Source organism: Bos grunniens, chromosome 26 (assembly GCF_055505025.1).
Source record: "Bos grunniens cultivar Pamir isolate PY7600 chromosome 26, Bosgru_T2T1.0, whole genome shotgun sequence".
Taxonomy (NCBI): Eukaryota; Metazoa; Chordata; class Mammalia; order Artiodactyla; family Bovidae; genus Bos; species Bos grunniens.
The window spans coordinates 5,952,319-6,024,407 of record NC_141190.1 but is presented as its reverse complement, the minus strand read 5'-3'; the positions used below and the strand labels follow the sequence as shown (position 1 = coordinate 6,024,407).

The window sequence follows — 72,089 nt, the reverse complement described above, 5'->3', positions numbered from 1 at the left end:
AATTTATATATTTATGTACAACAGATCACAATGTAAAATGTGTTTCTTACCTTGGGTCACAGTCAAAGTTTGAAAACTCCTGATCTGGGAAGCATTTAAAATAGTGAAGGGGAAAAAAAGCCAAGCATAAAGTTCTAAGGCCCCTTGTCACTGAAAGTAGAAGTCAGCAGCAAATAAAGTAGGATGAAAACCAAGAGTCTGTAGTTCAGTTTCTGACATGCTCCATGTATATGGGCTGAAACTAAACAAAACCACCTAGTATGAGCAAAATCATCATGCATGAACTAGTTATCCTCACTTTACAGATAAAGAACTTCTCAGATCAGTGAATTTATGCTAAGTCACTTCAGTTATGCCTGAGTCTTTGCGATCCTAAGGACTGTAGTCTGCCAGGTTCCTCTGTCCATGGGATTCTCCAGGCAAGAATACTGGGGTGGGTTGTCATGCCCTTCTCCAGGGGATCTTCCTGACCCAAGGATCAAACCCACATCTCTCAGGAATACCTGTCTACTTCCATTGGCCGATGAGTTCTTTACCTCTAGCGCCACCTGGGAAATGTGTCTCAGATCAGAGTTTCACCCAAAAAAGAAGATTGAAAAAACAGACTGACATATTAAAATTTTCATTTATGCTTCATGCTTTTCTGTACTATGGCATCACTATGTGACTTTAGACCTTCTTGGGGGACATTTATTTACAGTTTAAGAAAGAATCCCAAAGATAACTTTTATATAAAATATTGTAGTGTCAAGGACACATGCATTTATTAAATGTAAAAATATAGGTTAATTAGTAAAGAAATGTTTATTCTTTGAGCAGATGAAATGTTCCCACAACACAGAAGCACACTGGAGAATTTAGAGGGTTCCTAGAACTGAACTGAACTGACTGAGAAAGTGTCAGAAGGCCAAGAACACATTATCTGCCTACCTACGGAGCTTGTCTACGGTGGTGTTCATAGTTACTGTAGTTTTTTTTTACAAGTTCCTCTGATTTTGATATTATTATGTAGGTGGAGGATTTGTGTTTGTTATCATATCCTAGCTACTACAGATGACAGAGACTGAGCTACTCAGCTTTCACTTTTGTTTTTAAATCAGTGGTAACCATATGCTATTTTTCAATGATGGAGTTTTCTAGTTCTGTGGAAGTGATTCTCTGAATTTATGTAAACTTCATGATATTTAAAAAGTAAAGAAATATAGTCAGTTTGAACTGTGGTCCATGTTAGAATACAACAAATTCATAATCAATTTGGTGGAAGACTGTCTCCAAACTTCTAAGACATTTCTTAATAAGCTATGGTAATTTCATGAGAACTTTCTCTAGTGCTCAGTTGATGATTTAGTGCTAAATAGATAAGTCAGATTCTAAATCAAATCTCCAGAATGAGAAAGTATTCTGGCTAGTTTGCAATCCATCTGAATCATTCACCCGGTTAATGCCCAAATTATCAATTACTGTTCTTGTCGGAACAGGTTAACTCAGCTTTAGAGTCTAGTTTAAACTTAAAAACTGGAACTTTCATCCAAAGACTTCAATTCAGCCACAGTTTTAACCTAATAATTCAACTTTGCAACAGTAAGTAGTCTGAACAAAAAATGCAAGGAAATCATGGAAGGAATACCAGATATCATGCTATTCCTTTCCCAACCTTTACTCAATCTTTAAACACATTGAAATATGAAGTAATTCTTCAATTTAAATCTATGTGTTAATTTTTTATATGTGGTTAGTCCTGTGCCTAGCACAGAAAAAAAAAATCATTCAATAAAATATTGCTGAATATGTGAGTAAATGAACAAATGAATGACTAAAAAAGTAAATTCTATGGTATCCATATACAATTATGTACTTCATAGGATTATACATTTTAAATGAAAACAGTTAATAATATATTTGATCCCACTTCTGTAGACCCCAGTTTTTTAAATCTGTAAAATGAGGATAAGATGGTGCATGCTTCACAATGCTTTTGCAATGATAATTACATTAAATGATTTTTATCTTTTATTCTGTGTATCCATATATCTATTTTTATTATTAAGCTTCTCCATGTGAGGAAACTTGCTAGTTATTTTTAAATACTTCATCATGTTCACTTCATGGTGTCATAGCCTACTGAGACTTGTCCAAAGTCATAGAGCTGGTGAGAAGGGTAGCTGGGACTCAAACTCAGGACTTGGATTCCCATGCCTAGGATTTTCTCAGGTCTACCATGGCACCCTCCCACAGAGTTCAGTTAAACATAAAGCTTCTTTTATGACTGCAAAAGGCATATTCAATAGCAATTTGAAAAGAAAGTATGGCAGATTGGGAATGCTTTCATTTATTAAACAAATATTGTATGTGTTACATAAAATGCACTATAGATGCTAAGGAAAAAACAGCAAAGAAAATATTTCTAGTCTTAAGGATATTTCATTCAAGTAAGAGTAATGTCCCTTTATATCATATGCTAGTTTCATGTATATTTATGCAGGCTAATGGGACAGGGTCTACTTTAAGTAGGATTGTCAGGTGAGATCTCTTTGAGAATGTGGTGATTCACCACAGAGTTGAAAACCAGACAGAAGCTAGTAGAAAAATACCTGCTCAGAGGGAATAACTAGGTTTAGGAAAATGCAGTTGACATACTTGAGAGCCAACAGCAGGTCCTTATTGCTGAAATACCTTGAGCAAATAGAAGAGCGAAGGAACTGAAGCCAGAGCCAAACCACACTGAATCTTGTACACCAACATAAGGATCCTGGATTGTATCAAATATAAAGAAAAATCTTCGGGAAGTTGAAGAGAAACATGACATCACCTCACATTCTCTTCTCTCCTGCACAACCTCAGGTATAGTTTGTTCCTCAAAAGATGGGCCCTGCCTGTAAGCAGATCAAGAGAGAGACCCTAAAGGCAACTCCGTCACAAAGTGCATTTAGAACAACAATTGAACAACACATTCTCTTGACTTGTGTCTGATTATAGGAAGCCAGGAAAATCTATCTGTTCACCAAGTGGTATAGGACCCAACAGCTTAGCATCCACAAGGCCGGGGAGAAGACGTTGTGAGAGGGCAAAATCTCACAGAACTCTGGAAGTGGATCCCCTCCTTTTCAGTGCACGAAGGCTCTTCCCTCCAGAGTTACTGGATTTACCAAGCTTAGTTTACCAATTTTATCAAATTTACCGATTTTCTCTTTCTCATCTATTTCTTTTATTATTTTTTAGATGTTTGCAGACTTTGTAATGTTCTTTACTATTCCTGATACTGGTGTTACTGCAATTTGGTTGTTGTTTTTTTCAGTTGGTCTAATACTAGGGAATTGTCAATTTTACTGGTCTTTCCGAAGAATCAATTTATGATGCCAATTTTTCCTTTTATTTCTATTATATTAATTTATGATCTTATCTATATAGTTTATTTCATTTATGTTAATGTGCTACATTTTATAATTTGAGATGTGTACTTAGATTATGGATTTTAATCCTTTTTGAATATATTCATATAAACCAAAATTTTCTTAAAGTATAGGTATATAGTATACATTTAATTTTGTCATTTTAGTTATCATTCAATTTAAAATATAATCCAATTATTATTTAAATAGCTATTTATTTTTTAAAGTGTATTAGATTTTATAGATTAGGTTTTGTAGAATTACTTATCTAAAAAATATGAGATTTTCTTCCTTATTATTGATATTGTTTATTAATTGCACTTTGATGAAAGAACATACTCAGTTTTATCTCTATAACTTAAGATTTATTAACATGTTCTTCATGGCCCGTTATAATCAGCTCTTAAAAATGTACCATGTATCCAGAAAATAACACTTGCTCTGAAGTTACTGGTTGAGATGTTCTATGTATATCAATTAGAGGCTGTTTGCTAAATTTCAGTTCAAAAGTTCTCTATTTTTATAGACTTTTTGCCTGTTTGAGGTATAGTTTCTAAGAGAAATCCTTTATAACAATCATGACTTTGCTTTATTTCTCCTAACCCCATCAATTTCTTGCCTTATATATCAAGACCCTATTACGTATGTACTCACATAAAAAAAAGTTAAATTTTACTGGTGGATATTTTTATCAATGTCAAGTAATGGTTTTGTTGGAAATTATATTTTGGCATTATTGTATCAGTTTTCCTTAGTGTTTTCATGATATATCTGCTCAATTTTTGCTGTCAGCATCTCTATATCATTATATATTTGGTCTTTTGTTAGTCAAGACATCAGACCAGATCAGATCAGTCGCTCAGTCATGTCCAATTCTTTGCGACCCCATGAATCACAGCACACCAGGCCTCCCTGTCCATCACCAACTCCCAGAGTTCACTCAGACTCACGTCCATCGAGTCAGTGATGCCATCCAACCATCTCATCCTCTGTCGTCCCCTTCTCCTCCTGCCCCCAATCCCTCCCAGCATCAGAGTCTTTTCCAATGAGTCAACTCTTCGCATGAGGTGGCCAAAGTACTGGAGTTTCAGCTTTAGCATCAGTCCTTCCAAACAAATCCCAGGGCTGATCTCCTTCAGAATGGACTGGTTGGATCTCCTTGCCATCCAAGGGACTCTCAAGAGTCTTGTCCAACACCACAGTTCAAAAGCATCAAGACATACATGACTTTTAAAGAATCCACACTGACAATCTCTGTCTTTTATTTGGAAATGTTAGTCTACTTAATGAAATCACTGATGAATTTACGTTTAATATTTCTTTTACTATTTACTTTGCTTTTTTTGTCCTATGTTGTTGTTCCTCATTTCCTTAAAATTAATGATTGTTTTTATTGTTCCTTTTCCCTCTCTGTTGGCCAGTGAATCCCGTTGTTGTTATTTTGCTCTTTACACTAGGTTTCCTTAGAACCTTTACCATTTAACCAGGAAATTCAATGATTATAGACAACCTTAACTATTTTTCAAACTGCCAAATTATGTATTATATACATCATGTGTATGTTTATGTAAATCCTACTACATAGATTTATGGGTTTAAATACATATTTCACTCTTATTGCATATAGCCAATATTTGTATGCTCAATATTGTTTCATAGAGTTAATTTATTCATTAAATCCATTTACATATTCACCTTTTCAATTAATTTTTTTCAGTTATATGAGATTGTTTCATTTTTGCCAAAACACTTCAATATTTCTTTAATGATGACCTCTTAGTGATTATTGTTTTTTGTGTGTCTTCATTATTTGACTTTTATTTTGACAAATTATTTCAGTAAGTGTAGAATTCTTGGTTGTCATTTCCCCCAAGGCCACCCTCACTAGATTCAAATTCACTGGAAATAATCAACAGATTAAGCACATAGTTTACTCAAGGCTGGATTTATCACAGTGACCTAGTAAGCCCATGTACCTAGATAATAAGAGAGAATGATAAAGACAGAGTATAGAGAAATCCATGCACAAATTGCCTTGTGCTCTATCCATCCTGAGGATTAAAGCAGAGCACACTCTTTCCCTTTCAAACAGCAATGTGTGTATGATACATCTGCCCAGGGAAGCTGATAGGAACTTAGTACCTATGGTTTTTATTAGGACTGGTTACATTGGCACCTGCTGCCTTGAACATAATAAAATTCGAGGCTCCCAGAAGGAAAGCAGGTGTTCAACATAAACCATATTATTTTCATTAAAAATTTAGGCAGAGTAAACCACTCTTTGCAGTTAACTGCTTATGAAGAACATCCTAAAAGCCACGTATCAAAATGCTACCCGAGGGCAAATGTTAGAGGGAGGCCTTTCTATACACAGTGGTCTTAGGCCTCATATGTTAATTTTTTCTGAACAGTGACAATTATTTTTAATAATTTGCAAATGTGGTTCCTTTTCTGCCTTCCATTGCTACTGTTTATGTGAGTTATTAGTATCAATGACCTTCTTTTGAAAATAATAGGCTTTTTATTTACATTTAAGATTTATCTCTAAGATTGATTATAATATACTTAGATTGGTTTCATCTACATTCTCTTTTTTGTGCTTTTATAAATGCAGTGCTTCAAATCTGTTTCTGGATATCTTCCATCAATTCTGAACATTTTTCAGGCAAAGCTCTTGTATATATTTCCTCCGTTTAATTTTCCTCTGTCTCTGAGGTTCTAATTATTTATATCTTTGAACTTTATGCCATATCTCACCCTATCAGTAAGTACCAAGTTAAAGAAACATCAGTATCAACAACTCACTATTTCTCTGTTAATCCCTCAAAAATGAAAGTGTAAGTAACTCAGTCATATGCAACTCTTTGCAACCCCCTGGACTTTAACCTATGGAATTCTCCAGGTCAGAATACTGGAGTGGGTAGCCTTTCCCTTCCCCAGGGATCTTCCCAACCGAGGGATCAAACCCAGGTCTCCCACACTGCAGGCAGTCTTTACCAGCTGAGCTACAAGGGAAGCCCAAAAAGCCCTCAAGTCATTACCAATCTCTCAAAGGTAATCACTCTCCTGATGCTTGTATGTGTGTGTGTGTGTGTGTGTGTGCCTGTATGTGCTCGGTCACTCTGCATCTGGCTCTTTGTGACCCCATGGGCTGCTGCTACATCCATGAGATTGTCCAGGCAAGAATACATGAGATGGTTGCTATTTTCTATTCCAGACTATCTTCCCTACCCACAGATTCAGCCCAGGTCTCTTGTGTCTCCTGCATTGGCAGAAAGATTCTTTACACTGTGCCACCTGGGAGGCACTCTCTTGATGCTTAAGTTCATTTCAGTCACTTAGTCAAGGCTGACTCTTTGCAACCCCATGGACTGCAGCACACCAGGCTTCCCTGTCCATCACCGACTCAAGGACCTTACTCAAACTCATGTCCATCAAGTCGGTGATGCCATCCAACAATCTCATTCTCTGTCTTCCCCTTCTCCTTCTGCCTTCAATCTTTCCCAGCAGCAATATCTTTTCTAGTGAGTCAGTTCTTTGCATAAGGTGGCCAAAGCATTGGAGCTTCAGCTTCAGCATCAGTCCTTCCAAAGAATATTCAGGATTGATTTCATTTTTGATTGACTGGTTGGATCTTCTTGCAACCCAAGGGAATCTCAAGAGTTTTCAACACCACATTGTTCAAAAGCATAAATTCTTCAGTGATCAGCTTTCTTAATAGTTCCACTCTCACATTCATGCATAACTACTGGAAAAAACCATAGCTTTGACTAGATGGACTTTTGTTGGTAAAGTAATATCTCTGCTTTTTAATATGCTGTCTAGGTTGGTAATAGGTTGGTCATGCTTCCTGAACCCCACTTGACTTTTCATTCCAGGATGTCTGGCTCTAGGTGAGTGATCACACCGTCGTGGTTACATGGGTCATGAAGATCCTTTTTCTCTAGTTCTTCTGTGTATTCTTGCCACCTCGTCTTAATATTTTTTGCTTCTGTTAGGTCCATACCACTTCTGTCCTTTATTGTGACTATCTTTGCATGAAATGTTCCCTTGGTATCTCTAATTTTTTTGAAGAGATCTCTAGTCTTTCCCATTCTATTCTTTTCCTCTATTTCTTTGCATTAAACACTGAGTAAGTGAAAGAGGAGAGTGAAAAGTTGGCTTAAAGCTCAACATTCAGGAAACTAAGATTATGGCATCTGGTCCCATCACTTCATGGCAAATAGATAGGGAAACAGTGGAAACAACGGCAGACTTTACTTTTTGGGGCTCCAAAATCACTGCAGATGGTGATTGCAGCCATGAAATTAAAAGACACTTACTCCTTGGAAGGAAAGTTATGATCAACCTAGATAGCATATTAAAAAGCAGAGAGATTACTTTGCCAGCAAAGGTACATCTAGTCATGACTCTGGTTTTCCCAGTGGTCATGTATGGAAGTGAGAGTTGGACTATGAAGAAAGCTGATAGCCAAAGAACTGATGCTTTTGAACTGTCGTGTTGGAGAAGACTCTTGAGAGTCCTTTGGACTGAAAGAAGATCCAACCAGTCCATCCTAAAGGAGATCAGTCCTGGGTGTTCATTGGAAGGACTGATGCTGAAGCTGAAACTCCAATACTTTGGCCACCTCATGTGAAGAGTTGGCTCATTGGAAAAGACCCTGATGCTGGGAGGGATTGGGGGCAGGAGGAGAAGGGGACGACAGAGGATGAGATGGCTGGATGGCATCACAGACTCAATGGACATGAGTTTGAGTGAACTCCGGAAGTTGGTGATTGACAGGGAGGCCTGGCGTGCTGTGATTCATGGGGTCACAAACAGTCAGACACAACTGAGCAACTGAACTGAACTGAACTGAACTGAATGTCAAAATAGCCATACTAACAATGAAAATAATGCTAATTTAATTCTTACTTTTAAATGAGTAAAAACATGAATAATTTCTCTTCCCATATCCTGCTATGCTATGCTACGCTAAGTCGCTTCAGTCGTGTCCGACTCTGCGACCCCATAGACAGCAGCCCACCAGACTCCCCCGTCCCTGGGATTCTCCAGGCAAGAACACTGGAATGGGTTGCTATTTCCTTCTCCAATGCATGAAAGAGAAAAGTGAAAGTGAAGTCGCTCAGTCGTGTCCAACTCTTAGCGACCCCATGGATTGCAGCCTACCAGGCTCCTCTGTCCATGGGATTTTCCAGGCAAGACTACTGGAGTGGGGTGCCATTGCCTTCTCCTAGTTTATCCTATATTCACCTCTTTCTTGAATATAATCTATGCCTATCAGCTAAATGAAGTAGTATTACAGCACATAATATAATTGACTCTAGGAAGTGTCACAACTTACTTCAAATTTTATCATCCTAGCACAACTTATTCTATCAATTCCTTGATTAAAGACTTTTGTCAGCTCCTCACAGGCTTCCTAGGTAGCTCAGATGGTAAAAATCTGCCTGTGATGCAGGAGACCTGGGTTTGATCCCAGGGTCAGAAAGATCCCCTGGAAAAGTAAATGGCACCTCCACTCCAGTATTCTTGCCTGGAGAATCCCATGGACAGAGAAGCCTGGCAGGCTACAGTCCATAGGATTGCAAAGAGTCAGACACAATTGAGTGACTAACACACACACACTATTTTTAAAGTTCAAATTTCTTATACTGTATTCACAAGACTAGTTTGTGCCTCTCCCAAAGATAATCCAGCCTTTTTTCTTGATGCCCAAATTTTCTACTTCCATATCTTGCAACCAGAACTCATGTTTATAGAAAGACGCTAAATTCTTTAACCCTAGTCTTAAACTTTGGTGATTTAGTTGCCAAGTTGTGTCCCACTCTTGTGACCCCATGGACTGTATCCTGCAAGGCTCCTTTATCCATGGGATTCTCCAGGCAAGAATACTGGAGTGGGTTGCCATTCCCTTCTCTAGGGGATCTTCCTTACCCAGGAATTGAGCCCTGATCTCCTGAATTGAAAGCAGATTTTTTACTGACTGAGCTATGAGTGAAGCCCTAGTCTTGCACTTTACATCTAGTTATTTGATTAAGTTGAGTATTCTTTTTTGTTTTTATTTTGGTATTTGCCAGGATATAATATTAAAATATTACAATCAAATTGTGATTTAACCCTTTGAAAAGGAATATTATTTTTACCACATGTGAAAATGAAATATTTCTGAGCAGTATTCATTCTTTTATATCTATATTGATACCTATATTTTGATAAAAATGATGTCTGCCTCATAATAAGTACTCAATAAAGAAAAGCTTTTGGTATTTAAAATAACTGTTTCATTATTAGTGAAATTTACTTATAATCATAGAGCACATTCTATTAATTAATGAGTTCCTAGATCACCTCATCAAATGAGACTGTAAGACTCTAGGCTAGGATTGTGTTAACATTATTTAAAAACTTTAAGTTATTTAATTGCTTTTTAATTTACCCTCAATTCAGTTCAGTTCAGTTGCTTAGTCATGTCCGACTCTTTGCAACCCCATGAATCTCAGCATGCCAGGTCTCCCTGTCCATCACCAACTCCCGGAGTTTACCCAAACTCATGTCCATCGAGTCGGTGATGCCATCCAGATATCTCATCCTCTGTCATCCCCTTCTCCTCCTGCCCCCATCCCTCCCAGCGTCAGGGTCTTTTCCAATGAGTCAACTCTTCGCATGAGGTGGCCAAAGTATTGGAGTTTCAGCTTCAACATTAGTCCTTCCAATGAACACTCAGGACTGATCTCCTTTAGGATGGACTGGTTGGATCTCCTTGCGGTCCAAGGGACTCTCAAGAGTCTTTTCCAACACCACAGTTCAAAAGCATCAATTCTTTGGCACTCAGCTTTCTTCACAGTCCAACTCTCACATAACTTTTAAATTTGACTTTCTCCATGATTGTCTTTGATGTATCAATTTGAGATCATATACTTGGGAAGTCCATTGAATTTTTCTCAATTCGTATGGTCAATGAGTCTGATTCCTACATAACTTTATATCCTCTGAGTTTTATACATAAACTTACACATTGGCAGAAGCCATTCTTTAATGATGTCTCAGAAAAAGAGAATAAAGGGGGAGAATGGGGGGTCATTAATATTTACACCACTTCTTTTATTTATTCTTATTACCTAGTCACAGAATCCATGTAAGATCCTATTGAATATAGTGTAAATAAAATGCAAAATTGGTTTTTGAATGGAAGAGTCAACCAACATTTGCAATAATATGTCAGTGTCTTTTTATGGAAATAGGAAGAGAAATCTATGAGAACTGAGAAGATACATTAATGAAGTTTGATTTTGAAATATGTTTATTTTCTTTCATTACATTTATACCAAATTATAATAATCACCAAGAATGAATTAAATATTCTAATGCAACTGCAGATCCTGTTGATTAAATAGGCTAATCATGCAGAAATTTAAGGTCATGTAAGTGTAATTATATTTAAATCATATTAGCATCATTAGTGTAATTAAATTCAAATTTTTATAGAAATTGTAAATACTTGATAATTCCAATTACCCTTACCAATTTCATTAGTTGAAATTTTATTTTTTATAAGACATATCTATAAATTTGCATCCCAGAAAAAAATAATTCTATGTGTATTTGAGAACAAATCCATTTTACAAAAGGTAAATAGCAAACTTCATGCTGGTGAATGATTATCTTTAATTTGTTATGATGCCTCATGATTAAATCCAAAAGAGATGAGACTTTAGCTCACTTTTGCAATGTATAGGGAAAAGCATCATAGCTATTGCTAAAATATACTATCCATTGTAGTCAAGAATAGTGAGGCCAAATTTTTGTTGATGAAACAAGCTGACAGCTTTTTATGTATTTATGTATGGATATACATTTATGTATTTATGGATACACATTTATTGCTTTAGGAAACTTTTGAACTTATTGGCATGGGAAAAGTGAACAATATTATTTATTTCAGGTACAAATAATGAAGAAGATATGCATTGAATAATTACTATCAAGGAATTATTAAAGCCAGAAGATATAACCTTAAAGGGACATTTTAGACTCAGAAGTAATCAGTTACAAGCAACAAACTACCTAAACTACCTAAACTAAAACAAAGTTTAAAAAGAAAGGAAACAGCAGAACAATGAAATACAAAGGAAGATGAGAACCACAAAGTGTTACAAATACCAATGATATGATTTATTTTGTTCTTCTCAGAAACTTCTCTTTCCCTTTCTTTTTCTGCTCTTTCCTTACTCTCTTTCTCTTTGCCAATGGCTGTTTTTTTTTTTTTTTTTAAAGAAACTTGGTGAAAATTCTCTGTTTAGTCTGAATACTTTCTTAAAATTATTCATACTTGCGGTTAGCAAGTCAGATGGGTAGATAAATTATTCATATTTAATGTCTCAAATGGTACACTTCTGTTTTGCCTACTTTATATTTACCATTTTTCACTTATTGCATTTGTGTTCTCAGAATGAAATAGTCTATGAAAGTGAAAGTTGACTTATAATTGAAGACAATATTTCTGATAATTTTTAGTTGGAAATATTACTTTAGCAGAGCATCTCATATAAAAATAAGCCTGAGCATGTTTCCTAAAACCTACAATCAATAAATTTTTATATCTCTATGGTTTAGAGATTATGTGTCATAATTGTTTTAAAGTAAATAGTCATGTGAAGTTACACAATCATAGCCATTAAGACTTCACTGTCAACATCTCTATTGTCAATAGTTGCAAGATCTTTTACTAAAATAATCAAACAGCCAATCAACCAACCAAAGAAATAAATTTATTTCAATAAAAACTTTAGCTAATGTACTAGGGTGCTTCAAGGAAACAAAACTAACACATCCACACCTTTTTGTGATAAATATAAAGTCGTGCTGTAACTGAGACTGAAAGAGGAGGGAAGTTTGTATTATTTCCATATAACCCCAAAAGCCAGTTGCTAGGGGGTACACTAAATTCCCTTCACTAGTCTCAATGAATTTGTGTTGACCCTAAAGGAAGAGGTTAGAACAGACACTGATGGAGCCAATCTCTTGAAAGTTTTCATAGAATTACAGCACCAAAATCATTAGTTCCAGGATCAGAGGACAAAACAGGACCTAAGCTTAGGGACAGCACCCATCCCTCAGCAACTCTGGTTTGAGGGCTTTTGGAATACCAGGAGGCAACACCACTGGCCTGGGTGGTATTGTTCAGTTCTGAAACACCATCAAGAGCATGGGTCATAGTGAGCCTGTCCTAAGCGGCACTCAGCCTTAGAAAAATTACCAGATGGAAGTGACTCTAGAAGAGAAAAACAAACTAAAAATGAGGAAGGTGTCTTCTTGAAAGAAAGGGAAAAAAATTATGTTTTGCCACTGATTTACTCATGTGAAACTCATCTCATCACCCTTTTCTGGGTCTGAAGCTGCTCTCTCTAAAAGTGCCATCTCATTGTGCATTGGTTAGTACTACAGAAATCTGGAAACTTATGTGCAAAATTGTTTTAAATTTTGTGTTATTTGGGGTTGGGGCAAACTGGTCACCCCACTGGCTCTGAGAGGCCATTATGGTCTGTGGGTTGGCAGTGTGCTGATTTTATAAAGTTTCTTCCCTACTCAATTCCCACTTTTTGATGAGGTTTCAGTGAGGTCTTTTATGTCTGCATCCTATAGCTTAATTGGCTTAAAATGTATTCTCTTTGGTGTGGTCTTTTGGGGGGCTGATTGGGAGAAAAAAAAAGTAACAGTGTAATTGTTTTGATACTGAAAATTGATAAATGTTTTTTTGAAATAATGAACCAGTCCCTCCAAAATAAATAAATAAATAACAAGAAAGATACTGTATCATAATAGAAAAGTGAGCATATAAGAGGTATGCCTGGAGAACTGTGAACAATATTTGGAGTCTTTGGAGGGAGAAGACCATGTGGAAGGGCTGGAGGTCCCTCAAACTTCATTTAAATGTATAGGTCTATGAGGCGGAATATATGCTAGATAAATCTTTGATAACCATTTATGGCACAAAAGCTGTTTAAAATGTGGAAGTGAAAGTCTTTACAACATTTAGCAAAGACAGAGTACAAATTCCCTTGCAGATGCTAGAGCTATCCATTCCTATTTACTGAATAGTGAGGTTTCAGTAATATAACATGGTTGCTTTTTGCATGCATTGGCCATAAACTGAATTAGCAAATCCTGGTGGAAAAATCCATCATTGTGAAATTATAATTATTCTTATTAACATACAACTTGCTTGCATATTAAACAATTAAATATTGATGCAGGTTAAAAAATGGATCATATTCTTTTATTAAGAACAAAATGCATTTAATATTTCTCTTCCTAAAAAAAAATGTGTATGTAGTCATACCAATTAGTGAAAGGGTAGGAGGAGACTACAAATTTTTCTTTCTATGCTTTGCTTTGTCTCATTGATTGGCATAATGCAGTAAGTACATTTCTGAAGATAAATGCTCTAGAAAGTCTCTGGCATCTGTGCCAGAATGTTTATGGCAGCACTAATTTTTCTGCCTCCTCCACCTCAAATTAAAAAAGAAACAAAAAAAGCGAAACAAAATCACAGGATACAGCTTCAGTATCAACAAGGGGAGAAAGGAAAATTGAATTCATCTTGATACAACCATACTGTGAATCACTATAGAGTTGACAAAAAAGGATGTGTAAAATATACAACTCTGAAATTTAAGGGTATATTTTATTTGGTTCCAAAGTAAAAAATAAAATTCCAGAGACATACCAGTTGTATGATGCTTTGTAAATAAAACCCATATGTGTGTGTATATGTATATATATACACACACACTTAAGCTTGGAGAAAGCTGTGGATTATATAGCCCAGGCTAACATTAATTACACTGGAAAGTGACAGACATAAATGAACTTCCTGCACAAAATTTAAAGTTTAATAGCTATTTTCAAAATTTTATTAACTTTTTGTCTCTTTTTAGCCAATTTGTCAGAGAAGGCAATGGCACCCCACTCCAGCACTCTTGCCTGGAAAATCCCATGGATGGAGGAGCCTGGTGGGCTACAGTCCATGGGGTCGCTAAGAGTCGGACACAACTGAGCAACTTCACTTTCACTTTCGTGCTTTGGAGAAGGAAATGGCAAACCACTTCAGTGTTCTAGCCTGGAGAATCCCAGGGGCGGGGGAGCCTGGTGGGCTGCCATCTATGGGGTCGCACAGAGTCGGACACGACTGAAGTGACTTAGCAGCAGCAGCAGCAAGTTGATTCAGGCTGAGTTGAGTAGAAATGGATTTTATAAAATATTGGATTGTTCACTGGGTTATTGAGAGAGCTGAAGAATCATTTGGAAAAAAAATCTAAAAACTCCACATCATGATGTATAGTTGTTACCAGTGATGAAGTGTAGGTGATCAAGTATAGACCAAGCTTCTCTGTTTAATTTCCAAATGTTTGGTGACAAATTTTAATTACCAGAATGTTTAATATATAGGTGAATCTGATTTTGCTCTTCCTTCTGACAAAGCCCTTGTTTTTTGTGTTAATAAAAATGTGTCTTTTATATTAGTTCCCCACTATCACCAAAACCTGTTAAAATTAGGTTGAAATTTCATTGTGGAAAGTTAATCTCTTTCTATTCTTAAGTTCTTCACTTCAGCAATTTGGCATCTCTCCATTTATTGTGAATATCTTCACATATTTTTAGAATTTATGAACTTTCCCCGTTATTATATTTGTGTATTTGATTAAGTTGATTCCTGGGTTTTTGTTGCTCTTGTGAAGTTTTTGCTGCTCTTGTGAAGTGTAATCTTTTCCATTACATTTTTTGAATTAATTTTTGATGGTGTAGAGGAATTTCCTTGATTTATTGATTTTGCTCTTTACAATGTTGTGGGAATTTTCAAAAAGTTCTACTAAATTTTTGGGTTTTGAGGGTACTGTGCCATCTTGGAATAATTATTCCATTATATCTTCCTTTCCAAATGTCAAATATTACCATTTTTCTCTTATCATTTGTTTTTTTTGTTTTGTTTTGTTTTGTTTTGACCATCTCTTATATAATTATTAAATGATAGTAGAGAGGATGGGTGTTCTTCGTTTGTTCTCTATCTCAAATAAACTGTTTCTAAATATTCTTTCCACTGAATATGAGGTGTACTATTCTTTTTATTAGCTAATCTTCACATATTATGTAAATGCTCTTAAATTTTTGTTTCTCTAAAGTTTTTTGAAAGTAAAAATGAAATTTAGGCAGTGTCTTTCTTAATTTATTACACTGAATTCAAATTAAGTGTGAAATTTTAAGCAGTGCTTTTCTGAATTCATTTCACTTATATTGTTTTACTTCTTTGGTCAAATAATTGAGTGCATCATAATAATAACCTTTCAGATACTAACCTTTTTTACATTTGAGTGATAATCAAAGCCATATATGTGTGTGTATGTAAATATATATATTTAAAATGCACATTTAGAGTTGACTAACTGTGTATGGTTTTATGAGTTTTGTCTATAAAAATAAAATTAACTTGAACAGTTATTTATCCTTCTATATTTATCTGGTTTGATATAAAGGTTATAATAACCTTGACAAATATATTATTGGAATTTCAGTATTCTCATGTTTTGCAGAATTTTTTCCTCCATGATTTTCAAGTTATGGTTTTACATGTGTCTGGATGCTTTATAAGTCATGCCAAGAATCTAACACTCGATAGGGAAGCTTGGTTTCTTATTTAATAGCAACATGTACTTTTTTAAAAACGTTTTAGACTGTTTATTTATTATTGAACTTTTATTTTGTTTATTTTTTGGCTGCACCACACAGCATGATGGACCTTAGTTCCCCAAGCAGGTTCAAACTCAGGTGCATGGCAATGAGAGCACAGAGTCTAGGGAAGCCTCGACAATGAGTAATTTTAACTTAGGACAGAGAATGAGAATCTCTTCAAAAAGTGCAATGTAGACTGTAGGAAAGAGAAGCACGTGTGCTTCAAAATGCGATGGAAGTTTTAGGCTGCCCAGTCCAACGATGTATATGTGAAATATGAAAACCAGACCAAATAAAATATATTTCACTATGTGAGAAGAATTAAAGGGCTACTTCATGAGAGTTAACAGTGTTTGTTCCACTCGAGGCAAAAATCTAACTTTGTCATTATCTTGCGATGCTTCACCATGGCAGGCAGCGTCACATATGGAAAAATATAAATTTCCACATGTTCTCAGTCAGTCACGTAAGCATCAACATGAGTTTCTGTGATATAGGCTCCCAACTGCAATGACATAAAGATGTAAGATACAAGTGAAATTTAAATACTCTGTAACATGTAAGAAGATTGTTACCTGCTTTTATCAAAATAATTGGATCACTGACAATAAGTGTTTGGAGCTGCATTTTAAGAAGTAGAAGCCAAAAATATCGGAGAAGGCAATGGCACCCCACTCCAGTACTCTTGCCTGGAAAATCCCATGGATGGAGGAGCCTGGTAGGCTGCAGTCCTTGGGGTCGCTAAGAGTCAAACATGACTGAGGGACTTCACTTTCACTTTTCACTTCCATGCATTGGAGAAGAAAATGGCACCCACTCCAGTGTTCTTGCCTGAAGACTCCCAGGGACGGGGGAGCCTAGTGGGCTGCCGTCCATGGGGTCACACAGAGTCGGACACGACTGAAGTGACTTAGCAGTAGCAGTAGCAGCCAAAAATATGGCGTTCTTGCTTCTAATTATAGCAACTCTCCTCCTCCTCCTGTTGACATCTTGAAACTATTTTGTTTCAATTATTTTTTCCACTAATAACTAAGGAGGATTAGTAAGTATTATAACATAAGTAATACTAGCGCTTGGAAAGAAATGTTATTAAGCAACACACCTCAATTTCAACTGAGGTTTTTAACCATTTGTCTGCTATTTGAGTACGATGGGTCTCTGTCTCACAGAGAAGTATTTAATCTAGTGTTCAGAGAATTAGTTCTTTGGATCCAAGTTACACTGTTAAGATCAATGTCATAAAATGTTAAAGAAACAGATAAAAAATGGACAGTTGAAGGTTTTCAGCATCAGCGATGTTATTGAACAAAAAAAGACTCTCAAAGGTAATAATTCTCAAACTTTCATGGTCCAAACTATGTCAGTTATTCTTTTGGCAAACTAAACTAATCTCAAAGGATTCCCTGGGTTTAGAAAATGTCAAAGTAATGAGAATTTAAATGAGACAGCCCAGTAATTTGCAATTAAACTATACAACAGTTATAATTTTAAGACTAAGCTCCAAAATGCTATCAAGTAGCTTTATGAATTATAGAAAGTAAAAGAGGATAAAATACTACATAGGAGCTGAAGCTGATTATTTCTTATCTTAGTCTCTTTGTTAGACACAGACAGCAAATACTCGTTAGTATTTAATGAGTAATGCTGAGCTGTCATAATCCCAGCTTCTATCTTTTCACAAAGCTGTTCATCTTATTATAAATCTAAATTCAATAGGTGTTCAACTGTGGGACCCAAGATGAATCAGTGCTGTGTATATTAATTTAAGTTACAGTGGGAGATTTAGCCTGTAGATTAACTTTGGTTACAAGGAAACTTTAAGGAAAAGAGACTTTTCACCTCTACAGCATACATTAGCACATTTTGGATGGTAACATGCCTTCGGAGGGGTTATATAACATGATATTTTATAATTTTTTTAAATACATGTGATTGACAATTCAAGGGTTTCCTATCCCTTACAGAGAAAATGTAAACATGCCACAGGCATGGCATATTAAAAAAAAAAAAAAAGAGTATGGACTTCATAGTCAGTTCCTCATGCATGTGTGTTTAGTTGCTAAATTGTGTCCAACTCTTGGGATCCCAAGGACTGTAGCCCATCAGGCTCCTCTGTCCATGTGACTTCCCAGTCAAGATCACTAGAGTGGGTTACCATTTCCTACTCCAGGGGATCTTCATGGATCAAGGATTGAACCCACGTCTCCTGCATTGCAGGCAGATTTTTCACCACTGAGCCACAAGGGAAGCCCCAATGAGGCATAGTTTCCTTCTTTTACTTCCTTTTGCTCTCTTTTGTACATATTCTTTCCTTAAGTTTTTTTTTTTTTTTTTTTTTTTTTTTAATGTTTACTTTACCTTTGGCTGTGCTGGGTCTTTGCTGATACGTGCAGGCTCTCTCCGGTTGCAGAGAGCAGGGACTGCTCTGCAGTTGCTGTGCATGGGCTTCTCGTTGCAGTGTCCTGCTGTGAAGCATGGGCTCCAGGGCTCACGAATTTCCATAGTTGTGGCCTGTGGGCTCAGTTGCCCTATGGCATGTGGGGTCTTCCTGGACGAGGATGGAATCCACGTATCCTACATCGCAAGGCAGATTATTAACCACTAGACCAACAGGGAAGCCCTGTATTTATTCTATGGAACCCACAATTTAGCAAGTATCTCTTGAGCATGTTCTGTTTGCCAGATTCTAGGTGAGGCATTTGTATTTCCATGCAACAGTTGAAGATCTATGAATGGTTAGATAATTACTCAGTCTCTCTTTCTTAAAAAAAAAAAAAAAAAAGAAGAATAGTTAATTAAGCCTGATATACCAAAATGCCATAGCCTGGGTGGTTTATAAATAACAGAAATGTATTTCTCAAAGTTCTGGAGCTGGAAAGTCCAAGGTCAAGATGCAGACACATTCGTTGCCTAGTGAGAGTCAAATATCTGATTCAGAGACTATTGCCTTTTCCTTGCTTCACATGACAGAAAAGATGAGGAATCTCTATGATGTCTCTTTTTATTTGGAGTATAGTTACCTTACACTGCTATGTCAGATTCTGCTGTACATCAAAGTGAATCAGTTATAAATATACATATATCCTCTCTTTTTTGAATTTCCTTCCCATTTACATCACCACAGAGAATTAAATAGAGTTCCGTGTGCTATACAGTAGGTTCTTATTAGTTGTATTTATTTAACACATAGAGAGCCTGGTGGGCTGCCATCTATGGGGTCGCACAGAGTCGGACACGGCTGAAGCGACAGCAGCAGCAGCAGCAGTGACGTGAGTCTGAGTGAACTCCAGGAGTTGGTGATGGACAGGGAGGCCTGGCGTGCTGCGATTCATGGGGTCCGCAAAGAGTCGGACACGACTGAGCGACTGAACTGAACTGAACTGAGTGTATATATGTCAATCCCAATCTCCCAATTCATCCCCCCATCCCCACTTTGCCACTCGGTACGCATATGTTTGTTCTCTACATTTGTGCCTCAATTTCTGCTTTATAAATAAAGTCATCTTTCCATTCTTTTAGATTCCATATATATGCGTTAATATATGATATTTTTCTCTTTCTGACTTCACTCTGTCTGATAGTCTCTAGGTTCACTTACATATCTGCAAATGACACAATTTTGTTCCTTTTTATGGCCTAGTAATATTTCGTTGTATTATAGGAACCACATCGTCTTTATTCATTCCTCCGTTGATGGACATTTAGGTTGCTTCAGGGTCACAAAGAGTCGGACACGACTGAGCAACTGAAACAACACAACACATAATGTCGTAAATAGTGCTGCAATGAACATTGCAGTGCGTGTACCTTCTTGAATTATGGTTTTCTCTGAGTGTATGCCCAGAATTGAGATCGTGGGGACATATGGTAGTTTGATTTTTTTGTTTGTTTTTTGAGAAACTTCATAGTGGCTTATCGATTTATTTCCCACCAACAGTATAAGAGTGTTCTTTTTCTCCACACCCTCTCTAGTGTGTTTGTAGATTTTATGATGATGGCTAATCTAACCTGTGTGAGCTGATACTTCACTGTAGTTTTGATTTTCATTTCTCTAATAATTAGTGATATTGTGCCTCTTTTCATGTGTTTGTTGGCCATCTGTATGTCTTTTTTGAAAAATGTCTATTTAGGTCTTCCACCCATTTTTTTTACTGAGTTTTTTCTTTTTTAATATTGAGCTGCATGAGCTCTTTGTATATTTTGGAGATTAATTCCTTGTTAGTTGCTTCATTTGTAACTATCTTCTCCCATTCTGAGGGTTGTCTTTTTGTCTTGTTTATGGTTTCCTTTGCTGCACAAGAGTTTTTATAATATCATATAAGAAACTAATCGCCAGTCCAGATTCGATGCAGGATACAGGATGCTTGGGGCTGGTGCACTGGGATGACCCAGAGGGATGGTATGGGGAGGGAGGTGGGAGAGGGGTTCGGGATGGGGAATACGTGTACACCCGTGGCAGATTCATGTTGATGTATGGCAAAATCAATAAAATATTGTAAAGTAATTAGCCTCCAATTAAAATAAATAAATTTAAATTAAAAATAATAATAATAATCAGGCCCAAATTGTTTATTTTTGTTTTTATTTTCATTACTCTAGGAGGTGGTCAAAAAACGCCTTGCTGCAGTTTATGTCAAAGAGTGTTCTGCCTATGTTTTGCTAAGAATTATATAGTGCCTGGACTTAGATTTAGGTCTTTAATCCAATTTGAGTGTATTTTTGTGTCTGTGCTGTGTGCCATTCCTTAGTTGCTCAGTTGTGTCCGACTCTTTGCAACCCCATGGACTGTAGCCTGCCAGCTTCCTCTGTCCATGGGGATTTTCCAGGCAAGAATACTGGAGTGGGTTGCCATGCCTTCCTCCAGGGGAATTTTCCTGACCCAGGAATTGAAATGGGGTCTCCAACATTGCAGGCGAATTCTTTACCAGCTGAGCTACCAGGAAGACCATATTTTTGTGTCTGGTGTTAGGGATTTATTCTGATTTCATTCTTTTACTTGCAACTGTCCATTTTCCAAGCACCTCTTACTGAAGAGACTGTCTTTTCTCCACTGTATATTCTTGTCTTCTTTGTCATAGATTAGGTGACCATATCTGGGATCTCTTTTATAAGGGATCTAATATGGCACCCCACTCCAGTACTCTTGCGTGGAAAATCCCATGGATGGAGGACCTGGTGGGCTGCAGTCCATGGGGTAGCTAAGAGTCGGACACGACTGAGGGACTTCACTTTCACTTTTCACTTTCATGCATTGGAGAAGGAAATGGCAACCCACTCCAGTGTTCATGCCTGGAGAATCCCAGGGACTGGGGAGCCTGGTGGGCTGCCATCTATGGGGTTGCACAGAGTCGGACACAACTGAAGTGACTTAGCAGCAGCAGCAGCAATCTCATTCATGGGGAATCCACCCTCATGATATAATCACCTCCCAAAAGCCCCACTGCTAATTAATATCCCATAGGGATTAGGGTTGCAACATATGAATTTGGTGAGGGGATACAAACATTCAATCTATAGCAGATAATATTATTAACTTCTTCAAATTTTTCAAAGAATAAGTGAAATTGTGTCTGTGTTGATATAACATGGTGGCCACTGAATAAATAGTGGCCATTACTCTTGTACCTTAAAAATTATAACTTTAAATCATTTTATTGTAGTATCTCCATTGTTCTTGGTTCCAGTAACGTTATCATTTTACTCAACTTTTTTTAGGTGTTGATGGAAAAAAAAAATGTACAACCAAAAAGTTGAGAATTATTTTTTATTCAGCAGACATACTGAGGACTTAAGCCCCAGATACAACCTCTCAGATATCTCTAAGGAACTGTCCCAAAGAGATAAGGGAAGAGAAAGGATACATAGGTGGCTTCCCTGGAGGCTTATTGGTAAGATAGTGAAAGTGTTAGTCACTCAGTCGTGCCCAACTCTTTGTGACCCCATGGATTGTAGTCCATCAGGCTCCTCTGTCCATGGATTTCTCCAGGCAAGGATATTGCAGTGGGTTGCCATTTCCTTCTCCAGGAGATCTTCCCAACACAGGAATCAGACCTGGGTCTCCTGAACCGTAGGCAGGTTCTTTATCATCTGAGTCAACAGGGAAGCCCAGTGGTAAAGAATCCACTTGCCAATTAAGGAGACACAGGAGACACAGGCTCAATCCCTGGCTCAGGAAGATCCCCTGGAGTGGGAAATGGCAACCCACTCCAGGGTTCTTGCCTGGAAAATTCCATGGACAGAGGAGCTGGCGGGCTACAGTCCATGGGGTCACAGAGTCAGACACGACTGAGTGACTACTGAGCATGCAAAAGATATATAGTATTTTTGCTGGGAAAAAAAAAAAACAAGAAAATAAAAAAGATATAACAAATAGTAGAACATGAAAAGATTACTGCTAAGTATTTGAAAAAGCCAGACATCTCAAGTTAATGAATTTAGTGCTAGTCTATTTATGAGAAGATGCAAGAGTCTGGGCTTATTGAAATTATTCTTTTGATATACACCATAACTATCTAGGGCCAGTATTCTATTTTCCTCCAAGTCCTTCAGTGTGCACATTCCTCAGGGTTAGGGACGGAACTGTAGTTGCTGATGGTTTTATGGCCACAATTTTTTTTATTTTTTAACTGAAATGACAGGTGACATTCTTTGTCTGCATAGGCATGATTCTTGAAAGTAATTTGGCTCTTGCTTTTCAAGTTTTAAAGTGCAAACCACCAGTTCCCTAAAGACTTTCTCTATTTTTTTGTTATAATGCCCTTTTTATAAAATTTAGTTATTGCTTCCTAGTCCTAATAGCTCTCTGTGGCTTTTGATATCCATCCATTAACTCAGTCCTTAAATATTCATTCAGTGTATGCTTATTGACAATTTTTAAGCCTTGTCCTGGGAGTACAGAGGTGATTACATTATTGTGCATGGACTTCAGAGTGTGGCACTATTTATCACTCTCTGCTTCCTAGAACTTTTCTTCCTATGGATCTCATGAAAAGTTCTATTTCTTCCTGACTCAACTTCACCTTTCAGTACTTTTTTAAACAAACTTTTTTAAAACAACATATAATTCAGAGAAGTTGGAAATATCATTAACGTACAGTTATATGAAGATTCAAAGTAAACACGTCAACATACCCACAACCCAGAAAAAAATCCCAGAATGTTACAATTATCTCAAAATTTATCCTATTCGTACTCCCATTACTACCCCTCTTGTTCCAAAAGGTAACCACTATTATGACTTTAACACTGGATTAATTTGCCTGTTTTTAAGTTTATGTCAGTGTGACTATGGGGTACTAATCTTTTGTAAATTCAAAAAAAAAAAAAAGGAGACAAGATTAATATGAATGTTTTCTCAGTTACCTGATGTAAACAAATAAAAAAAATGTGGAAGACTGTACATAAGAAAAGAGTTTGTTTGGCATCTGAGAATTGTAATTTGGGAGACAGAGATTCAGGTAGAACTGAGTGAGTGATGGGGAAGAAAAAGAGTCAGGAAGTTCTAAAGACAAAAGTTGTGAGGCTGTACTGTGACACAAGAAAGGGAATATTGTTCCTAAGGGATAGGCTGTCACCAGTTATTTAGAGTAAGGGTCCAATAAGTAGATAGGCAGTCATGAGTAGTTTTAAAGTAAGGGTTAGGCTAAGGGTCTGGTAAGTATCTTGAATTTCTGGAACGTGGGCAGATGTTATAGGTACCTACATTAAGGCAGTAAATGGTCAAAAATTCAGATTCTATCTAGGCCAAGATGTATATAAGTCACACTAGCTCAGTGGCCTCCCAGCTCCATTATAGGTAGCTCTCTTAGCAATACCAACTCCATTTTTATTGTCCTTTCACACTGAGATGAAACTCATTGTTTTTTTCTATCTTCTTACATTAATTCCACCCTTCAAGTTTATGAGTTAGTTATATTAGATAATCAAATTATCTTCTATTGAAATTCCATGGGAGACTTATTCTTTTAACTTTATTTGACTTTTTGTATACAATCTATGTTTCTTTTATGTAAAAATAGGAATAAAACCTTGGAGACATGTGTTTCTTAAGAAGAGTTGAGCAAGTCAGAAAAAAAGAAGTATTGTTTACACATATATATGGAATCTAGAAAAATGGTACAGATGAACCTATTTGCAAGGTAGGAATAGAGACACAGATGTAGTGAATGGACTTGTGGACATAGCTGGGGAAGGAGATGGTGGGACGAATTGAGAAAGCAGCATTGACATATACACACTCAGTTCAGTTCAGTCGCTCAGTCGTGTCCGACTCTTTGCAACCCCTTGAACTGCAGCACGCCAGGCTTCCCTGTCCATCACCAACTCCCAGGGTCCACCCAAACCCATTGAGTCGGTGATGCTACCATGTGTAAAATAGATAGCTAGTGGGAAGTTGCTATATAACATAGGGAGCCCAGCCTGGTGCTCTGTGATGTCCTAGAAGGGTGGGATGGGGGGTAGGGGTGGGAGAGAGGCTTAAAAAGGAGGGTGTGTATATATATATATATATATACACACACACACACACATATATGGGTACATATATATGTATATTTATACATGTGTGTATATGTATACACATATATATATATCAGTTCAATTCAACCTCTCAGTCGTGTCCGACTCTTTGTGGCGCCGTGGACTGCAGGATGCCAGGCTTCCCTGTCCATCACCACTCCCAGAGTTTACTCAAACTCGTGTCCATTGAGTCGGTGATAGCATCCAACCATTTCATTCTCTGTCCTCCCCTTCTCCTCTTGTCTTCAATCTTTCCCAGCATCAGGGTCTTTTCACATGAGTCAGTTCTTCGCATCAGGTGGCCAAAGTATTGCAGTTTCAGCTTCAACATCAGTTCTTCCAATGAATACTCAGGACTGATTTCCCTTAGGATGGACTGGTTGGATCTCCTTGCAGTCCAAGGGACTCTCAAGAGTCTTATCCAACACCACAGTTCAAAAGCATCAATTCTTCAGCACTCAGCTTTCTTTATAGTCCAACTCTCACATTCATACATGACCACTGGAAAAATCATGGCCTTGACTAGATGGACCTTTGTTGGCAAAGTAATGTCTCTGCTTTTTACTAGTCTGTCTAGGTTGGACATAACTTTTCATCCAAGGAGTGAGCGTCTTTTAATTTCATGGCTGCAGTCACCATCTGCAGTTATTTTGGAGCCCCCCAAAATAAAGTCTGCCACTGTTTCCACTGTTTCCCCATTTATTTGCCATGAAGTGATGGGACCAGATTCCATGATATTAGTTTTCTGAATACTGAGCTTTAAGGCAACTTTTTCACTCTCCTCTTTCACTCTATATATGGCTGACTAGCATTATTTTACAGAGGAAACCAATGCAATATTGTAAAGTAATTATCCTCCAGTTAAAAAATAAAAAGAGGAATTGAGAATGGGCTCAAGAAATAACATTTTCCATCTTATTATATTAAGTGGGAAAAAGCTTAGTCTCAATAAATAAATTTACTTTTCTCATGTTAATATCAAAATTTAGGTAAACAAGCATTTATGTATATTTTAATAACAAGAAACACAGATACATTTTATTGACTATAATAAGTAATATATTTGTATTTCTGGGTAGGCTGCAGAAGCAGCTATGTTGACTTTAGTAATTTTGAGTAATTACAGAGTTGATTTCTAATGTCAGTTAAAAATTTCTAATGAATACGACATGTAATTTAAAAATTTTTCTATATATTGTCTTATTTATTGACTATATGTTTCTATGAAAGATTGAAGTTATATGCCAACTTCAAGCAATGAAATTTAACTTTTAAGAGTCTTTTTTACAATTTTATTTAAAATACATAAAGAGTTCTCTGAGTGAAAGTGGGAGCTGAGTCTCCCAGAGGTCAGCTGATTTACATCATCACATCATTTCATTCTGACCATTGACTTCCATTCATGACCTGCAAAGCAGTTTGTAAACAACTGCTTTGGATTACTAAAATGACAATAGCGATTTGGAAAGGAACCTGCACATTTTTAAAACTTCCTCTGAAACAACGTTTGTGTTGCTAAGATACAGAGCCCATTCACTTATAGCTGATTGGACTGTCAATGGATACCTGTCTCAACTGGAAGCAATCCATCTACAGGTAAATAAACAATAAATAAATGGTTTTTGATTTCATACATGAAGGGGGATTTAACACATGACGTTCATGTTGATAATGGGCTCTGTACCAGTAATGTCATTTAGTGTTAGTGCTGGTAAAATTACTGGACCATGTCCAAACAGAGGGTGCTAAGAGGATTTAAAGAGGTGTGAAATAAAAGCTCTGCCCTAAAATGAGAAAAAAGAAGAAACTAGTTGTGTGTAAAACAAAGTTACTTTTTTAATTTGATCAAAATGGTTCTGTATTTATCTCTGGATATGCCTGAAAAACTGGTATTCACCCTGGACCAAAACAAGAGCAAGAGTGGCTAAGAAGTGATTTTTTTTATTATTATAATATTTAACATTCAAAAATCTCCTAGAGGTACTCAAACTAGCTGTCCACATTACTTAGCAATGTATAGATTGATGGCTTTCCTTTCATTCAGCTGGCTATAAAACCTGAATTGAATATGTGACCCATGGGGTATTAAAGGTCCTGCTGAGAAACTTTTGCCTGCTCACTGAAAACAAAATTCCTTGCACATAACTTGGTGTTTCATGATTCAGAGACAAACTGCATCTTGTGTGACCAAAACCTTAGTAAGTCTCTCCTAGAAGGCCCTTTGACCACCAAACCCTTGATGTGTGCCTGTCTTTTCTTTGTCCTGCTTTGTCATATAATTTATCTTTATTAAAGTCTCACATGAATATGTTCCATAAAGTCTGCAAATCTTTTTAATTATCTGAACCTATGTATGCATTGGATGCCTCCTTGGATCACAATAGCTCCCTGGTTCTCAGGACAATTTCATTGCCTGTCCTTGTCCTCCATTTCCAAATAACAAACTCATACACAATATAATGTGAGTAGATTGCCATTGTTGAAGCCAAAAGCTTTACTAGAGCAAAAATCATAAAAAATGGTGCTATTGAACAGAGCCATAATATGAGTTGCTCAGTAGAGTTACAAAGACTGGACAGTTACAAATTTTGTTATTTACCCTTTGGATGATTTTAAGATCTACAGACAGTACCTGTAGGGGAAATGGAGCTGTGATCATGACATTGGAATCCAACTCAGTGTGAGTTCTTCTCAGGTAAAAGGATATTAAATCAGAGCTGAGGGGTAGACTGCCGAGTTTTTGACTATAAAGCTAGAGGCAGAAATAGTATTCATGCTTACCACAGTGCAGTCTTTTCTTTCTTTTAAATGAAACCTTGGCTTTGCTAATACTAAGCATGATACTAAAAATATCAGATCTTGTTATGTTTAAATTATCCCATTAAATGAAAGAATACTATTGTTTGTGTACAATCTTCCTGAATGATAATGAAGGTTTTAAGAAAAACCTTGAGGAAGCAAGAGTTAGTTCCACAGCTGTTAAGAGACCCCCCCTGCTGTTAAGTGATACCAGCAGAAGCAGATACAAGAGTTATGCTGTGCTTATGTGTCTGTCTTCTGCGATCATGTTTTATTAAAATATTTTGTATTTTTGACTGATTCAGGTAGATTCGTGGAATGTTTGTGAGTGACTAGAGAATGATTTAAAATTCACAAAATTGCTGCAACGGGACAAATGCTTCAGAAAGCATTATTTGAAAACCCTGTCTCATTAGATACCCTACCTCTTATCCTTCTAGCCCTTCTCTATGTCTGCCCTTATTTCCTGCTGCTGCTGCTGCTGCTAAGTCACTTCAGTCGTGTCGGACTCTGTGCGACCCCATAGCCGGCAGCCCACCAGGCTCCCCTGTCCCTGGGACTCTCCAGGCAAGAACACTGGAGTGGGTTGCCATTTCCTTCTCCAATGCATGAAAGTGAAACGTGAAAGTGAAGTCGCTCAGTCGTGTTCGACTCTTCTCGACCCCACGGACTGCAGCCTACCAGGCTCCTCCGTCCATGGGATTTTCCAGGCAAGAGTACTGGCGTGGGTCGCCATTGCCTTCTCCGCCCTTATTTCCTACACTGATCTTATTTAAACAGTGGAGGAAGAAAAGGAAACCAAAAGGAACAAGAAAATTGTTTTAATAAAGTACATATTTGTGTGCCAGTGTGTTTTGTTGTTGTTTTGAAATACCTTTCAGTCAGTTCAGTTCAGTCACTCAATCGTGTCCGACTCTTTGCGACCCCATGAACCACAGCACACCAGGCCTCCCTGTCCATCACCAACTTCCGGAGTCCTCCCAAACCCATGTCCATTGAGTCGGTGATGCCATCCAGCCATCTCATCCTCGGTCGTCCCCTTCTCCTCCTGCCCTCAATCTTTCCCAGCATCAGGGTCTTTACAAATGAGTCAGCTCTTCGTATCAGGTGGCCAAAGTATTGCAGTTTCAGCTTCAAAATCAGTCCTACCAATGAACACCCAGGACTGATCTCCTTTAGGATGGACTGGTTGGATCTCCTTGCAGTCCAAGGGACTCTCAAGATATGAATATGTTTATTCATCCGTTATTTCCTTGCCTGAAAAGGTTTCTAAATCTCCACAAGGAGACATATTTTGTTTTCTTTTCAGGCTAAATGTCCATAGATTGAGTTGTGATGTCTAAGGGCTAGTTTTGGCAGCCATCACCTACCGTTTTAGGATGGACCACAATGAACCTCTGAGTGCTCTCCACTGCCATTACTGAGATTCCCACAGGTATCTTGGCAGTCAGCCCCCTTGCCTCTCTCTGTCAGTGCACCAGGCTCCCTCTCCAGAGTTTTTGAGGACAAAATAAACCTCATCTATGGAATTTGTCCTTTTGTGAATGTCATCCAAATGTAGTCGGATGCTCTGTGACTTTTCTGTCAAACATTAGCTGATTTTATAAGCCAATTAATCATAATGCACTTGGGAAAGAAAAAAGCAAGTATCATGAGAGTTTTGTGCATCCTCCCAGGTAAAATGTATTTTCATATTTGCAACTTTAAGTGATGTTTTCAGGGTTTAGTTTCAATCCATTTTATTTTTTTATTTTTATTTTTTAATTTTATTTTATTTTTAAACTTTATATAATTGTATTAGTTTTGCCAAACATCAAAATGAATCCACCACAGGTATACATGTGTTCCCCATCCCAGTCCAGGTTCGATGCACGATACTGGATGCTTGGGGCTGGTGCACTGGGACGACCCAGAGGGATGGTATGGGGAGGGAGGAGGGTCTAGGTCAATCCATTTTATGATTATTATGATGAACTATTCAGGGCAGTAAGAAAGAAAATGATGTAGGAATAAAGGAGATTACCTTTAGGTAATTTCTTTACAAGTGCCTAGATTACTACTGTTTTATAAACTTTAACATTAGAAAAGATCTAAACCTCCATGAAAGATTTTTTAAAAATCCTTTTTTCCCTGCAGTTAGACAGGAGAGTATGCTGAAAATCAGGCCTGGAATGTAATACTTGGTGTGTCAGTCAAGAACCCTTGACTGTTCTTATCAAAAATCAGTTCCCATAAGTAGGCGGTGGAACCCTGAGGCCCGAGACATTTGGGAGGATGCAGCTGAGAACCTTGTACCTCTAACAAGGAGTCCCTAAAAAAAAAAAAAAAAAAATAGAAAAGATCTAGTTTATCTGTTTCCTAAATATTATAATTTTTTTTAAAAAAAGGATTGTATGAGTAATTTACCCAATGAATGAAGGTGATGAGAACTGAAAAAAAAAATGTGTTTAATAATAGGTCTCCATTGTTTCTGTTGAAAATCAGCTCTCATTCTTATGGTTTTTACTGCTTTTCTCCATAAATACTTTTAAGATACCATATTTGTCTTTGGATTTCAGCAATTTGACTCTGAAATGCCTAGGTTCAGTTTCTTTTTGAAATCATATTTAGATTCTATCGTGGTCCTTGAGTTAGTAAGTTGATATTTTTAATAAAATTTGAAAAAAAATTATGACAATTTTGTTTCAAAATTTCTTGGTTAATTCTTTTTTTCCTCACTTTCTGAACACTAAATTTATATATGTTAGACCATACGATACTTTTCACTTTAAAAAATCTTTGTTGTCTGTAGGTTTCAGCGTGAATATTTTCTATTGTCATGCCTTAAAGTGGACTAATCGTTGTGTTCAGTATAATTTGTTCTTTAGATTATCACATAAGTTTTTATATCATGATTGTATTTTTCAGTCTAGTTTTACCATTTCCATTTGTTATTCTGAGTTTTCCTTTACTTCCTAATGCTTCATGTATATTCATTTGTCATATCTATCTTTCCCTACATGTTCTTAAACATTTTTTAAAGTTATTATATAGTTAATTTCTGCTAACTTCAAAAAGTTTCTGCTTTTTTATTCTTTTATCTCAATTATGGTTCACGTTCATGCTCATTTAAATGTATAGTTATATTTATTGTGTATATTGAACCTTGTAGATGATAAACTCCATAATCTGTTATTTTTAGGAAACACATTGAGTTTTTTAGTAGTAGGCAGTGAAATTATTGTAGGACAACTACAAAGCTAGACACTTTGTTTCTGGCTTTAGGGGGTTAATATTTAAACATATCCTTAAATTCTTTGATACTTCTTGCATTTTTAAATGTGATTCATGACTTCTCTGTTTTTGACTTGTTTGTATTGAAAAGATATCATACTTGATTCTGGTTCACTTCTGAGGCTACATCAATAAAAATGATTGAGTTTCTCACTTGTTTGTTGGGACACTCTCATTTGCTTCCTCTTTGGAAAATTAGGCTTGGTAGGTCATAAAGAGAAGTCAGCTTTCATCTCTTTCATTAGAATACTTGAAATATGCAGCCCTCATTGTAGTATTCCAACAGTCCTGAGGCACTCTATGCTCTTACGAAGCCCGGGTCACATCAAAAGGTCACAGTAAATGCTCCAGCCAAAGCCCCAGATTAGGTCCAGTAATGCTAATATCAATCACTGCTGCTGCTGCTGCTAAGTCACTTCAGTCATGTCCGACTCTGTGTGACCCCATAGACGGCAGCCCACCAAGCTCCCCTGTCCTTGAGATTTTGCAGGCAAGAACACTGGAGTGGGTTGCCATTTCCTTCTCCAATGCATGAAAGTGAAAAGTGAAAGTGAAGTCACTTAGTCATGTCTGACCTTCAGCGGCCCCATGGACTGCAGCCCACCAGGCTCCTCCATCCATGGGATTTTCCAGGCAGGAGTACTGGAGTGGGGTGCCATTGCCTTCTCCGAATATCAGTTACTAGACATGAGTAATTCATTGAATTAAACTATTTCCAACTCCTAGATTCCAAATCACTTTTTTGTAAACACAGATCATATCCTATTCTTTTCTGTCAGATCACATGTCTTCTTTTAGAATTTTTTCCTCAGAATCTATTGCTCAAAGTTACTGCTACTGAGAATATCTTTTATAGAATGAAGATTAGTAAGTCTGATTATTTTGTACTTAAGGCTATTATTAGGTTCAGAAAGTAAATGAGGTTTTCAAAGTGCTAACACATTCATGCAGAGAAGACAATGGCACCCCACTCCAGTACTCTTGCCTGGAAAATCCCATGGATGGAGGAGCCTGGCAAGCTACGGTCCATGGGGTCTCTGAGGGTCGGACATGGCTGAGCAACTTCACTTTCACGCATTGGAGAAGGAAATGGCAACCCACTCCAGTGTTCTTGCCTGGAGAATCCCAGGGATGGGGAAGCCTTGTGGGCTGCCGTCTATGGGGTCGCACAGAGTCAGACATGACTGAAGTGACTTAGCTGCAGCAGCAACATATCCATGAATCACTGACTCAATGAATGTTAATATTGATTAACTATAGATTGGTTTATATGTAGTCAGTCTCTGTGCAATGTGACTACGTGCTCTCTCATTTGCTTTTCCGTTCTAGTTACCATCTGTCCTGTTACTGGATTTCCTCTAGGAGTACTATATATAAGCCAGAATTAGGAGAAAAATATAGTATCATAAGATAATTTAAATAATTTAAAATTTAAAGAACACGTATTTTGTAAAGAGTTGCCTTTTCAATAAAAGAAAACACCTGATGGTCATGGGGGCTCATCACCTCTTTTATGGAGCAGTCAACATGAGCTGGTTTTGCTATACTTAACCAGGTCGCAGAAAACAGAAGAGGGAGAGAGGGTTTCTTCAATAACACAACTAAAATTTCTATGAAATACACCTGGTTGAGCAACGCAGCTTCTGCAGTGTTGCTTCCCAGGCTAAGAATTCCCTTTAGTTATTTAGAAAACCTGGTGCTCATATACTCAGATGATAAATACATAGTATGTGGGGATGAGTTTCCCTCTGCTCGAGTAAGAGTACTCCAGCTTGTATGTTCAGACGTGAAGCCAAAGGAATAACTATGGAGGCTCAAGGAAAGCTGTGCTTTTAGAAACATCTTTGCTTATACATTGTTTTAAAAATAAATTTATCATATATCATAATGCATCTTGTGCCATGCACATTGCACAGCATTATACTTGAATGATGATCATATTTTATAAAAATGTGTTTTAATGAACAGTTTTCAGACGTACAGTGAGAGGAGGTTTTGTCTTCTTTAAAAAAACTATAAATAACTGTATGAAATTGGCTTATAACTGAAATACTTTGCATTTCAGATGATCTTTCCTGAAAGATGTAACTGGAAAATGCCTACAAACTGATGCTAGACTTTACATCACTGGCTCTCAAACCAATTGTTGTAAGTACCACCTTGACTATTAAAGCAAATTCATTTCCTCTTATTTAGTTGTGTTATTTTTGCATCTGAGACATCTTTGTTCAGTTCAGGAAGGAAAGTCACTCAGGTGAATTAAATTTGAAATGAAAAGAATACACAATGTCATTTTCTGAAATATTTACCATGTCTTCTGACATTTAATGAATAATATATGTTAACAAAACATTTATCTATTTGGGAATCCCTGAAAGACTTGGCTGTGGAATATAAATCCTGGCTCTGATTCTTAATCTGCCACTTTTTATCTATATGATTTTTGGCAACTCACATAGTAACTTTCAGAGCTTACAGTGTTTTGTTTTGTTTTTTTCATTCTGTTAAATGTGTGTAGGTAAGACCCACCCCATGGGTGGTTCTAAGAGGTGTATGAAATTATATGTGATTTACTAGTATCATGATGGGGCTTCCCAGATGGTGCTAGTATTAAAGAACCCATCTGCCAAATCAGGTTAGATGTTAGAGACTTGACTTTGATCCCTGAGTTTAGAAGATCCCCTGGAAGAGGGAATGCCAACCCACTCCAGAATTCTTACCTGGAGAATGCAAGGACAGAGGAGCCTGGTGGGCTACAGTCCATGGGATTGCAAAGAGTCAGATATAACTGGCAAGCTGTAAATGCTCAAAGTTAATTTTTAAATTATTATAGATAACTGCTAGAACAAAATATGATTGTGGTCTCAAAAACTGTCTATACAGAAGATACAAACAGTTGTATTTGATGTAAAAAGAATAGTTGGCTAGTCATCAATGGTGGTCCAGGGATTGGGAATCCACCTGCCAATGCAGAGGACATGGGTTCAATCCCTGGTCTGGAAAGATCCCACATGCTGTGGGGCACCCAAGCCTGCACACCACAATTACTGAGCCTGTGCTCTAGAGCCTGTGGCAAGCTACAACTACTAAAAGGAAAATTTAATGTGATATTTGAACCACACTAAAAATCAAGCAAGCACAGGGAAGAAAAAGGCTTCTATAAAGGAAAGTCAGGTTGAGCGAGAACATTGAGAAGGTTTCTGAATTCTGCCAAACCCTTGTTTCTGCCCTTTTTTCATGTCAAATCAGTGTTGACTCTAGAGCATTATTACATATGCACATCGTCTTGCCTGTCATGCTTCTGGGCATCATTATCTGAAATGATCACAGCCTGGGAAGAGTTAGGAGCTCTAACTAACACCCTATGAAGGTTAGCCTAAATTCACACCCACCAAGGTGACTGTTGTCACTTAGATTACCCTCCTTTTTACTTCAGTTGAAAGAAAAGTTAAAACAACAAAAATAATAAAAGATGTCTTATTGTTACAGGGCCACAATCTCTAATTTCAAATTATTGGACAAAATGTGATTGAAGATCTAATAGTCTCAGATTTTAGAAAACATATTATGTATAATGCATTGTTGTTCTTCAGTCACTAAGTTGTGTCTGACTCTCTGCATCCTCTTGGACTGCAGAACACCAGGCTTCTCTGTCTTTCACCGTCTCCTAGAGTTTGCTAAAATTCATGTCCATTGAGTCAGTGATGCTATCTAACCATTTTATAAATGTAATGTATAATACATTGCATATATTACATAAGTACAATATATAGCAAGTTTAATGCTGAAGCCAGGCTTGAACTCCATAACTAAATAAATATTTCCATAGAATGTGTAGGGATATTTACAAAATAAATATATGCATATACACATATTCTGGGAGAAGGCAATGGCACCCCACTCCAGTACTGTTGCCCGGAAAATCCCATGGATGGAGGAGCCTGGTGGGCTGCAGTCCATGGGGTCGCTAAGAGTCAGACACGACTGAGTGACTTCACTTTCACTTTCCACTTTCATGCATTGGAGAAGGAAATGGCAACCCACTCCAGTGTTCTTGCCTTGAGAATCCCGTGGACAGAGAAGCCTGATAGGCTGCTGTCTATGGGGTCGCACAGAGTCGGACAAGACTGAAGCGACTTGGCAGCAGCATACATATTCTTCTCAGACACCACCCTACCTAAGTGTATGCTGCTGCTGCAGCTGCTAAGTCGCTTCAGTCGTGTCCTAAATGTATATATACGTATAAATATATATATCTGATTTTGATGCTAAACATACCCTTTCAAACTATTAGTTTTCAAAAATTTCTGAATTTCCCATGTTGAAATAGATATTTTAGTTTCACAATATTAGTATTACAATTATCATTGAATCTTCAAATAACTTAGTGAGTTAGTTAGTTATTATTCCCCTTTTATAGATGTGGGGATAAACCTCTGAGAGTTTATAAAATTTGCTTGTGGTCTATTGCGAACAACTTTTGTGGGAGAAAAACTAAAAATGAGCTGGAAATCATACCAATAAAAGTCAAATCTAAACATCAGCATGAAAGTAGCCATTGGCTAAACACATCATTCTGTTATAGGGACATTTCTGAAATCATTTATTGCCTTGATTGGATGGTTTCAGAACCACTAAGTTTCCATGCTTGTTGGTTTCCAACACCTTCCTTTTTTGTAATGGTTGTATTAACTTTTCTAAAATTCACTGCTTATAAATGTTATCCTTGAACAACTGCAAGATCCTTCTACCTTAAAGAAACAATGATCTTCACAGTATGTGTACTGCTCAAACCAGAGTAGATCAACAAATATCATTAAAGTACATCAATATCTCCATTTTCTGTCTCATATTATACTCTTATCCTACTTGAACCATTAAACAAAACTTAACTCCCTCTAACATCACTCTCTTCAAATTGTGATGATCATCCAGGGTTCAGTATTTTAGTAAATGGTACTGCCATTCTTCCTATTTATCAGTCTAAAAACTCAGACATCCATCTTTAAAAGGTCATCTTCTAGTGATTTTGTTTAATACAGTAAGAAATTTGAAGTTTACACTGATTTAAATGGGTCATTGGAGAGTTTTGAAAAAGAAGGTGTTATTACCTCTCTTTTAAACAAAATCTCTTAGTGACTTAAAAAAGAGTGGCTAAAAAACAGATATATATATATATATATATATATACACATATATATATATATATAAACATATGGTGGTGGTTTATATGTATGTATATATATTACATATGGTGATGGTTTATATATATATAATTAATATATACTTAATAATATATATTTTACATATATATGGTGGTGGTTTAGTCGCTAAGTCATATCCAACTCTTTGCGGCCCCATGACTGTAGCCTGCCAGGCTTCTCTGTCATCAATAAATTTTCCAGGCAAGAATACTGGAGTGGCTTGCCATTTCCTTCTCTTGGGGATCTTCCCACCCCAAGGATCGAACCCTGGCCTCCTGCACTGCAGGAGGATTCCTGGCTGACTGATCTACCAGGGAAGCCCATGTTCTAGGGCTTGACTGTGTCTCAGATCAGTAGCATATGGTGATGTTCTGAGACTTAGAAGTTTAGGTCCTGTGAAGCCTACAAGATTCTGCTGAATCTCTTTCGATGGTCCTTCTTTGAACCAAACTTCCATATTGTGAGAAAAGGCCATGAAATAGGGTTTTGGAGGCCACAGTTGTGGCCAGCTTTAATTGACAGCCATGTGGCTGAACTATCACAGAAGTCTAGCCCAGCCAGTTGTTCAGATGACTTTAGCTCCAGTAAAAAATCTGACAGAAATTACACTTGTGACCCAAGCAAGATCTACCAAGTTAAATTCAGTTAAACCAGAAAATGAGGGGAGATAATAATGAAGATCTGTTTTTAAATTGTTTAGTGTTTTGTTCAACAACAATAGATAATAAGAAAAATATCCTTCATAGACATTGAAATTTCTGGGTATTTTTCTTTCTTTGTATTTATCTAGATAGTGTCATTGAATAATTATTTGTATATTTTTTCCTTCTGTACAGACTTTTGTAAATTCCATTAGTCCCATTGCAAGGAGAGGTGCAGTGTTCTACTGTGCAAACATTTCAGATCAGATCAGATCAGATCAGTCGCTCAGTCGTGTCTGACTCTTTGCAACCCCATGAATCGCAGCACACCAGGCCTCCCTGTCCATCACCAACTCCCAGAGTTCACTCAGACTCACGTCCATCAAGTCAGTGATGCCATCCAGCCATCTCATCCTCTGTCATCCCCTTCTCCTCCTGCCCCCAATCCCTTCCAGCATCAGATTCTTTTCCAATGAGTCAAGTCTTCTCATGAGGTGGCCAAAGTACTGGAGTTTCAGCTTTAGCATCATTCCTTCCCAAGAAATCCCAGGGCTCATCTCCTTTAGAATGGACTGGCTGGATCTCCTTGCAGTCCAAGGGACTCTCAAGAGTCTTCCCCAACATCACAGTTCAAAAGCATCAATTCTTTGGCGCTCAGCCTTCTTCACAGCCCAACTCTCACATCCATACATGACCACAGGAAAAACCATAGCCTTGACTAGATGAACCTTTGTTGGCAAAGTAATGTCTCTGCTTTTGAATATGCTACCTAGGGTGGTCATAACTTTCCTTCCAAGGAGTAAGCGTCTTTTAGTTTTATGGCTGCAGTCACCATCTGTAGTGATTTTGGAGCCCAGAAAAATAAAGTCTGACACTGTTTCCACTGTTTCCCTATCTATTTCCCATGAAGTGATGGGACTGGATGCCATGATCTTCGTTTTCTGAATGTTGAGCTTTAAGCCAACTTTTTCACTCTCCACTTTCACTTTCATCAAGAGCCTTTTGAGTTCCTCTTCACTTTCTGCCATAAGGGTGGTGTCATCTGCATATCTGAGGTTATTGATATTTCTCCTGGCAATCTTGATTCCAGCTTGTGTTTCTTCCAGTCCAGCATTTCTCATGATGTATTCTGCATAGAAGTTAAATAAACAGGGTGAAAATATACAGCCTGGACGAACTCCTTTTCCTATTTGGAACCAGTCTGTTGTTCCATGTCCAGTTCTAACTGTTGCTTCCTGACCTGCATACAAATTTCTCAAGAGGCAGGTCAGGTGGTCTGGGATTCCCATCTCTTTCAGAATTTTCCAGAGTTTATTGTGATCCACACAGTCAAAGGCTTTGGCATAGTCAATAAAGCAGAAATAGATGTTTTTCTGGAACTCTCTTGCTTTTTCCATGATCCAGCGTATGTTGGCAATTTGACCTCTGGTTCCTCTGCCTTTTCTAAAACTAGCTTGAACATCAGGAAGTTCACGGTTCACATATTGCTGAAGATGGCTTGGAGAATTTTGAGCATTACTTTACTAGCGTGTGAGATGAATGCAATTGTGCGGTAGTTTGAGCATTCTTTGGCATTGCCTTTCTTTGGGATTGGAATGAAAACTGACCTTTTCCAGTCCTGTGGCCACTACTGAGTTTTCCAAATTTGCTGGCATATTGAGTGCAGCACTTTCACAGCATCATGTTTCAGGATTTGGAATACTTCAACTGGAATTCCATCACCTCCACTAGCTTTGTTCGTAGTGATGCTTTCTAAGGCCCACTTGACTTCACATTCCAGGATGTCTGGCTCTAGGTCAGTGATTACACCATTGTGATTATCTGGGTCATGAAGATCTTTTTTGTACAGTTCTTCTGTGTATTTTTGCCATCTCTTCTTAATATCTTCTGCTTCTGTTAGGTCCATACCATTTCTGTCCTTTATCGAACTCATCTTTGCATGAAATGTTCCTTTGGTATCTCTGATTTTCTTGAGGAGATCCCTAGTCTTTCCCATTCTGTTGTTTTCCTCTATTTCTTTGCATTGATCGCTGAAAAAGGCTTTCTTATCTCTTCTTGCTATTCTTTGGAACTCTGCATTCAGATGTTTATATCTTTCCTTTTCTCCTTTGCTTTTCGCTTCTCTTCTTTTCACAGCTATTTGTAAGGCCTCCCCAGACAGCCATTTTGCTTTTTTGCATTTCTTTTCCATGGGGATGGTCTTGATCCCTGTCTCCTGTACAATGTCATGAACCTCATTCCATATTTCATCAGGCACTCTATCTATCAGATGTAGGCCCTTAAATCTATTTCTCACTTCCAGTGTATAATCATCAGTGATTTGATTTAGGTCATACCTGAATGGTCTAGTGGTTTTCCCTACTTTCTTCAATTTAAGTCTGAATTTGGCAAGAAGGAGTTCATGGTCTGAGCCACAGTCAGCTCCTGGTCTTGGTTTTGCTGACTGTATAGAGCTTCTCCATCTTTGGCTGCAAAGAATATAATCAATCTGATTTCAGTGTTGACCATCTGGTGATGTCCATGTGTAGAGTCTTCTCTTGTGTTGTTGGAAGAGGGTGTTTGTTATGACCAGTGCATTTTCTTCGCAAAACTCTATCAGTCTTTGCCCTGCTTCATTCTATATTCCAAGGCCAAATTTGCCTGTTACTCCAGGTGTTTCTTGACTTCCTACTTTTGCATTCCAGTCCCCTATAATGAAAAGGACATCTTTTTTGGGTGTTAGTTCTAAAAGGTCTTGTAGGTCTTCATAGAACCGTTCAACTTCAGCTTCTTCAGCGTTACTGGTTGGGGCATAGACTTGGATTACTGTAATATTGAATGGTTTGCCTTGGAAACGAACAGAAATCATCTGTCAATTTTGAGATTGCATCCAAGTATTGCATTTCAGACTTTTTTGTTGACCATGATGGCTACTCCATTTCTTCTGAGGGATTCCTTCCTGCAGTAGTAGATGTAATGGTCATCTGAGTTAAATTCACCCATTCCAGTCCATTTCAGTTCACTGATTCCTAGAATGTCGACATTCACTCTTGCCATCTCTTGTTTGACCACTTCCAATTTTCCTTGATTCATGGACCTGACATTCCAGGTTCCTATGCAATATTGCTCTTTACAGCATCGGACCCTGCTTTTATCACCAGTCACATCCATAGCTGGTATTGTTTTTTGCTTTGGCTCCATCCCTTCATTCTTTCTGGAGTTATTTCTCCACTGATCTCCAGTAGCATATTGAGCACCTACTGATCTGGGGAATTTCTCTTTCAGTATCCTATCATTTTGCCTTTTCGTACTGTTCATGGGGTTCTCAAGGCAAGAATACTGAAGTGGTTTGCCATTCCCTTCTCCAGTGGACCACATTCTGTCAGATCTCTCCACCATGACCCGCCCGTCTTGGGTTGCCCCACGGGCATGGCTTAGTTTCATTGAGTTAGACAAGCCTGTGGTCCTAGTGTGATTAGATTGACTAGTTTTCTGTGAGTATGGTTTCAGTGTGCTTGCCCTTCTGATGCCCTCTTGCAACACTTGGGTTTCTCTCACCTTGGGCGTGGGGTATCTCTTCCCATATACTTCTTTTGAAATATCCAGGCTTGCCCTCAACTTAGTTTTTTTAACCATGGACCAGCTACCTAGAGAAATCCCATTCGTCAAAGTTAGAGATGACAGGATACTGCATGGCTTGAATCTGAAGATCCTCAAAGGCTCTTGCTAAATCTATGGGCTTTTTCAAAGTGAAAACCCACTTGTTACAAGTATCATATAACTTTATGTTAAGGTTAAGAGATATGATCCTAGAGACTAGACCTGAGACGGGTTTCATGTCAGTAAAGTTAGAAAAAGCTAAAATATAAAACTATTTTTCAGAGACTTGAGACTAGAAGCCATAGTAGGACATCAGCAGGAATGAAGGATCAAGAACTTCCAAAATGATGCTGCTGCATAAAAACAATGAGAACACTGGGGGGGAAATATGTTCGAAATCAGATTTTAAAATACTCGGGAAATAACCAAAAACTTGTAACAATCAGACATCCTTGTTCAAGAAAAAACCCCTGAATCTTGGTAAAAGCATTATATTTTCATTCTCTCATCCCACCTCTGAAATAACCTAAAAACCAACAAACAGCTCCTCAATCAGGGTGAAAAACGGCAGCCTAGCAGCTACTGGAAATAACAAAACAAGTCTGGAGTTCCCTAAAAAGCATCATTTTCAGAGAATTGTCATTTGGCCTGTCTGGCATTTACCTGAAAATCTTCCTCGTGGTGGGCTGCTGTCCATGGGGTCACAGAGTCAGACACAACTGAAGCGACTTAGCATGCATGCATGAATTGGAAAAGGAAATGGCAACCCACTCTAGTATTGTTGCCTGGAGAATCCCAGGGACGGAGGTGCCTGGTGGGCTGCCGTCTATAGGTTTGCAGAGTTGGACATGACTGAAGCATCTTAGCAGCAGCAGCAGCAACAGCAGGTATTTACCTGAAAATCTTCCTCATAAGGCTTGTCTGTATTTGACCTAATTGAGAAATTAGCTACTGCACACAACTTTACTCTGAGTGTATTTGTCTGTAAAAAAAAAAGAGAGAGAGAGAGAGAGAAGCAGCAATCTCTTAATATTGCAACTGTCTCTAGTAAAGATAAGGATTGGAGTTAACAAAAAACTGCCAAAAGATAAAAAGGAAAACTCTGGGATTCAGATGTCCATTGAGAGTTTTGAAAAGCTCTAGTACATTCCAGATAATCTAGAAGGCCACACACATGGATAAGATTGTGCCTATGTCCAAAAATTTTGAATGCTTTACCAAAGAAAATACATGGATGGCAAGTAAGCGACTGGTGAATAAACAGTTACACATTCATGCATACATCTAAGCAAAAAAAAGAAATGAACTATCATTGTTACATGCTACAACATGAGTAAAGCTCAAACATGTGCTGTGATGTAGAGTCAGAGTTTATGTATTGTAGAATTACATTTATAGGATGTTCTTGCAAAGGCAAAAATAAAATAAAACAATGTAACAACAGAAAAGAGCTTGAGTGGTTGCTGCCAAGGATTGGACATAGAGGGAAATTGACTATAAAGGTCCATGAAGGAGTTTTGAAGGGTGCTGCAACCATTCTGTTTTTTGTTATGGTTTTTTCAAAACTCTCTGACCTATACAAGGATGTATTTTTACTGTATTTAAATTATGCCATAATAAAAAATGGAGGAAGAAAATCGACTGTCATCTGCATTTGAATAATTTCTAAACAACATCTTTGGTATGGTGGAAGGCGGATGGAATATTATTGAATTCAGTATTTATTCCATAATTTTGAAAGGTATTATTTTAGTAGAGTATATAAATTCAAGAAATTCTAATAAACTTTTTAGTGAACAGTGGGTGCATCCCACAGACATAGATAACTTTTAATAGGTGGTTTCATGCACTCCGTGATGAAACATTTGTTTTTCTGAAAGGCGGGACTTTCCAAAGCCATTCAATTAAATAGAATATTACACATTTGATTTATTATCAGCAGTGAATGAGAATACCTAACCATGTTTTCCACAGCAGAGACAATGGTTGTTTATTAGATAATTTTGAAGTTTATCCCTTCTGCTACTTTTGGCACACTTTATAATGATTTTTTAAGTAGTTCTATATTTTCCTAAGTGCTCAGAGCTTAGTGTTTAATGATATTTCAACCCACATAGATCATTCTTCAAGTTCAGGAGCCACAGACATGGATATGAATAATTTTTACACTTGAACTATTTAGTTCAATGTAAAAACTGTTTCTGCTATTCTTACTGGAATCATTGAAATGGAAACCCTTTCATCTCATGATCTTAGCACTAAGGAAAGTCCTGTCCTTCAACTAGATAGCTATACACCAACTACTTCTTGTCATTTGCCTGGAAATAAGATAGTATTGTTTTATGGTGCCTTTTCTTCTGTTTCATTTATCTATTCCTATTCTCCCCCAATTTAGCTATTTAATTTGTGGCTTAACAATAGCGCTAGATTCCTGGACTAGGGCGTGGCAACCTACTCCAGTATTCTCAGCTGGAGAATTCCATGGACAGAGGAGCCTGGCAGGCTGCAGTCCATGGGGTGGACAGAGGAGCCTGGCAGGCTGCAGTCCATGGGGTGGACAGAGGAGCCTGGCAGGCTGCAGTCCATGGGGTGGACAGAGGAGCCTGGCAGGCTGCAGTCCATGGGGTGGACAGAGGAGCCTGGCAGGCTGCAGTCCATGGGGTGGACAGAGGAGCCTGGCAGGCTGCAGTCCATGGGGCTGCAACGAGTCGGACACGACTGAAGCAGCTCGGCACACACACAATGGCGCTCGATTAAGAGATCACTTGGTATGTTCGCAGGTGGCGCTAGTGGTAAAAAACATGCCTGCCAACGCAGGAGATACAAGAAACACAGGTTTAATCCCCGGGTGAGGAAGATCCCCCGGGAGAAGGGCATGGCAAACCACTCCAATATTCTTACCTGGAGCATCCCATGGGACTAAGAAACCTAGCGGCTACATCCATAAGGTCACAAAGAGTCAGACACAACTGAAGCGACTTAGCACATGCTCCAGAGATCACTCGATTGTGTTTGTGTGTGCCAATACTTGACAGTGTGGTCCGGGGCTATTAGTTTCTTTCGTCTATCCACGGGGTCATGTAAACAAAGAAACAAAAAAATCACCTTATTTATAGGATTATTTTACTTAATTCTCACAAAATTTCCTTGAAAATGTACTTTTATTGTCCACAATTTAACGATATGGAAAATGAAACAGATATTAAGGACTGTCCAAATTCAGGCAGGTTGCAAATGATTACAGAGGTAAGCTTTACATTTTACTTAATTTAAAAGAAATGTAAACACAAAATTATATTACTTTCTCTTTGATCAATGAAAATTAGAAACGTCAAGTGGATCTCATACTAAGCATTCTTAGCATACAGGCACATATGCAAGCTAATGCACATGGCATGGGCAGAAGGAGCTTTTGGGTGGTATATAGGCTTCCCTGGTGGCTCAGATGGTAAGGAATCCTGCAGTGCAGGAGGCCCAGATTTGATCCCTGGATCAGGAAGAGCCCCTGGAGAAGGGAATGGCAACCCACTCCAGTATTTTTACCTGGGATATCCCATAGACAGAGGAATGTGGCAGGCTACAGTCCGTGAGATTGCAAAACAGTGGAACACGACTTGGACTAAGCAACAACATACTAGCATTGTACACTGGCTGATTTCCACTCTATGTCCCTGTGTTTAAAGTATGGCATTTATGAAAGAGTTGTTCCATTTTGGGGCTTCAACTTTTCTAAGCTAGTTTAAATATTTTTTTTTTTTTTAATCAGGTATTCTTGAACTTAATAAAAATAGAGTAAAACCATAGTGTTTTCAACTTGGTTGAAAATGTCCATAGTGAACTCATATGATTCAATGCCATGTAAACAGGAAGTGCAACTTGGACTGTCAAATTAAAACAATATTTTTATATTTCAAATTCTGCTTTGCAAAACTATTTACAAGTCATCTGAAATTATTGTATCATGAGGTAAAGAAATTCTTTTAATTTCCCCAGAAGTAATTGTGCATTTGTTCCTCCATATCCATTGGTTGAACATCTGGAGATTCAACCAATCTCAGGTTACAGATATTTAGAATAAAATTCCAGAAATTACCAAAAAAGCAAAAACTTGAATTTTACACTTGTGTTTTGCATTTAAATGGATCTAGCATTACAAACATATACACAAAAAAGTTTTTCAGACAGATAATTGAACTCATTTTTCTCAAAAAATTTAGAATTTGTATTAAAGAGAATGCATGTACTTTAAGTTATTACTGTTATTAGTTATTAGTTATTAGTTATACTGTTATTACTATTAATAGTTGATATTTTTATAAAGAGCATTTTTTCAATTTTTGAGGGAAGGACTTAATCATTTTAAATGTTTTTTACCTTTGTTAGTTCTTTAATAACTAGGCAAATAAATATTTAAGGCATGGATTAGCCATTAGAAAACTGGCCATTGGAACACTGGCATAGTATTCAGATATGTCCTTATAATATTTTATAAAATGTGTAACAGATTTAATGCAATTTAACTAAATTCTCATTAACTTTTTACTAATAGTTTAATGCTGAGCACTAATACAATAGAAAAACTTATGATAAATATACTAATTAAACTGTCATTTTCAAGAGTAGGTAATTTTTTATTCCACTTAATTTTTCTATGCCAGATTTATTTTTTAGTCCTCAACAGTGAAGAAACCAAAGGCATAATGGTCAATATCATCGTGTTCATAATCTATTTTTTACCCACATTCTGAAGCTTAATTATTTTTGTCTCAGAATCACATTACCAAAGTACATAGGTTATGAGAGGCAGCTCTTGGTCCTTGCATCTCGACTCTGAATCTTCCTGCCATATAAAATTTTTTAATGAAGTGAGCTCGTGGTAAGTTCTTGTATACAAAAACAATGAAAATATCCCCCAATAGTCTGAATTCTAACAAGCAAATTCACTGTATGTTGTGGCTCTAATATTTAATTAACCAAAAAATTGGTTGTTTACATTTTAAAAATGGCATACTTGTATATTCATTATACAAAGCACATGGTATATTTTCAGGTATGTTTATAATCCTTCTGTTACTATTTAACTTATAAAAGTCTGGTTGCATGTTGCCACTGTTGACTGTATTCCCATTCACCTACCCAATCAGCCCCACAAGGACGTTTTGAATTTTAAGTTGCTCGAACACAGGTGGGAAATCAGTTTAAAAGAAGAGATGATATTCTGTTCCAGAAAATCCTGTTAAGCAAATGAATCTGCAGCTAGGATCTTTTTGATTTTCACATCTAAAGCCAACTGTGTGTTTTAAGCCAGGCTTTTAAAATAAGCACACTCTCTCTGCAGAGCTAATTAATAACCCATTAATGTTAAGTACATTTGCCAGGTTAATTTTCATTTAGAACTAAATCGCACGAAAAGTTCAAATGTGATAAATATTCTGTCATTTGAAGAGTCACTTGTAAAACAAAGAGATAACTATAAGAATTTTGTGATGTTAATAACTTTTTCCAAGGCTTGGGGTCAGCCTTGAGAATCTGACACTTACTTGAGAAAATTGCTTGCACAGGATTTGGTTCCAGCCTGCTCAGTTTATCTTTTCTTTAAAAGGAGTGATTTTATTTACCTGATCTCTACTCCATAAATACTATTATTGGAGTTTGCTTCTGCTGCTACTAAGTCACTTCAGTTGTGTCCGACTCTGTGCAACCCCATGGACGGCAGCCTACCAGGCTTCTCCGTCCATGGGATTCTCCAGGCAAGAACACTGGAGTGGGTTGCCATTTCCTTTTCCAAGGCATGAAAATGGAAAGTGAAAGTGAAGTCTCTTAGTCATGTCTGACTCTTATCGACCCCATGGACTGCCGCCTAGAGGCTCCTCCATCCATGGGATTTTCGGGGCAACAGTACTGGAGTGGGGTGCCATTGTCTTCTCCCTATTGGAGTTTAATCAATGTTTTAATATTTAAATTGTACAATTTGCTAAATTTTTACACACACATGCAAAGCTTTTGTAATAATCAGTATAGCTTCACACCCAAATTTTGTTCCTTTATAATCTTTGCCTTTCACACTACCATGCTTCATTCCATCCCTGAATACTTATAGGTTTCTTTGTGTTCTTAAAAATTAGGTACTCTTTGGTCTTTTTATTCCCTTAGCATAATCATTTTGAAAATCATAGATATTATGCTGTGTATCAATATTTTATTCTTTGTATTTCTAAGTAGTGTTCCATTGTATAAATATAATAGTTAATTCATCTATTCACCTGTTAGTGAATATTCAAGTTGTTTTTTGGTTTTGGCTATTACAGATGCAATTGTTGTGAATACACGTGCTTTCAGATATCTGGGTAAACACTTAGAAGTGAAATGGCTGAAACATATGGTAAGTGTATGTTAATTTTTCAGACAAATGCAAAACTTTTCACCTAAAGCGTTTGCGTCATTTTACAGTCCCATGAGAACTTGATGACAGTTTCAGTTGCTCCACATCCTGATTAATACCAGGTGTAGTAAAACTTAGCCTTTTTAAAATGTGTGGGTAGTATGCATTTATGGTTTTAATATATATTTCTCTTAAAACTAGTGGCATCAAGGATCTTGTCATGTGCTTATTTGTCATCATTATCTCTTCATTGCTAAAGTGTGCTGCTTTTGTGAATATTTTCAAATTTCTATATCTGGTTGTTTGTTGCTACTATATACAAATAAAATTAACTTCATAAATTAATATAATATCCCACAGCCTTGCTAAACTCATTAGTTCAAGTAGTTTTTTTTTAAATTCTCTCCAAAACATCATATTAAGGTAACATACTTTGAATGTGATTTATTACTGATGATATTGTCTTCATTAATTTAGCTGAAGAAGTGTTTGTCAGATTTATTTTTTTTTCTGTAAATTGATCTTTCTATCCCTATTTCCATTATGTACATTTTTGCTAGTGGTAAAGAGCCTGCCTGCCAGTGCAGGAGACATAAGAGACACGGTTCAATCCCTGGGTGGGGAAGATACCCTGGAGGAGAGCATGGCAACCCACTCCAGTATTCTTGCCTGGAGAATCCCATGAACAGAGAAGCCTGGCAGGCTACAGTCCATAGTATTGCAAAGAGTCAGACATGACTGAAATGACTTAGCACATGTGCCCACACTCTTTGAAAAGAAGTCATAGGCACAGCTTACACTTAAGAAATGGGGATTATGAGCAAGATGGCAGAAGTTTTCCATCTTTGTCTCCCCATGTGTGCATGCTAAGTCACTTCAGTCATGCTCGGCTCTTTGCGACCTTATGGACCATAGCCTGCCAGGCTCCTCTGTCCATGGGATTCTCTAGGCAAGAATACTGCAGTGGGTTGCCATGCCCTCCTCTAGGGGATTTTCCCAACCCAGGAATCCAACCGCATCTCTTATGTATCCTGCATTGGCAGGTGGGTTCTTGACCATTAGTGCCACCTGTGAAGTCCCTCATTTCCGCACAGTAACATCAGTTTTGACAAACACCCACAGACAAGAACAGCTTTGTGGGAGTAGAGAAGTACAGCAGAGAGCTTCCCACTAGAGAAAAAAAGAGTATATATATGTATATATATGTATACATATTTATGTGTATATATGGCATTCAAGAAGGTAAGAAGAATTTCACTCTAAGTGGTAATGCTTGAACAAAGAGCTTCTGGCCTGTGCACCAGGGCTTCCTTTTGGACATTTCCAAGTGTCATTATATCTAAAAAAGTACAACTGAATTTTCAGTCATTTTCAATTTCTTGAACTGCTTATTTCAATGTAGCAAAGATTTAAATAATCAGAAAATTATATATCGTTGACCTGATGATTATATATAGTTGTACTTACATTACATGGTTAACTTTAATGAAGACTTGTAGTAGGAGAAGGTGTTCTTATTTAGACTGGGCAATTAACTACGGCCTACTAGCAGTAATTATAACAACATCAACAACAACTAGCATTATGCTATTTTTATCTGCACATGCTTCATTTCTTCTGGCAAGAGCACCTCTATTTTGCTTTGAGAATCCATCCTTTTGCCCTCACATGCCTTGGCTTGTGAAAAACATAATTGAAACCCATCACTAGGAACATTAACTAATACAGTTTGTTAAGTATGGTAAATAGTACTATCATTTTCTTTCTATTTTGCTGAAGGAAGTTTATAGAGAGTTGAAACACTTTGCCCTGATATCTTGCTGCTAGTAAGTGCTGGAGCAGATGTGAAACATGGGTAGTCAGAATTAAAATTGTCCCAGACAAGTTAAACAGGCAAGGGAGACTTCTTCATAACCATTCCAGTATGAGAGAGAGACTGAACTGAACTTCACTGAAGCAAAAAGCAGGAGGGTTTTAAGCACTGAGTGAGCTAGTGGAAAAGTACTGAAGATGTTGGGAAGACTGGGAAGGGATTGATTATAGGGATGTATTGAGCACATGGTGAGTTTGCTAATTAGGCCATCTGGGCTTGTTAATTGTTACTTATTGATGTTAGGCTCTTACCCTCTTATGGAAACTGGAAGATAGGAGTGTTTTCTCCTTCAGTGCTGACATTTCAAAGAAACAAGTCCTCAGGTTCTTGAGAAAGACATTTCCGGGGTTGTAAAACTGGAGAAAAGCTGGTAGAACATTTACATATATTCCAAAGAATCTGGGGAAGAATTTACAACTGCAAGCTTTCTAAAGTATTAATAAATGCCCTATAAAAAGGGATGTGAGGGATCTATAGTCCCCCAAAAAAGTGTGTCTAAAGTGTAGGCACATTGAGGAGAATATTAAGGAATGCAGGTCAAGGTTTACTGCACACTGAAGCCCATTTTGTTAACCACATTAGTTATGGTCGTCTGTCTGTGTTAGGAAAACAAATCTCTGCTCTGTTTGAAAGTAAGTTAGAAGAAGCAGTGTCCTCAGGACATGTGTGAAGCTGAGTCAGGTAGATTGCTTCTCAAAGGTATGAAAAATCTTTTGCCTCAGATTCAGAGGAGATGACCTCTTTTAAATGCCTTTTATAGAAGAAAGACTTGTTCACATTTATTTTAAAATAATAAATCATTCTATTTTAAAAAATATAAAAAGTTTTGTGTTAGTTTAAGGATAATATGTAAAAATATTAAAAAAGAAAAAACAGAAAAAAAAAGAAATAAAAACTCTTGGATACAGCATTGAGATCTGTTCTCAAGGACTGTTAATTGAGGGAATCCTCATACTCTCAGAGGACTAGTTTTCATATTTGGCTGCACATTGGGCTCATTGGGGAACTTTAGAAAGTACCAATGCCTTGGTGCCATATGCAGAAATTGTTATGCAGAGATTGTTATTTAATTGATTTTCTGTAAAGCCTGGGAATGGAATTTTTAAATCTCTCTATGTGATTCTAATGGGCAGCCAAAGTTGAGAACCACAGTCTGAGAGGGATAACTTCTAGAATCCTAGAAAAATTGTATCTGGAACATTTTCTCTTGCATAAAAACATTTGGCAAAGCCAATTTATCCCTGAAAAGTATTGTAAATTGTACTTTTTTCCTATGGCTCTGTGGTCCCAGCACTCATCTAATGAAGCGATTTAGCCAACCAGCAAGCAGTGTGTTTGGCCTAACCTTATATAATAATTCAAGTGGGGCTCATATGACCTAGTTTTAGTTATTACATAACTTTTAAAAACTCACATGTAGTAGGAAATTTTTCTACCATTTGATCCATAATGATTATTAAGATAAAAGTATTTATTTTTCTCTATATAAACAACTGATCTATTATAGACAGAAATAAAATATCACCCGATAATTCAGAAAATTAGGTTGCAACTTTATATCTACTTTTCGCTAAATAAAACTTTAGAAGATAATATTTCCCCATCTTAAATGTCTAAGAACCATAGCAAAATGAATATTCTCAAAGACCACTCTGTACTATATTACATTTTGAGAACAAACTAATTTTCAACTAGTTCATGGTTAATTAATAGCATTTAATTGAAGACTTTTAATGCATGCAAGTACAGAGGAGTAGATTTCATGACATTAACTTAAGGCATTTTCCCCAAGGACTCAATTAAATATCAGCCAATGAAAAAAAGTTAATCATATTTCATGTATTTCTTTTTGTGATCATATTTTATATACTTAATATTTCAAAATCAATCAACTTTTCTTTTGAAGGAGGCTAGATTTGCATTTTAAATGAGAGTCAAACCAGTTTCCCCAATGGATTGTCCTGTTTTTCAGAACACTTTTTTCAGGGCTCAGCAGAAATCAAACTGGGTGAAAAACTCTCAATACCAGCTCAGCATCAGCCTGCAAGTGCTCTTGTTGTTTGCCTCGCCTTTTCAAATGGGATTATAAGCTTCCGTTTCTGGATGATGTCTTGATAGTTTTATTAACTAACCTGTGCATAGAAGTAGGCACAGAAAAAAACATTTAAAAAATATTTTTTGATGAATTTTGTATATCTCCTTTACCAGACTAATAAATCTCCTTCTTACATCATACTGCATTAGACATTCAGGGTCTAATTCTCACCCATCCTCCCCTTCAGAGTCTTATCATTCAAAAAAACTGAAAAGGCATTGGATATATAGTTGCTCAAATCTTAACATAGATTTTTTTTTTTTCCCTGAAAAAGAACTGACAAGTAGAACATGGCTTAGGCTTGAGGCCAAATTAAATTTTTATTTCTTCTGACCTTTATGGGAGAGCATCTTGTACGTTTAAAAACTGCCTTGATTGCTTCCTTTTAGGCAGAGAAGCTGAGAGGGAGTTAGGAAAGTAGGAAGGAGTAAGAGACAGAGAAAGAGATGGAGAGGGAGAGGCAGAGAAAAATGCCAGAAATCTAGTTGCTGACAAGAACCAGAGGAGAATCTGAACATTGGGCAGACCAAAGATCAAGCCACATTTTCTGCCACTGAGGTGTTATGTCTAGAGCACCAGTAAAGTAAGCAGTAACAGATGGCAGAATGTTACCAGTCTAATTGGCTTTTCTTTTTTCCTTGTGCTTAAGAAGAAAACTAGAAGTGTTCAATCATCTGCTCTCGTACAAAGGGCATATGCGTGCATGTCCAGTCATATTTGACTCTTTGGACTATAGCCCACCATTCCTCTGCTCATGCAACTTTCCCAGCAAGAATACTGAGTGGGCTGCCTCTTCACACTCCAGGGGATCTTCGAGACCCAGGGATCAAACTGATGTCTCCTGTGTCACCTACATTAGCAACCGGATTCTTCTACCACTGAGCTACCTGGGAAGCCCTGAAAGGACATACAGAGGCCCACTAAATAAAACATATTTACCCCTTTGGAATTATTATATGATAAGAAAAATACAGAAGTTTCCAAAGAACCAGTTTGATTAGGGAAAAGACATATTAAAATAATCATTTGAAATACAAATAACAAATGCTTATATCTCAAGCTTACAAGGGTAAGAATATACTCAAATATTACATAGATTAATTGAATATTCTTTTTTTTTTTTTTTAGTTCTACCAGTTTATTGCTACAAACCCGTGACCCTCCACCCTCATGCACACATGCTCAGTCATGTAAACCCATGGACTGCAGCCTGCCAGGCTCCTCTGTCCATGGACTTTTCCGGGCAAGAATACTGGAGTGGGTTGCCATTTCCTTCTCCATAATTGAATTTTCTACAGTTAAATTTTCTACATAGTAAAAGTAATAAGGTTATTATAAATTAAGAAATGGAAAAATGGAGAAGACTTTATAAACAATCTGATGTAGGGAAATTAAGGTTATTTTTTAAAACTTAAGATCATGCTCTTAAGTGACAGTCTGTTCTCAGTATAATCCTTGAAATAAAATGTTACAAGTTACCAAGAAAATAATTAAGCAAAAGAAAAGAAATAAAGAATTAAGGAAACATCATCTCACCAAGACTTCAATATGCCAAGTCTTAAATCTGACAGTGATTTTTCTTAAAACCCCCAAGAACTTTAATTCAATACAATTAAATGCCCAGGTTAATTGTCTTATCTCTGAATATATTAAAAGTTAATAATAAGACATTTATCTTATCATGCTAGTGGTTTTCTAAAAATATTAATTTCATTGGAACTACCTCTCAGTGTAGAGACCAAGCCTTTTGTGAAATAGTCCTTGAACCACCACCTGTTTCATTTCTCTTCCTATGCTCCCAATCTTAGTTACCTGATTGAATGCTCCACATTACTAGGCTTCTTCAGGAGTGCCATGCTCATCATTGCATTCTTAATAGCTAGCATAATACCTGCTACAAAATATGTTTAATCACTAAAATATAAATGGATTACTCCACATTATAAAGCACAACAGTTGTTATGCTATATATCACATTTCTCCTTTCTTTCACCTAGAAGTAAACTAATACAATTATGTAAAGTTTAAAAATAAAATAAAATTAAAAAAAAATAAACAACTCTAAAAACAATGTATTAATCACTATTAAGTTGGATAAAGAAGAGAGTAGGGCCTTTCCTTGTGGCTCAGGGGCTAAGATTCAGTGCAAATGGTGTAGGCTCAATCCCTGATTGAGGAACTGAGATCCCGTATGCCACCACAGTGCAGCCAAAAGAAAAATCAAGCTCTGTTTCTTGATGGAATGGAAAAAAGTTAAAGTTTAAAAAGAAATTAGAGAGTAAGCATTTAATTAAAGATATAAAACTTTTGTTAACTTGCGTTTCCTAGAACAACTTCTGTCTGAACTAAACTAGATGTATTAATAATAACCTTTTAATTATTGTATTTTTAATAATAACAGCAATTATTATCCTCAGGAACAAAATTAGGCTAGAATAAAACTTCATTATTTAGGTCAGTGTATATGAATTTCAAAAAAAAAAAACTATTTTCAAAATTTAGGCTTATTTTCATATTAAACCATTTTAAAGATAATTGTAATTCATTTCATAAACCAGAGGAAAAGATAATGTTAAGCCTAGGTGTTCCTGAGAACAAATCCAAGACAAAAGTTTATTCTTGAGAAATTATTAAAAATTTGGGAATTTGAGGCCAAGAAGCAAGAGTGAGATTAGGGCAGTGAAATAGCCAATATAAGATTGTGTTTCTAACTTGCCCATCAGTTCAGTTCAGTCGCTCAGTCATGTCCGACTCTTCGCAACCCCATGAATCACAGCATGCCAGGCCTCCCTGTCCATCACCAGCTCCCGGAGTTCACTCAGACTCATGTTCATCAAGTCACTGATGCCATCCAACCATCTCATCCTCTGTCGTCCCCTTCTCCTCCTGCCCCCAATCCCTCCCAGCATCAGAGTCTTTTCCAATGAGTCATCTCTTCCCATGAGGTGGCCAAAATACTGGAGTTTCAGCTTCAGCATCATTCCTTCCAAAGAAATCCCAGGGCTGATCTCCTTCAGAATGGACAGGTTGGATCTCCTTGCAGTCCAAGGAACTCTCAAGAGTCTTCTCCAACACCACAGTTCAAAAGCATCAATTCTTCAGCACTCAGCCGTCTTCACAGTCCAACTCTCACATCCATACATGACCACTGGAAAAACCATAGCCTTGAATAGACGGACCTTTATTGGCAAAGTAGTGTCTCTGCCTTTGAATATGCTATCTAGGTTGGTCATAACTTTCCTTCCAAGGAGTAAGTGTCTTTTAATTTCATGGCTGCAGTCACCATCTGCAGTGATTTTGGAGCCCCAAAAAATAAAGTCTGACACTGTTTCCACTGTTTCCCCATCTATTTCCCATGAAGTGGTGGGACCGGATGCCATGATCTTTATTTTCTGAATGTTGAGCTTTAAGCCAACTTTTTCACTCTCCTCTTTCACTTTCATCAAGAGGCTTTTGAGTTCTTCTTCACTTTCTACCATAAGGGTGGTGTCATCTGCATATCTGAGGTTATTGATATTTCTCCCGGCAATCTTGATTCCAGCCTGTGTTTCTTCCAGTCCCGTGTTTCTCATGATGTACTCTGCATATAAGTTAAATAAGCAGGGTGATAATATACAGCCTTGACGAACTCCTTTTCCTATTTGGAACCAGTCTGTTGTTCCATGTCCAGTTCTAACTGTTGCTTCCTGATCTGCATACAGATTTCTCAAGAGGCAGGTCAGGTGCCTGGTATTCCCATCTCTTGAAGAATTTTCCACAGTTTATTGTGATCCACACAGTCAAAGGCTTTGGCATAGTCAATAAAGCAGAAATAGATGTTTTTCTGGAACTCTCTTGCTTTTTCTATGATCCAGCGTATGTTGGCAATTTGATCTCTGGTTCCTCTGCCTTTTCTAAAACCAGCTTGAACATCAGGAAGTTCACGGTTCACATATTGCTGAAGCCTGGCTTGGAGAATTTTGAGCATTACTTTACTAGCATGTGAGATGAGTGCAATTGTGTGGTAGTCTGAGCATTCTTTGGCATAGCCTTTCTTTGGGATTGGAATGAAAACTGACCTTTTCCAGTCCTGTCGCCACTGCTGAGTTTTCCAAATTTCCTGGCATATTGAGTGCAGCACTTTCACAGCATCATCTTTCAGGATTTGAAATAGCTCCACTGGAATTCCATCACCTCCACTAGCTTTGTTTGTAGCGATGCTTTCTAAGGCCCACTTGACTTCACATTCCAGGATGTCTGGCTCTAGATCAGTGATCACAGCATCATGATTAGTGATAGTTAATTTGTTGCTGGATCACCAAGACCTTCCTAAATGGCTTACAAAATGTACCTCTGAAATAGTTGTTCAAGGAAGAAAGGACATAGGTTAATCAACTGATTCCTGTTCTCCATTGGACAAATGTTGTCCTAGGGGCATTGACTGTCTAACAATTCCAGCTTGTTCATGAGTGAAGGCTAAGCACATTTCCAGGATTCAGACTGGGTAGAACATCATAAAAGCCTCTGGTCAAGAAGCAGCTGTACCTGCTCCAGACTAGCCAAGCCTAGTGAGCTTGTTGCCATAGCTACAAGTAGAATAAGAGGTAAAACCACAGGGGTTTAAAGTGACACACAAGGAATAACCAATGCTAGTAGCTAGCTTCTAATTCAAGTCTTACTTTTTACTTTCTTTTTTTATTTCTCTACTGAATTTTCTGAACTCTGAAAATGATTTTCATTTTCTTTTATATTTTTTGCTTGCCCCTTCATTAAACTATCTTTCCTATTTTGCTTCTTCTATGACTTTTTATATTTTGCTTTATTATTGTCACAGCTATGATTATATCATTTCCCATTCACAACCCCCTTTCCTTATACATATGTATATATACACACACACATATAGATAGATAGATAGTTGATTAAAAGCCTCTTGAAGGTCTTTGTTGTTTAGTTGCTAAGTCACATCGGACTCTTTTGAGAGTCCATGGACTTGGACTATAGCCTTCCAGGCTTCTCCGTCTATGGGATTTCCCAAGCAATTAGGTTGTCATTTCCTTCTCCAAGGGATCTTCTGCACGCAGGGATCAAACCTGCATCTCCTGCGTTCCTGGCTGATGTTTTATCACTGAGCCCGTTGGGAAGCCCCTCTTGAAAGTTGCTTTTGTGCAATTAGAAATATATGTATACTAGCAGAGTTAAAGACATCCATCAAACCAAGACAACAAAATGGAATATAATGTGATCATTTCAAAAGTGTGTCCAAACAAATATGACACAATTTGGAAAGTGCTTTTATGCTAATGTATAGATCATAAATAATTCTAGCCCATTGATGAAAATGATTATTCATCCTATAACCTTCAAGGGAAGAGGGTTTTTCCCCTAATCTTTTTGAACAGAAATATTGAAAGGAAATTACTTGAAGCTGGTATATCAGTTATTTTGGCATTACCCACTTAATTGTAGTGCATTTAATATCAACCCTCAAAAAGACATGTCCAAGTCTTAACCCCAGTACCTGCAATTTGGAAAGAGAGTTTTCAGGTATAATCAAGTTAAGGATCTCAAGAAGAGCTCATTGTGGATTAGTCAGGTGAGTCCTGAATTCAATGTGTCCCTACAAGCAAAGGAGAAGACATATATAGGAGAAATACAGGGGAAGGGTATGTGAAACTGGAGGCAGAGACTGACATTATGCGACTGTAAGCCATGGAACATCAGAGATTGCAGGCAGTCCAGAGGCTAGGATGGTAGAGTGGAGTATGGAGTTCTGAGTAACATGGAGTATGGAGTAGTAGTATGGAGTATGCACCTCAGAGCCCCCAGGAGGAATGACCTTACTGACACATTGATTTCAGACTGCCAGTCTCCACAACTGGATAATAATAAATTTATGTTGTTTTAAAGCACTCAGATTGCAGGAATTTGTCACAGGAATTAAATAGATTAATGGAGATAAAATGGGTCACAAGTGTTCCAAAAATAATTACAATTTGCTATTAAATACATTAACAAATCCCCTTTAAAGTGAAATACTTTAGGTGCATCTTCAAAATAAAATTTGATTTGGCTAGTATAGAAATTTATATGGTTTTTAATATAGTTTGATCGATTGCAAAATTGATGCCCGAAATGGTAAAGGGACTGACTACTCATTTATAATGAAATTATTTTAAATTGCAAATGTAATTATCGGCATGTAATTAATAGACTTAGTTGTTTTATACTTGTGTACTTATGAGAATGTGTAGGTTATGTAAGAGTTGAACATGAGACTGAGTTTGTAGAGTCACTCTATTACCATTTCTTTATCAATATCTGGCCTTTGGTTTTTCCAGGATTTGAAAAAGTAGCAGAATGTCTTCATAACTTGTCTGTGTACATGCGTGCTTGTTCAGTTGCTCAGTCGTGGCTGACTCTTTACGACCTCATGGACTGTAGCCCGCCAGGTTTCTCTATACATGGAATTTCCCAGGCAAGAATACTGGAGTGGGTTGCCATTTCTTACTCCAGGGGATCTTCCTGATCCAGGGATCGAATGCACATCTCCTACATTGACAAGCGGTTTTTATACCACTGTGCCACCTGGAAATCCATATAGAAAATTGTACTTTTCAAGATAATAGTATTATTTTACCCACCTTTTTTATGGGTTCTTATTGAATGGCAATCAATAAGACTTCTAAAGTCTTGGAAAGGATGAAGATGTACTATATAGGACATGGGGACTTATGTGCCCCGAGCGCGCTTAGGTCCTCAGTCATGTCTGACTCTGTGACCCCCCAGGGGGACCCCTCTGGTCCTTAGGTCCTCAGTCATGTCTGACTCTGTGACCCTCCAGGGGGACCCCTCTGGACCCTGAGCCCACCAAGCTCCTCAGTCCATGGAATTTTCCAGGCAAGAACACTGGAGCTGGTTGCCATTTCTGACTCCAGGGGATCGTCCCAATCCAGGGGATTGAATTCGTGTCTCCTGCAGCTCCTGCATTGACAAGCAGATTCTTTATCACCATGCCACCTGGGAAGCCCCACTGGCCTAGAAATATGAGTGTTAGTTGCTTCAAAGGCAACCAAAGCATGTGAGGTGCGGTGCTCCTGGCAAAAGACAGTTCATTTAAGTTTCAATTAACACTTCTAGTTGTTATTGAAAGTCCTCAGAGCTCATGTATTCATTAAACCCACCGAATAGTTGTACAAATCTCTTATCCCAAATGCATTTAACTCGTGAAGCTGAATGATTCATATGGAGAAATTACCCATGGTCAATGTACTTTGAACAATCATATATTACAAGTTAACTTATTTTTTTTCTTGGAAAAAAGAAAGATATCTTTTACTGGAAAGATTGCCAGTATTTGATTTAAAACTTACCACTTATATCAGCTTTATGTAGTTAGCACCTTACATTCAAGAGCTCAAAATTATTTCCATGTCCTCAAATTATCAGCATTTATCTTCCATATTCTGTAGTAGGTTCATACAGAGCTTATTTATCTTCATCTTTGTGTATGTGTGCTTACATTTCTTTTATATGTTTTATTCTGAGAGATTCTGTACTGTGGTTTGTTTTCCTAAAGGAACCTATAAGCAGACCCTCCTGTTAGACGCTCTGTTAGTTGGGCTCTGGGTGTGCAAGGATGAGATTGAATTCCACCCTCACTCCAGGATGCATTCTATCCACAAGCAACCACACTGAGAACTCAATTTGTCTCTTGATGACTTGATACCCTCTCTGAAGAAAATGTCTGTAGACCAGTATAGAGTAATCTAAATATAAGTTTGGGGTATTATTGCACTCAGAAATGCCAAATTTTAACTTTGAAGCTGCTGCATCTTTTCAGTGCCTTATTAAATTATTAAAGATTTTTACAGAAGTTTGGCAAGAATGGAGATAAATAATATTCCACCTTACTGAACATATAAATTATTTTATTATAATAAATATATTTAGCTCTATTATAATATTTACTTTGGGTGATTAATATGTCTGAGATTAAATATGATATTCATCAACAGAAAAGATTTTGGTATAGTTCTCAAAGTTTGACTTTGGAATCAGGAGTCCAGATTCAAATCTTCTCTTTACTGTTTATCACCCGTGTAAGCTTGGAGGAAATTGCCTAAGTTCTTCATCCTCAGATGGTAAACCTACTCCCTATGTCACAAAGTATGTCATAAGGATAAATTAGATAGACAGTATGCTTATGCTAAAGCCAAATGCATGACACATGCTGAATAAATAGTGAGGATCGTAGTGTAGGTATTCTTTGTAGGTATTAGGGAACCAGAAGTAGGAAAAAAGATTATCATTATTTTATTCAGAAAAAAAGTTCAGTTCAGTTCAGCCACTCAGTTGTGTCCGAGCAACCCCATTGGACTGCAGCACGCCAGGTTTCCCTGTCCATCACCAACTCACGGAGCTTACTCAAACTCATGTCCCTGAGTTTAGCTAGATGGTGATGCCATCTAGCCATCTCATCCTCTGTCATCCCCTTCTCCTCCTGCCTTCAGTCTTTCCCAGCATCAGGGTCTTTTCAAATGAGTCAGTTCTTCACATCAGGTGGCCAAAGTATTGGAGTTTCAGCTTCAGCATCAGTCCTTCCAGTGAATATTCAGAACTGATTTCCTTTAAGGATGGACTGGTTGGATCTCCTTGCAGTCCAAGGGACTCTCAAGAGTCTACTCCAACACTACAGTTCAAAAGCATCAATTCTTCGGTGCTCAGCTTTCTTTATAGTCCAACTCTCACATCAATACATGACTAGATGGACCTCTGTTGGCAAAGTAATGTCTCTGCTTTTTAATATGCTGTATAGGTTGGACTCGGAGAAGGCAATGGCACCCCACTCCAGCACTCTTGCCTGGAAAATCTCATGGACGGAGGAGCCTGGTATGCTGCAGTCCATGAGGTCGCTAAGAGTCAGACATGACTGAGCAACTTCACTTTTACTTTCCACTTTCATGCATTGTAGAAGGAAATGGCAACCCACTCCAGTGTTCTTGCTTGGAGAATCCCCGAGACAGAGGAGCCTGGTAGGAGGCCGTCTATGGGGTTGCACAGAGCTGGACACGACTGAAGTGACTTAGCAGCAGCAGCAGCATAGGTTGGACTAGAAAAAGAAAAAGAAATTTAATGTAAAAGAAAAAGAAACAATGTAAAATCAGATCACGCATTCCATCTCATTGTGGTTTTGATCTGTATTTCTCTAGTGAATTTGAGCATCTTTTCATGTATTTATTGGTCATTTTTATACCTTCTTTAAATGTCTTTAAATGTCTATTCAAGTCCTTTGCTCATTTTGTTTTGTTTTTGCTGCTGTTGAGTTGCATCCACAGATGATTCTGATGGAAGGCAAAGTGGATTGAGAAGATGAGCCCTTCATGGAGTGTTAAGGGCCCTCTGTGAGGTGGCCCTGATGACCTTCTGTCTCAATTTCTACTTTTCCCAGCAAGAATAATCTAGCTATGTGTTTCCATCTTCTGGCCTTTGTTTCTACCGTTCAAACAACTTGGACAGTTGAAGCAGAAAGAATTTTTCATGTCTTCATAAGGACCACCCTCCTCTGTATCCTAAAGAGAGAATTCTGGTGTCTCTGTAGGTCAGAGTGTACCTTCCATTTCTGGCCACACTGGTGGCACATGACTGAGGCTTGCCTGATCTTAGTGCTCTTATCACTTTGGTATCAGGGTTGGCTCAAGTGATGGACATGAAATCCAAGCCATTTGCATGCTATTAAAGAAGTTCCTCTTTCTGTTTGGCTTGCCTGGCTTCTTTCTTGACAGTGTAGACCATTTGAAGGAAGAAAAAAAAAAAGGTCAACACATAAATATAAGACAAGTTAAGACAAGGGAAGTGAAGAGAGAATGCTAGGAACATAGAGGATGATATTATTATTTGGGTTTCTGAATCCAGCCACACTTGATACTCAATTCCCCCACTGGATATTCCAGATACTTAAGCCGAAAGAGTCCCTTTTGCCAAAACTGACCAGAATTCCATTTTTATCACTGGAAACAGAAAATTTCTCACTAATGAAAACTGCCCTTTGCAGTTCTTGTATCTGCCCCTCCATGCATCAGCCCACTCACACGTAAGCCTTTTGTCCCATCCAACACAGAAATGACCTCTTTTCTTTCATGCCTGGCCCAAAGGACTCTTTCCTCTAGGGATCTCCAGTAGTCAGGGAGCAGGGAGATAGATGGCTTGCCAAGCGTTTTGATGCCCAGCCCCCTGCTTGGCCTGTCCCTTAAGACTGTTTATACACTCCTTGTCTGTACCTTGTGTAACAGCATGAGTCTCTCTGATAAAATAATCCTTGTGGTGGCTGGTGTGGGCTTGATAGGCAGACACCCAGCATCTGCACCTCCCCTCCCACACCTTGGGGCACTGTCCAGGCAGAAACTCAGCCCCAGCTGAAGAACACCAGGCCTGCAGAGACTTACAGAGGGAGGAAGTGAAAAGGTGAGGAATGGCAGAAAACATGACCTGGGGGCTCCTTGTTGTAGGTTTTGAGAGTGTAGGTTTTTCTTTTTGGAGCTGTGCTCTCCCTAGAGCATGTCCTAGCCCCACCCCAGGAAATGGAAGCTGCCCACACCTCCCCACTAACCCCAGCAGTGTTGGAAAGACCAGGCTGTTCCCATAAGCGAGCCACTGGCCTTTGTGTTTCCAACCTGCCTGGTGCCTGGTGCTGGGCTTGTATCACAGGGTGTGCTCAGGTATGACCTGCTCATGGACAATTTTTCTTTAGAAATTTTTATTTGAAAAATAAAGTACTTCTTTACCCTAGGCACAAGGTTTTATGTGCTACAAATTAATATATCCATCAATCATATGTAGCTTGTATTGTTTTTGCTGGTGCCATTTGGAAGTCTTGTTTTGTGCTTGCACCATTGATTCAGGGAATTTCAGGTCCATTTCTCCAGTAGTGCTTCTCCAGTCCTGCTTCTGCCTCTTGAATTGCTCTCAGCATCTAGAGTACAGCCTGTGAGAAACGCTCGAAAGGCGTGAAACTGATGATAATGGCTAACATTTACAGAGGGCCTATAGTATGAATCTGGTACTGATTTAAGTACTTTACAAGTGTTATTTCATTAAGAGTTGATATTGAGACAGAACCCAATTTTGTGAGCTACAGACATGTGTGGCCTGTAACCTGCTCACTTAGTGCTCATCATTCCCTCAGAAAGTACAGTGAGCTGCCTCTAGGAGCCTGTGGGTCTATTCCCAATTTTGTTCATGCCAGTTTCACTTGTTATAATAAGGCTGCAATCTAATTAACTATGATGCAAGCTGATGGGATATGAAGGAAATAAGAATGAATCATTGTTTCTACAATATGTGAATCGAATGCTTTAGGAACGCTTGATAAAGGTGATGGGGGCTTCCCAGTTGGCACCAGTAGTAAAGAATTTGCCTGTCCATGCACGAGACATTGGAGATGCAGGTTCTATCCCTGGGTCAGGAATACCCCCTGGAGGAGGGCATGGCAACCCACTCCAGTATTCTTGCCTGGGAAATTCCATGGACAGAGAAGCCTGGCGTGCTACAGTCCATGGGGTCACAAAGAGTCGGAGAAGACTGAAGCAACAGCACACACAATAAAGGTGAGTTGTTTTAATAAACACGGCTGTAGCTTTGTGGTATAGTGTGAAGTCAGGGAGCTTGATTCCTGCAGCTCCATTTTCTCTTTCTCAAGATCGCTTTGGCTGTATGTGGTCTTTTGTGTTTCCATATAAATTGTACAATTTTTTGTTCTAATTCTGTGAAAAATGTCATTGGTAATTTGATAGGGATTGCATTGAATCTATAGATTGCTTTCGGTAGTGTAGTCATTTTCACAATATTGATTAATCCAATCCAAGAACATGGTATATCTCTCCATCTATGTTTTCTTTGATCTCTTTCATAAGTATTTTAGAGTTTTCTGAGTACAGATCTTTTGCCTCTTTAGGTAGGTTTATTCCTAGGTTTTTTATTCTTTTTGTTGCAGTGGTAAATGGGATTGTTTCCCTAATCTCTCTTTCTAATCTTTAAACATTGCTTTCAAATTAGATGTGGAGAAAGCAGCTACCAAGGTCAAGAAAAACTTTTCATGGGATTTTGCTGAAAATGTGAGGACAATTTAGCCCTTGAAATTGGCTTCTGGAGTGTTGGCCCTGTTTTGAATTCATTTTTGATTACCTACCACAGGGCAATTCTTGAGGCCAAAGGTCGTTTGCAACCCCTCTGGCTTGTGGATATTAAATAGGTAGAGGAGATGGTTTTAAAGATGTCGTTATGAGAAATGGCCACCGGGCGGCAGCATTTCTTCATGCCCCGCTCTGGTAACTCCCAGAACTACAACCTTAGAGAAAGCTGTGTTTTGAGGTGGTAAATTAGAGTGGAAAATAGCCTGAACAAACACCCAAGTGCTTGTATCTCATTCCCTCTTCCCCCTTACCCTGCACCCCGACCCCCAGAGATCCCAAGTCCTACAAAAGTGCCCACTAAATCCAAGATGTGCCACCATCCTAAATCACAGAGGCCTGAATGCAGTAGATCAGGTATTCCTTTTTTTCTTTCCTTCTTAATACAGTTTTTCTAATGTAATGTAGTTTGTATACATTGTTGTGTTTGTTTTCATTCTGTATCAACTTGGTTCACTCATACATATACCCGTACTTGTTTTTTCTTCGGATTCTATACCCACATAGTTTGTTACAGACGTGCAGTAGAGTTCTCTGTGCTTATCCAGTAGGTTCTCATTGATTGTTCAATGAAATTTGTGGTTCTGTGTTAATCCCAACCTTCTAATTTCTTCTCTTCCCAGCCTCAACTTTCTATTTTGGGAGCTAACTTATTTTCAAAGTCTGTGAGTCTGTTTTTGTTTGGCAATTAGTTCATTTGTATGCGTTTTCGAGTCCGTGTGTGAGTGATAACACATGATGTTTGTTTTTCTCTGTGTCATTACTTGAATCTAGTGAGCTTTCCACTCATGTTGCTGCAAATGACATCATTTTCTTCTGACTTCTGGCTGAATCATAGTCCACTGAATATATGTAGCACATCTTTTATCTCCGTTCATCTGTGGATGGACATTTCGGTTGTTCCCATGCTTTGGCTATTATACACACTGCCCCAGTGCCTATTGGGATACACGTGTCTTTTTGAAGGATAGTTTTCTTCAGATATATACTCAGCCAGAAGGGTGATTGCTAGATCTGGGTCTACTTTTCCTTTTTGAAGGAACTTCCCTACTGTTGTCCATAGTGGATGTTAGCATTCCCACCAGGGCATAGTAGGGTTCTTTTTCCTTCAAGCTCTCTTTATTATTTATTGTATGTAGAGTTTTTGATAACTGGTGCCAGCGGATACTTGGTCGTCATTGTCATTGTCCTTTTGATTTGCATTTCTCTAATCATTGGGCTTCCCTTGTGGTTCAGTGGTAAAGAATCCACCTGCCAATGCAGAAGATGTGGGTTCAATCCCTGGTCCAGGAACATCCCCTGGAAATGGAAATGGCAACCTACTCCAGTATTCTTGCCTGGGAAATCTGATGGAGAGAGGAGCCTGGCAGACTACAGTCCATGGGATGGCAAAGAGTTGGACTTGACTGAGTGACTAAACAACAATAAGGCAGCTATGAAAGTCAAGAAAACTCGGTTGTGGGTTTTCTTGTGGGTACCCTGCCCTTAATTCGCTTGTTTTCCAGGGTCTGCTGGTTTTAGCTTCACTCTAAGGGAAACACAAGCTGGAATCAAGATTGCCAGGAGAAATATCAATAACCTCAGATATGCAGATGACACTGCCCTTATGGCAGAAAGTGAAGAGGAACTCAAAAGCCTCTTGATGAAAGTGAAAGTGGAGAGTGAAAAAGTTGGCTTAAAGCTCAACATTCAGAAAACGAAGATCATGGCATCTGGTCCCATCGCTTCATGGGAAATAAATGGGGAAACAGTGGAAACAGTGTCAGACTTTATTTTTCTGGGCTCCAAAATCACTACAGATGGTGACTGCAGCCATGAAATTAAAAGACGCTTACTCCTTGGAAGGAAAGTTATGACCAAACTAGATAGCATATTCAAAAGCAGAGACATTACTTTGCCAAAAAAGCTTCGTCTAGTCAAGGCTATGGTTTTTCCTGTGGTCATGTATGGATGTGAGAGTTGGACTGTGAAGAAGGCTGAGTGCCGAAGAATTGATGCTTTTGAACTGTGGTGTTGGAGAAGACTCTTGAGAGTCCCTTGGACTGCAAGGAGATCCAACCAGTCCATTCTAAAGGATATCAGCTCTGGGATTTCTTTGGAAGGAATGATGCTAAAGCTGAAACTCCAGTACTTTGGCCACCTCATGGGAAGAGTTGACTCATTGGAAAAGACTCTGATGCTGGGAGGGATTGGGGGCAAGAGGAGAAGGGGACAACAGAGGATGAGATGGCTGGATGGCATCACTGACTCGATGGATGTGAGTCTCAGTGAACTCCAGGAGTTGGTGATGGACAGGGAGGCCTGGCGTGTTGCGATTCATGGGGTCTCAGAGAGTTGGACACGACTGAGCAACTGATCGGATCTGATCTGAAGGGAAACAAAGCTGAAAATCAATGATGTGCATTATGAATATGATTTATGCAGAAACGTTGATACAGAATTCCACCCAGTGGCTCATTCTCAAATGATGGCCCCAAACCTACATCAAAGTGTGTTTACGAAGTGTGCTTTCAGTTAGAAGCTCTAGGGGGTTCCCTGGTGGTCCAGTGGTTAGGACTTTGTGCTTCCATTGCAAGGGGCATGGGTTTGATCCATAGTTAGGCAGTAAGATCCTGCAAGCCATGAGGCACAGCCAAAAGAAAATATAAGAAGCTATACATTGTAAGACTTCACTGTTCCCCACATTAACTGCCTTTTTCAATTAAGCCACCCATAGCCGGCCAGAGGGTTTCAGCCCTAGATCTGTGCAAATTGAAGAGAGGACAGGTGTCCAACTTTGTCTTTCTTAGGAAAGTTCCTGAGGAATTCTCTGTTTTAGTTTCTGTTCCCTCGTCAGGGACAGGGTGTTCCCTGCCCTTCCAGCCCCTCAAGGTGTCCAGAACTGTTGGGCAGCCTGCCACTTGCAGGCTCAGGTCACAGGAGAATCCCCCATCCACCTCCATCCTGTCTGCAGATGATTCCAGCTGACACTTGCCTCTCCCTTCCCACTCAGATTCTCTGCTCACACCCATCTACCCTGCAGGTACTTATTTGAATCTCTTTGCCAACCTACAGGAGGGAATGGCTCCCAGGAAGTGTTAGAAGGGAGAAAAGTTCACAGAAAACACTCAGATTAAAAGCCAGGATTTGGATGGGTGAATAAACAAATGTGGTCTATTCACTGTGAATGCTGTCAGTGTGTGACTTGTGTTCATCTCTTTATTGTGCCTTGATAACAGTTCATAATGCAATATGGCCTGATGAATTAGTGTTTCCGTTCTGGTTAGTGTTTATTTGTTTCCTGCTTGAGAAGCCTTCCTATACTGAGGTCTCAATCCCCCATACACAGCGGTTCAGATACTTAGGTAACTTGGTGTCTGGTTTCCAATCCAGTATGCTCCTCCTGATGATTTTTTGTTTGTTTTCTTTGGCTGTGCTGCCTGTGGGTTCCTTTTAAAGACATCTTTTAAATTTTTTTCTCTATTTATTTTGTTCTATACTGAGTTTTTGTTGCTGCACAGGCTTTCTCTAGTTAAGGCGCATGGAGGGCTACACTCTCGTTATGGTACCCAGGCTTCTCATTGCAGTGATTTCTCTCGTGGATCACGAGCTCTCGAGCGTTCAGTAGTTGTGGCAATATGTCCTCGGTAGTTGCGGCTCCTGGGCTCTAGAGCACAGGTTCAACAGTTGTAGCGAAAGAGCCTGGTTTTCCTGGTGTGTGTGTGATCTTCCCAGAAGAGTGGTGGAACCTGTGTCTTCTGCATCAGCAGTCAGAGTCTTTACCACTGAGACACCAGGGAAGTCCCCTCCAGAGGATTTGTCTACATAAGGCAGGCCTCTCAGGGCCAGAGTGAGCCCAGGCAATGTCGACCCCTTCCCAATCCAGCCAGGAACAGGCTAGGCTCTGATGGCCCCCTAAATCCCCCTGGGCTCTGATTGTTGTGGTTATTCTATAACTAAGTCATGTCTGACTCTTTGTAGTCCCATAAACTGCAGCACACTAGGCTTCCCTGTCCTTTACTATCTCCCGGAGTTTGCTCAAACTCATGTCCATTCAGTCAGTGATGCCATCCAACCATCTCATTCTCTGTTGTCCCCTTCTCCCTATCCTCAGTCTTTCCCAGCATCTGTTTTTTTTTTTTTTTCCAATGATTCAGTTCTTCCAATCAGGTGGGCATAGTACTGGAGCTTCAGCTTCAGCATCATTCCTTCCAATGAATATTCAGAGTTGATTTCCTATAGTATTGACTGGTTTGATCTCCCTGCAGTCCAAGGGACTCTCAAGAGTCTTCTCCAGCACCATAGTTAAAAGCATCAATTCTTTGGCACTCAGCCTTCTTTAATGTCCAGCTCTCACATCCGACCACTGGAAAACCATAGCTTAGACTATACAGACCTTTGTTGGCAGAGTGATGTCTGCATTTTAACATGCTGTCTAGGTTTGTCAGAGCTTGTCTTCCAAGGAGCAAGTGCCTTTTAATTTCGTGCCTGCAGTCATCATCTGCGGTGATTTTGGAGCCCCCAAAATGAAGTCTGTCACTCTTTCCACTTTATACCCGTCTATTAGCCATGAAGTGATGGAACCAGATGCCATGATCTTAGTTTTCTGAATGTTTAGGTTTAAGCCAGCTTTTTCACTCTCCTCTTTAACCCTCATCAAGAGGCTCTTCAGTTCCTCTTCCCTCTCTGCCATTAATGTGGTATCATCTGTACATCTGAGATTGTTAATATTTCTCATGGCAATCTTGATTCCAGCTTGTGCTTCATCTAGCCTGGCATTTCACACGATGTACTCTGCATATTTAACACCCTGTTAAATAAACAAGGTGACAATATACAGCCTTGACATACTCCTTTCCCAATTTTGAATCACTGTGTTGTTCCACGTCCAGTTCTAACTGTTGCTTCTTAACCTACGTACAGGTTTCTCAGGAAGCAGGTGAGGTGGTCTGGTATTCCCATCCCTTGAAGAATTTTCTACAGTTCACTGAGATCCACACAGTTCGAAGACTTTAGCATAGTCAATGAAGCAGATATAGACTTTTTTTGGGGGAATCCCCTTGCTTTTTCTATGATCCAGTGGAGGTTGGCAATTTGATCTCCAGTTCTTCTGCCTTTTCTAAATCCAGTTTGTACATCTGGAAGTTCTTGGTTCATATACTACTGAAGCCTAGCTTGGAGAATTTTGAGCATGACCTTGTTAGTGTGTGGAATGAGTGCAATTGTACGGTAGTTTGAACACTCTTTGTCATTGCCCTTCTTTGAGATTGAAGTGCAAACTTACTTTTCCAGTCCTGTGGCCACTGCCGAATTTTTCAAATGTGCTGGCGTATAGAGTGCAGCACTTTAACAGCATCATCTTTTAGGATTAGAAATAGCTCAACTGGAGTTCCATCACCTCCACTAGCTCTATTCATAGGGATGCTCCCTAAGGTTCACTTGGCTTCACGCTCTAGGATGTCTGGCTCTAGCTGAGTGACCACACCCTCATGGTTATCCGGGTCATTAAGTCCCTTTTTGTATAGTTCTTCTGTGTCTTCTTGCCACCTCTTCTTAATCTCTTCTGCTTCTTTTAGGTCCTTGCCATTTCTGTCCTTCATTATGCCCATCTTTGCATGATGTATTACCTTACCATCTCTAATTTTCTTGAAGATATTTCTAGTCTTTCCCATTCTGATATTTTCCTCTGTCTTTGCATTGTTCACTTAGGAAGGCTTTCTTATCTCTCCTTGCTATTCTCTGGAACTCTGCATTCATTTGAGCATGTCTTTCTCTCTCTCACTTGCCTTTGGATTCTCTTCTTTTCTCAGCTATTTGTAAGACCTCCTTAGACAATCACTTTGCCTTCTTGCATTTCTTTTTCTTGGGGATGGTTGATAAAAACCTTCAAATACAATCATCAATGCCTTCTTTGGCCTTGGAACTTTATTTTTCTGTCTCATAATAAGACTGGCTTGTATGACTTGCGTCTGACTTGTGCTCTGGACATTAAGTCTCCAGGACATATCTGTGACGTGATTGTTTTGTGGCACCTTCTTGGGGAGATCTTTCCAAAGCTGCAGTTGCTGATCAGGGTCTTCTGGAAAATGTGGATTCATCAGAGAGGGTATTTAGTATGACTCTGGCTTTGATGACAATGACAATGGTGATGATGATGCTATTTAATTGCTGTTTGGATTCCACTTGGATTGAGAGGAAGAGCAAGGATGTGGGTACAGTGGGGGAAATAAACAGTTGGAGGGCACTTCCGCCTCTTTCCTGAGGTCTCTCTATCCTGCCTCTTGAGGACAGAGAGTAAACCCAATGGCTTTGGTTAAAGGACTTGGTTTCCATCCCTGGTTCAGGAAGATCTCCTGGAGAAGGGAATGGCTACCCACTTCAATATTCTTGCCTGGAGAATTCCATGGACAGAGGAGCCTGGTGGGTAGCAAAACAGTCAGACGTGACTTAGTGACTAAACAACAACAAAAACACTCAATAGGTGCGAGCCCAAGTGATATTGGCCATGCCCAAGCGTGCCCTGAGATAGTGCTAGGGTGCCCAGCCCTGAGGGATGGGCCCCAGGGAAACAATATGAAGGTTACAAATGGAGGTGCCTCCACCCCCAGATATAGCCTTTTCCCCTGGTGGCTGGGCCCTCCCATTGGCAGACACAGACCCATGGCTCAGGGATGAAGGGAACGTGTCCCCACACTGGCTGTACCATAGACTCACAGATGACTTTCAACAGAGATGACTGGCCTTTTCACAGGTACCAGTGGCTGAGTCCAGGCCTGTTCTTCTGGTTTCCTCTGAGGGATATCAAGGTGTCAGCAGGGACTTGCCCTGGATGTGACCATGGGCAGGTTTACTTGCCCTGGGGAGCTGGCTGGGAGGCTTTGTAGGGACAGAGCTGGAGAGGACCTGGACCTGAACACACAGAATAAACCTCAGACAAAACCAAAACCACTTTTTGCAGCAGGAGCAGTGCAGGGGGCGTAGGAGTCCTGCTTTCCACCTTCATGCTTGCCCCCTCTGAGGTAGACTTGTGGGGCTTCAAAGGTTGCCTTCTCCCTTACTGCATCAGCCATGCAGCTTCACAGTCTCTCCCACCCACTCTGGCATCATCACCATCAAGAATAACAATAAACGTAACAAAAGGGCTTCTCATGTGCCAGTCACTGTTCTAAGTGCTCCTCTCATTTCTGGAAACGAAATATGGAAACTAAAGCAAAGGGAGATTAAGAAACTTGGCCTAGGTCACACACCAGTGAGTAGTGGAATTGGGGATCAGACTGAAGCTGCCTGGCTCACCACACTGTTCAGCTCTTCAATACTATAAATGACAAACCCTCACACATCTGCTCTCCTAAAGAAACTCACAGGTACCAGCAGCTGGATCTGGGGGCAGAGGTGTGGCTCCAAACATTGACCTGGGATTGCATCCCAGTACCAGGGCTTTCCAGTCAAGCAACTCTGCCTAATGACTCATTTCTGTTAGCCTCAGTTACTTTATCTGTAAGATGGGGTATAATCCCTACTGCACAGGTGTCTGTGAGGATTAAAGGAGATCTCATCCATGAACATGCACAGCACTATAGACCTCTGGCTATGGTGGACACCTAGGAAATATGGGCTCCTGGCCCTGGTCCTCTTCATTTTTGTGTGTCCTCTAACTGTCCTGGGTGCAGGACCAACATCTAGAAACCAGAGATGAGTCTATGCATCCTGCCATACGAGGCTCTTACAATGCACACAGTGTTTAAGACGCTATTGCTCAAGGCTGGCGCTTCATGGATGGCCTCTAAAAAACTGTGAAACTATAGGGAAAAACCATGCTTCCCTAACACTTTCCTGACCACTGGAGCCACCTTTGGTTTAGCTGCCTGATGCCCTGCTCTCAATTTCATTGTTGCTTCAGATGGCCCTTGGGCACTAGCCCGTCTGTAAGCCCAGGGCACATGTCCCCATTCAGTCATTAGATTCACCTTCCAGGTTCACCTCTGAATCCCACAAAGGCTCATCTGGGGACTCACTTATCTTCTTGACCTCCCTTTTCAATGGGAAAGTCAGCCAACTAGCCAAAGCAAGAGGGAAATATTTATTAATACCATAAAAATTTAATGCTGATTTAGATTTCATTTTTATTTTTTGACACCACTTAAATAGATTGGGAGTTGGGAGAAATATAAGCGTATAGCTCATTGCACTGTGAATATCACTGATGGCACTGTTCCTGCTCCGGATAATGGATGGTATTAGAAAATCCTTGGCAAGGCCATTGGCTTCACTGGGCTGCCCTCTTCCTTCCCCTTGTCTACTTTTCTTCTATGTTTCCATAGTGCTGTGTGCTCCTCTTTGAGCACTCCATGCCCTGATTCCTTGAGAGTGGGCTCATGGCTGACTTTCTTGACCAGCTTATTCTCCCACCCATCACCATTTCACATTTCTCTGCCCTCTCCTAGCCTTCGACATCTCTCTGGCTCCCTCACACTAGTAAATGACATCTCTTTACACCACATAGTCACAGGGTAGTTGCTGCATCTCTAGTATCACATCTCCTTTTCAGGCAAAAAGAGGAGGAAGGAGGGAGAGGCAAAGAAACACAGGCAGGCTCTCTTCGGCAAAGCTTTGACCTTTTGTTTAGAAAGGGTACCTCACTCCAGAACTTTTTGTTATCAATTCAGGCCCTTGGACTCTTTAATCCCTAGAAATTACTAAAAGACCAAACGAGGAGTTCAGGCAAGGCTTTCTTGGGACATGTGCTGTAGCACCAGGGAACAAAAGCAAGGTCTCTTGTTGTTTGATGCGGGGGGAGTGCAAACTGGTTCCTTAAATCCTATGAGTGTGGGGTATATCAGTGGGTTGGGCCAGAGGGGTGGCTTAAGTGGTCTGTTCACTGCCTTGGTGGTGCAATATGTAGAGATCATGTGGAGGACCCTGCTTTTGCTCTCAGCACCTCAGAAATGATAGTAGGTTTGCAGCCTATTTGTGTCTTGTTCATAATTGCTCCAGCTGCACATGCATGGAGCTATTTTTGGTCTCTTACAATGTCTTTGTATTTTTTTGCGGGAGTAAAGCCTCCCAAGTTCCAGGCTGTCTCATTTTCACTTACATTTCATTGGCCAGACCTGGGTCACCTGAGAAGATGAGCATTTAGGAAGGACACACGTATACCCACTCCCAAACCAGGTCACCTAGATCTGACCTACCTGGAAACCACTCCCCATTCCAAGGAGCCTGAGCTGAGTATCTGGGAGTTCAGTCCCTACTCGGCCACAGCTGCCTGTGAGAACTGTCGAATCCCCAGCCACTCTCTGGTGTCAGATCATTCTGCACAATGAACTGTGCGACCTTTTGACAATACAGTGAGCACACTGGGAGCCAGATCCTGGGCTCTAAATCCTGTTCCCACACAGAGGACTGGAGGCTCTTTGGGAGACAAGTTGGTCCTAGGTCTAGGGCAGGGTCAGCATGAGGTGG

General features: G+C 38.7%; 1 long non-coding RNA gene across 1 annotated transcript; it reads left to right on the top strand.

Annotated features, from left to right (window-relative positions):
- The first annotated feature begins 32,456 nt into the window (after positions 1-32,456).
- LOC147343963 (uncharacterized) lies at positions 32,457-52,465 on the top strand. The gene is made up of 3 exons (XR_015155329.1): positions 32,457-32,855; positions 46,440-46,513; positions 51,131-52,465. It is a non-coding gene; the product is annotated as an uncharacterized LOC147343963 (long non-coding RNA).
- Positions 52,466-72,089: the final 19,624 nt, after the last annotated feature.